Below are 72,089 nucleotides of genomic sequence, written 5' to 3'. Positions count from 1 at the left end.
GAAGAGGTGTTTGTAGGGGGTGGGAGAGGGGAATGTGTGTGGGGGGCCAGGGATGTGCTTGGAGGAGGGAATGAGCATGAGGGAATTGAAGACGTGTTTGTAGGGGATTGGAGAGGGGAATGAGTGTGTGAGGGTCAGGGATGTGCTTGGAGGGGGAATGAGCATGAGGTAATTGAAAATGTGTTTATAGGGGGTGGGAGAGGGGAATGAGTGTGTGGGGGCCAGGGATGTGCTCAGAGGAGGGAATGAGTGAGAGGGGCTGGTGTTTTTTAATTTGTTCTACTCCACTTGATTTCATCTATTTGTTTTTCTCATTTCTTCTCCCTGCAGCAGATCACCTTTATAAAAAATCCTTATTTTGACTAAAAGAAAGCTTGTCCATACCTGCTGACTACAGGTAAAAAATGTGACATGGAAACTTGTAATGCTATTTTTTTTATTTGTTCTACACCACTTTTGCTTTCATCTAATTTTGCTTTTTTTTCTCTTTCATTTCTTCTCCCTGCAGAAGATCACCTCTGTAAGAAAGCCTGTCCATACCTACTGTTTCCGTCCTTGGCTGCTATGCTACTAAATGGATTTGATCTACTATAGCTAAAGTAAGGAAGTAAAAGATACTATTAAGCATGGGAAGAGGAATGTGAACTAAAAGCATGAATTCACTCTGTTGCCAGCAATGAGAGTAAGGCTATGTGCAGATTTTGTAAGTGTGACATTCGTGCACATCATGCAGACCTTCTGCAACATGCTAAAACAGAGAAACATGCAAAAAGCTAAGCTCCTTTGTCATCTATGCGACTCACAGACATTGGTGTTTCAATTTCACGCATTTTGGGCTTTTTTTGGGCTTGTTTTTTTGTTTTTTTTTAAAGTGCTTGTTCTTTCATGAAAACCTGACAACCCTGTCGGGGAGAGAGAGCAGCAGGGGAAGGAAGACGAGAGCTGTGCTTGGGCTAGGATCCCTCCTTGCCCTTCGCCCCTGGCTACCAGGATACAGAGCACAGCAGAAGGAGAGTCCAGGAGCTGAGAGCTGATGTCCCCCTCCTGCAGGATAAAGTTCAGCTAAGTAATCTTAATTTGCTCAGCAGCAGTACAGAGATTCCTTTGGCGTTCTTGGCCCCAGACAGTTGCATCAGGGAGCTGCAAGATAAACCCCTCCTGTTTGCTACCAAGTAGAGGCCGGCCCAGACTTTCTAAACCCCTGCATCAGGGCAGGGAACCAGCTGGTTTCCTCTGTGTTGGAGCCTCTATAAGACTGGAGTTTCCAGAGAGTGCCAACACATTCTCAACTTATGCAGCCTGCATTGATTAGGATGTAACAACCACTTTCTTACTGATACTCGTGCCCAACGTTCTTGGGATTTTCCTTTTTTTGGGGTGTACACTCCTTGGACTGAGGACTAATGAGAGTAACCGTATAATATTTATTTTGTGCACTGGTATGACATTTACCCTTAAGGTCTTGGGTAACCATAAGGTTTGCTGAGGGCAGTCTGAACAGGAGAATCCTCAGGCTGCTACTGAAAATTCAAGTTGCTCATGGCCCTGGTTTACTGGGCAGGTTGATTTATGTACCAGAACAATATTTGGCCAAATTGTGATTGATATGCTTATCGATGCTTGCTATTACTAATTATTTTCACTTCGTTTGCTTTATCATTTCTGCAGTGTTCTGTGTACCTGTTAACAGTAAAAGAAGTTAATGTTTACAGTAAAGTGGTGATTTTTGTGCTGAAAACTGTTCCCAGAAAGGGGGGGGGGGGGGTGAGAACCACAGAGGCTCCTAGAAGAGATGGGTCGGGGCCTTCGGATCATTTATCCCAGAGATGCTAACGTAACCCGCAACCCCCCACTCTGATAATCATACCCAGAGGTGCAGGTGGGGGTTATTCTTCTTGTGCAGCCCCTCTCCCTTGGCAGCATAATACTTGAGGGGGTGCTACAGATGCCAAAAGGGAACAAAATGTACAGGACTCACAAGGGGTGTGGCCAGCTGAAGAAGTAGAAATAGAGAAAGCGTGTGTGTCTGTGAAACACACACACAAGCTTCCTCTGTGTCTCTCTCACAACACAAACATGCTTCCTCTGTCTCTCACACACACTAACACACACACATATGCAGACAAAACCTGAACTGGAAACTATGACAAGGCAGATTCTGTATGCAGTGCAACAGTGGAAAAGCAGAACATCACTATTCCTCAAAACAATACAATCAAGAAATATAAATCGATCAGAATGGTAAAACCATACTAAAAAATTATACATTTCAAAACAGATGATGAATAGAATTACCAAACACTAATAAAATATTTCAAAATGACAGACGCATCAAATCAAATAATTAAAACACAACGATGATAAAAAAATCTCTCGCTCTCCATACCTGGGAACTTTAGATTTCTATTCATCCTGAGATTGTTGTGGATTGGAGGAGAGCATAAAAACTTTAATAGCCTCACACACATCAATACAAGCACACAGGCACAGGCATGCTTTCTCACAGAAACCCACACAGCCAGTCACAGACACACACAGGCCTGATCTCATTGGGCAGACTTAGAGGCAAAGGTCAGGTTGTTCTGCATCCTCGAAAAGAAGAATTCCAGAATTGCGTCCTTGGCGCCGGCTGTCTCTGCCCTGTGGCTTGTGGACTAGCCTGGCGAAACCTCTGTTGTCCTCGAAAACGGGATCGTGTTGACGGAAAGCCCCTGGAAGGCCTCAGCCTGTCCTCAGGGAGCTTGTGAACTCTGTTTTCATTCAGAGACTTCATCAATTGCTCTAGATCCTCACCAAAGAGGATCTTTCCCTTAACTTAATAAAAAACCCTTAACTTTTGGAACAGTTGCTTCCAGGAAATCATCACACTCCTCTACAGTCTCAACCTACTCATCAACAAGGACAAGATGGAAACCCTCATCATCTCCCAGGGGGACAACTACTCCCTCTTCAACTAGACGTCCACTACACCCGACAACGCCAAAACCGCGACTCATGTAAGAGATCTCGGTGTGCTCCTGGACAACCAGCTTAACTTCAAAAGATTTATAAACAACACGACCAAGGAAGGCTTCTTCAAATTACAAGTAATAAAAAAGATGAAACCCCTTCTGCATTTTCAGGACTTCCGGTTGGTTCTTCAATCAATCATCCTCACAAAAATAGACTACTGTAACTCCCTGCTGCTTGGCCTTCCTGCCAACACCATCAAGCCCCTGCAGATGTTACAGAATTCAGCAGCCAGGATCCTAACTAACTCAAAAAAGAGTGACCACATCACACCCATCCTCCACAACCTCCACTGGCTCCCGATAAAATACAGAATACTTTATAAAGCTCTGACCATTTTGCACAAATCCATACACAATCTTTCCTCTATTGATCTCACCATCCAGCTGCGCCCCCACACTTCGGTCAGACCGATTAGAACAGCCTATCAAGGCACTCTATACGCCCCCCTATACCCTAAGCAAAAGAGCCCTTTCCACGGCAGGCCCCACACAATGGAACTCTCTCCCACCGGACCTCAGACAAGACCCCTGCCCTATTTCCCTCAAAAAAAACCCTCAAAACGTGGTTGTTCAAATCAGCATTTCCAGAACCGACAGGGTAACCATACCAACTATCGTAGCTTGTCCCATGGCAACTATCAAGCATTATATACTGTATTAACTTAATTCTGCATCTTTCAGTCCATTTTGAACTATATCTCTCTTTCGCTCCAGCCTATTTCCATGCCTCTTGCAGCTCACTTATCAGGTCCTTTTGCCCCATCTATCAATCAATTTAGTTCTTCTCTGGTGCATTCTGCTCCTGCTATTTATTGCTAGCCATGCAAAATAGATATTGTATTTATTGTTATCTTTATTGCTTATTTATTGTAAACTATATTATCTTTTTTGTTATCCATGGTTATCTATGCATAGTATTGTTATTTATTGTTATCTATGCAAAGCATATACTAAGTTTTGGGTTCTATGTAAGCTCTCATGCGAAGTTATCTTGTTCCACTGTAAACCGGTTTGATTTGTATAATTTACAAGAAGATCGGTATATAAAAGTTACAAATAAAGAAAATAAATAAAAATAAATGGTAAAGAGCCTAAATGAGTTGTAGAAGAAAATTCAGCTGACCAGTTACGCAGACAAAGGAGCCTCTGTGCAAATACAGCAGAGGACATGGTGCGGGAGGATGTACGAAGGGGATCATACAGCGCATCCGCTCCTTAAGCCATCGACGCTTCCAAACACTCTGCTTGTTCCGCCTCTCCAGGAGGAGAGCTCTCTTGAAGTCAATAATTGTTGTACCCATCGGAGGCTCGCCCGCAGCATGTAGATACTGCACACCGCTGCGCGAATACCCAGGGCTGAAACTTTAAAGATCCGCTTAAGAAGAACCTCAAGTTTTCTATCCTGAAGATCCTTGAGGGCTGCCGCCCCCGTGACAGGAATGGTGGTCCACTTTGTGACCGCGGACACAGAAGCGGCCACCTTAGGGGACTGCAAAAGGTCCGAGTCCTCTGGCAAGGGGTAAAGCTTATCCATAGCCCTTCCTACCCTCAAACCAGCATCTTGGACTTCCCACTCTCGAGTCATCAACTGGTGTAGCATAGGATGCAAGGGAAAGGTTTTTGCTGGAGCAAAAAACCCCACTAAGATAGGATCCACAGAACCTTGTGGTAATGAAACTTGGGGGAGATCCACCCTTAATTCAGATAAGACAGAGGGAATAAGAGCTCCAGCTCCTCCCTGTGAAATAGGTGGACCACCTTCGGGTCATCACCATCCAGAGGGGAGTGTTTTATCAGATCCTCTTTGGAGCCTTTGCCAGGAGGGGGCAAAGAAGGGGTCGGCGTGTGTGCAACCCCACCATCCACTGTGTCCGCTCATGCCACCGGTGGAGCACACAATTTAACGACTTGAAGTGCCTCCTGGGTATATGAGCGCTTAGGAATTTTATCTGGAGGCTCAGATGACTGACTCAATCATGAAGCACCACTTTGCTGAGTCTGGGAAGCAGTTTGAGAAGCCAAAAACGCCTTGTGCATCAGAAGCACAAAGTCTAGGGTAAAAGTGTTCAAACCAGCCCCTTTCCCCACCAGGGGATTGGGCTCACCCTCATCAGCATCTTGGTCCTGGTCAGCATCATGGTCCTGGTCAAAATAATCCCCAGGACTGGTAGGGACTGGAGAAAAATCGGGGGGAAACTCCATTGCTCCCAAAGCTCTGGCTTCTGCCTCCTTGAAAGTCTAAGATGGCCTCCGTTCCCGCACTGAGGGGGAATGTATCGGCCCTGGGTTCCCGAGGTGCAGGCAATACAAGAAGATGGCCGCGGTATTGTGGCAGAGAAGAGGGAGCTTAAAAATCGCGGCCGAACAAAAAAATGGCAGGAGAGCGAGGGAAGCACGGTTCGCGAAAAAAATATGCTCCAACTCGAATTGCATGGCCAGAATACCCAAAATGTAACAGCAGGCCACTTTGTTAACTTTTTTTTTTTTCCTGTAATCGGCTGGAGGCAGCAAGAAGGGAGAAGAGGGACTGGACAACAGGTATCTTCCCCTGAGCCTTACCATGCAGGAGCCCGCAGGGTAACCTACGCCAGCTCCTGAACCTCCTACCAGGAGGGAACTGATCACTGGCACACCCTGGGAGACTTAATGTCGTTTTTATTTTTTTTTTCAGAGTCCTGTTTTTTTGGGTTTTTTATATAAAAGCTTGATTCATTGTCAGATTCAATTGCTTCTTTATCTTTTTTTTTTTTTTTAAAGGAAACTAGACTTAACCCTAAAAACAGGTCAAGACTACAGGTTTTACATCATCTCCATCTGCTGGAGACAGAGAATAACTAAAGGGATGCAGGTGGCACAAAAGGTTAAGAGAAGGTGCCTTTCAAGTTTTTTTCTGTCTCCATCTGCTGGAAGGGATAACCCACAGTCTGGAATGATCCAGGTACCTACAGGAAATGGCGGCTTATTTATGTGTTTTGCCTTAAATCAGGAGAGGCTGCTCGAGGTCTTCTGTATGTATTTTGTCTTAATTCAGGAGCGGCTGGATCGAGGTCTTCTGTATGTGTTTTGTCTTAATTCAGGAGAGGCTGTTTGAGGTCTTCTGTATGTATTTTGTCTTAATTCAGGAGCGGCTGGATTGAGGTCTTCTATATGTGTTTTGTCTTAATTCAGGAGAGGCTGTTTGAGGTCTTCTGTATGTGTTTTGCTTTAATTCAGGAAGGGCTGGCTCGAGGGCTTATGTATGTGTTTTGTCTTAATTCATCATATTTTTTTTATTTATTTATTTATGTGCTTTTATATACCATTGTTTGGAGCTGGCCTTCATATCTAACCACCCAGACCTTACGCCGCCAACTGCTTGCAACCTCACCCTACCCTCAAATTCACTCCCCCACTCCATACGAGATCTTGGTGTCTCCCTAGACAACCAACTAAACTTCAAAAATCACATTAATACAATTATAAAGGAAAGTTCTTCAAGCTGCACATCCTCAAAAAACTTAAACCCTTGCTCTATGCACAAGACTTCCATACAGTCTTACACGTGACAATACTTTCAAAAATGGATTATTGCAACTCTCTACTTTTAGGTCACCCCTATTTCTACCATTAGAGCCCTTCAAATGTTGCAGAATGCTATGGCCAGAATCCTAACTAATACCCGCAAAGCAGACCACATCACCCCCATTCTTAAGGAACTCCATTGGCTACCCATCTCCTCCCGCATCAGATACAAAACCCTCACCATTATTCACAACTCCCTGCACAATCACAACCGCTCCTGGCTTGAGGATGCGCTTCGCTTCCACTCCTCCAAGCATCCCACCAGAACCGCACTCACAGGAACCCTCTACACCCCCACCCTCAGAATCGCACACCTCACCTCCACCAAAGAGCCCTTTCCATCGCAGGCCGCACCCTTTGGAACACCATGCCATAAGAACATAAGAACATAAGAAATTGCCATGCTAGGACAGACCAAGGGTCCATCAAGCCCAGCATCCTGTTTCCAACAGAGGCCAAAAACCAGGCCACAAGAACCTGGCAATTACCCAAACACTAAGAAGAACCCATGCTACTGATGCAATTAATAGCAGTGGCTATTCCCTAAGTAAGATTGATTAATAGCCATTAATGGACTTCTCCTCCAAGAACTTATCCAAACCTTTTTTGACCCAGCTACACTAACTGCACTAACCACATCCTCTGGCAACAAATTCCAGAGCTTTATTGTGCGTTGAGTGAAAAAGAATTTTCTCCGATTAGTCTTAAATGTGCTACTTGCTAACTTCATGGAATGCCCCCTAGTCCTTCTATTATTCGAAAGTGTAAATAACCGAGTCACATCTACTTGTTCAAGACCTCTCATGATCTTAAAGACCTTTATCATATCCCCCCTCAGCCGTCTCTTCTCCAAGCTGAACAGCCCTAACCTCTTCAGCCTTTCCTCATTAGAATCAAGTTCATGGAAATTCAAAAAAGGGCTTAAGACATGGCTCTCTAAACTGGCATATCCTGATCTGGACCCTACTTAGTCCTTTTCCCCCTAACCCTTCCCCTCCTGTCTCTCTCCCTGTTTGCCTTGCCATGTTGTTGACTGTATAATCTGGCATGATTGTATATAGTGCCTACCCCTTCTCTCATCCCCTCCCTACCCTCCCCATTTCCCTCCCCCTTTTTCTCTGTGCCTTGATTTGATTGCACAATTCTGTAGCATTGTATATTTTCCCCTTCCCCCTAGATCCCTTACCTTTTTGATTGCATAAGTTTCAGTGTTGTACTTAGTCCTTATGAGTGTATAATTTTTACAATGTTGTGTATAATACTTATCAGATGGTTCACTCATCTCTGTACCTTGTTCCCTGCCAGATACTGTTCCTATATTATTTGCACCTGTCCTTCTTTCAGCCCCTTTCCTCCATCCTCCTTACTTCCTAGCTGCTCCCCTCCCCCTCCCCCTCCCTGTTTTTTGTATTTTCCTCCTTTAATTATATGTAAACCGGCATGATGTACCCACAAATGTCGGTATAAAAAAGCTAATATATAAATAAATAAATTCAGGAGTGGCTGGTTCGAGGGCCTATGTATGTGTTTTGTGTTAATTCAGGAGTGGCTGGTTCGAGGGCTCATGTATGTGTTTTGTATTAATTCAGGAGCGGCTGGATTGAGGGCTTAGGTGTGTGTTTTGTATTAATTCAGGAGCGGCTGGATCGAGGGCTTATGTATGTGTTTTGTATTAATTCAGGAGTGGCTGTTTGAGGGCTTATGTGTGTGTTTTGTATTAATTCAGGAGTGGCTGGTTCGAGGGCTCATGTATGTGTTTTGTATTAATTCAGGAGCGGCTGGATCGAGGGCTCATGTATGCATTTTGTATTAATTCAGGAGTGGCTGGATTGAGGGCTTAGGTGTGTGTTTTGTATTAATTCAGGAGCGGCTGGATTGAGGGCTTAGGTGTGTGTTTTGTATTAATTCAGGAGCGGCTGGATCGAGGGCTTATGTATGTGTTTTGTATTAATTCAGGAGTGGCTGGTTCGAGGGCCTATGTATGTGTTTTGTATTAATTCAGGAGTGGCTGTTTGAGGGCTTATGTATGTGTTCCCTGTACGTACCAGGATCAGTCCAGATTTCTGGGTTATGCCTCCCCTTCCAACAGATGGAGTCAGAGAAAAGCTGAAAAGCATCCCCTAGATATACTGGTGTGCCACCTGCAATCCCTCAGTATTTTCTCTGACTCCAGCAGATTGAGAGGCATAACCTGCGGTCCTGATCTTTTCAAAATTTGAGTTTGTTTGTTTAGGTTTGACATTTTGGTGACCTTTGACTAGACCAATTTCTTGTACTTTAAGGAAATTAGTGGATTGGTTTCATTTCTATCCTTTCTTTTCTCCCTCGGTGACCAGGGGGAGTATTCACCGGTGGGCCAGTCACTCTCCCCCCTGTATGTTCCAGGGGTGTCCTCACCTCTGAAGGGGGCTCAGCTAGCAAAGAAAGGAAGCAGGGACCAGCTTTCTCTTTTGTAAAAAAAAAGAAAAAAGAAAGTAGAAAGCAGCGGTAAGCCCTGTTGGTGACAGGCTCTTGATCGCTTCCTTAGCCCCGGTCTGCCACGCTAGGGTCCCAGGGCTCCGAAGGGGGTGGCCTTGTCACCCGGCGCGTCTTTCTTTACCTCAGTCAGGGCTGTGATGCTTTTGCGCGCTTTTCCTGCTTCAGCAGCTCCGGTGCTGCTCTGCCATGTTCTTTGGCCTATACGGCCTGCGGGGAGTCGGGGGCGCAGCTCTACCGAGGGGGTCTCTGTTCCCCTTGCCTTCCCGGGGACGAGGGTCCCTCTAGGAGGCCGAGTGCTGCCCGCGGTTCCCCCCTTTTGCAGCCATGCGAAATGTGGAGAGTGCTGTCAGCTCGCGGGCAGAGGCCGACCCCGGCCCTGCTCGAAGAGGGAGCGGTGGCCATCTTGCCCACGCCGAGCAGCGCCGAGGAAATGTCGGAAGGAGGGGAGTGCCCTTCTACTTTTACTACAGCCCTCAGCCCACAGTGCGATCGCAATTTTGCGGCGCCTAACCCGCCCCCCCCCTTCCGGGCCCACGGGGTAGACTTAAAAAAAAAAAAAAAAAAGGACAAGTCCCATTTTCTTCGTGCTTTGTCCTGCGGATGCATCAGGCCTCCTAGAGGCCGAGGCTGGCTGGGAGGATTTGGGTCCCTCTCCCTTTAAGACAGTATCGTGCCAGCGTTCCCAATCCCAGATCCTTTGGTGCCTGATGTGGGGGGTAATTTGGATGAAAATGTCCCAGTTCCACTAGAGGCAGATAATTCCCTGGGGGATTCTGTTTTAGCGGAAATTAGGGAACCCCCACAAACTTATTAAAAAAATAAATAAATAAATAAAAAATTATTTCAGATCGTTTCTAGGGATTGGGATTTTCCGGAGGCTTCACTACGGGTTAGCAGGGCTATGGAGAAACTGTACCCCCTCCCGGTTGAGTCCTTAAATCTTATCAAACTACCCAGAGTGGACTCGGCGGTCACTGCCGTCATTGCACATACTACCATTCCTGGGTCGGGAGGAACAGCGCTTATGGATCTCCAGGATCGTAAGCTGGAGGTTTTATTGAAGCGCATTTTTTAAGTTTCGGCGCTAGGCATCCGGGCCGCGGTCGGTAACGACCTCATGCAGAGGACTACGCTTTGCTGGGCACAGCGATTACTTACGGCCCAGGACCTACCGCCTGAAGAGACGGAGCAAGCTAACCGCATGGAATCTGCGGTCGCCTATTCCACAGACGCCTTATATAATCTCCTTCGGACTTCCGCTCACACTGGGGTAGATTTTCAGACAAGCGCGAACAGCCTACTTTTGTTTGCGCTCCAGGCGCAAACAAAAGTACGCTGGATTTTAGTAGATACGCGCGTAGTCGCGCGTATCGGCTAAAATCCTGGATCGGCGCGCGCAAGGCTATCGATTTCGTATAGCCTGCGCGCGCCGAGCCGCGCAGCCTACCCCCGTTCCCTCCTAGGCCGCTCCGAAATCGGAGCGGCCTAGAAGGGAACTTTCCTTTGCCCTCCCCTCACCTTCCCCTCCCTTCCCCTACCTAACCCACCCGCCCGGCCCTGTCTAAACCCCCATCCTACCTTTGTCGGGGGATTTACGCCTCCCGGAGGGAGGCGTAAATCCCCGCGCGCCAGCGGGCCTCCTGCGCGCCGGGCCGCGACCTGGGGGCGGGTACGGAGGGCGCGGCCACGCCCCCGGGCCGTAGCCACTCCCCCGTACCCGCCCCCAAAACGCTGCCGACACGCCCCCGCAACGCCGCGCGCTCCGGCCCCGCCCCCGACACGCCTCCCGACAAGCCCACTCCGAAAACCCCGGGACTTACGCGAGTCCCGGGGTTCTGCGCGCGCCGGTGAGCCTATGTAAAATAGGCTCACCGGCGCGCAGGGCCCTGCTCGCGTAAATCCGCCCGGTTTTGGGCGGATTTACGCGAGCAGGGCTCTGAAAATCCGCCCCACTATGTCCTCGGCGGTATCCGCAAGATGCCTGCTATGGCTTCGACACTGCTCTGCGGATGCTTCCTCCAAGTCCCGGTTAGGTTCCTTTCCCTTTAAGGGGAAATGGTTGTTCGGAGACGAGCTAGAGCAGCTCATTACGGACAGGGGGGGACTATAAGGTCTACAAGTTGCCCGAGGATAAATCCAAGCAGTTTCGTACTTTTGGGAGTTTCGGAGGCCATTTCGTGGTCAACGAAGGTTCCGTGCGGGGAGGGTTGTTCCTCCGCACAGAGACAACAGGTGTCTCAGTCGCAAGCTTGGAAGAACTCCTTTCGTGGCAGAAGGCCTCAATGTTCGGAGGCATCGCAGGCCTTTATCCCCAATAAGACGGCACCATAAAGCAGCGCCGTTCCATTCCTCCACTCCATTCATCGGACCAGTGGGTCCTCGACGTTATAAATCACGGTTACGCTTTGGATTTTGCTTGCCTGCTCCGAGATCTATTTCTGGTGTTCCCCTGTGGTCGGTATTCTGTTTACTTCATGGTTCCAGAGAAGGAAAGCACTCATGGTTCCAAAGAAGGAAGGCACGTTCAAACCGATTTTGGACTTGAAACAGGTCAACAGAGTCTTGCGAGTTCCGTGTTCTCGCATGGAGCCGCTGACGTCTGTCATTGCGGCCGTCCACAAGGGAGAAATTTTTTAGCTTCTTTGGATCTAACCGAGGCGTATCTCCACATTCAGGAGCATCAACAAAGATTTCTGAGGAACCATTACCAGTTTTGCGCCCTGCCGGTAGGTTTGGCGACAGCCCCCAGAGATTTTACCAAAGTTTTGGTGGTGGTCGCGGCTTCTCTCCAACGCCAAGGGATACTAGTGCATCCCTATCTGGACGATTGGTTTATTCGGGCCAAGTCAGAAGCTCTGTGCAAGCTTGCAGTTCGGTCAGTGTTGGAACAACTTCAGGCGCTCGGTTGGCTAATCAACCGCGAAGAGCCATCTAACCCCAACTCAGCAACTGGAGTTTCTGGAAGCACGGTTCGATATCTCGGCAGGCAAGGTGTTCCTTCCTCGCCAACATGTTCCTTCCTCGCCAACGGTTGTTCAATTTAATGGCTCAAGGGCAGAACTCTTGGAGCTGCCATTGTCTACGGCCAGGGATTCTTTGCAGGTAATGGGGCATATGGCTTCTACTCTGGAAATGGTCCCATGCGCCCTTTGCAGGGGGCACTGCTGTCCCGGGTGCTGCTGTCCTGCTGGGATCCCAATTCAGAAGAATATGACATGCTGTTACCCTTGCCGGAGGCGGCACGGCCAGCCTCCATTGTTGGTTGTTACCGGACCATCTCCTTCAGGGGGTGGTCTTGGAGCCCCCACCGTGGATCATTGTCAAGACGGACGCCAGTCTCTCCAGATGGGGGGCGGAATGTCAGTCCCGGGCAGTGCAGGGGCGACGGTCCCCTCGACAGACCACATGGTCCATCAATCGATTGGAGACCAGGGCGGTTTGGCTGGCCTTGCTTCAACTCCTCCCGATGGTGCATTGTTGGGCGGTGCGAATTTTATCGGACAACGCAGTCACCGTGGCATATATAAGCAGGCACGGAGGCACGAGAAGTCGCCCGGTGGCTGCCGAAGCGACTCTATTGATGGCCTGGGCAGAACGCAATCTGACCCGCGTGTTCAGGCAGATTTTCTCAGTCGACGACACCTGGATCCAGGAGAGTGGGGGCTGTCTGCTGAGGAGATGCATCTCATAACATTGGGGAACTTCGCACTTGAATTTAATGGCGACTCGGGTAAACACCAAAGCGGCTCGTTTCTTCAGTCGAAGGAGGGAACATGGATCGGAAGGGATGGATGCGCTGGTACTTCCGTGGCCTCCGCGCATCCTCCTTTATGTGTTTCCCCCGTAATTCTAGTGGCTCCGGAGTGGCCAAGAAGGCCGTGGTTCGCGGATCTAGTCAACCTGGTGGTAGACGGTCCATTGCGTCTCAGTCATCTCCCGAATCTTCTGCGTCAGGGCCCAGTATCTTTCGATCTAGTGGATCGTTTTTGTCTAGTGGCTTGGCTTATGAAAGGCGTCAGCTGAAGAAAGGTTACCCAGAAGCGGTGATTCCCACCCTCCTTAGGGCACGCAAGACCTCGACGTCTCTCACCTATGCTAGAGTTTGGAAGGTATTTGACGCCTGGTGCAGTAAGTTAAAGTTGTCTCCACGGAAGGTCTCGGGGCATATCTTCGCGCTTTTGCAGGAAGGTTTGAAGCTGGGCGAAGCTTACAGTTCCCTTCGTGTGCAGGTAGCGGCCCTGGGCTGTCTGAGGGGCAGGATTGAGGATTCTTCTCTTACCTGCCACCCGGATGTTGTCCGTTTTTTTACGCGGAGTTTGGAATTTACGTTCCCCAGTGAGGGGCCCGTGTCCATCCTGGAGCTTGAATTTGGTTCTTCGTGCTTTCTGTGCTTCACCTTTTGAGCCTATCAAGAGGTCCACTTTGAAGGAATTAACTCTCAAGACAGTATTTCTAGTGGCTATTGCATCCGCGCGTCGTGTTTCGGAACTTCAGGCATTGTCGTGCAAGGAGCCCTTTTTTTTGCATATTTCTGATCCGGGATCTCCCTACGCATGGTACCTTCTTTCTTGCCTAAGATGGTTTCAGACTTCCACGTGAATCAGTCGGTGGAATTACCTGCCTTTTCTGAGGAGGATATCCGTTTTTCTCAAGGTCGGGATCTGAGGCGTCTGCATGTCCGTCGGGCACTTTTGCGGTACTTGGAGGTGACTAATGATTTTCGACGGTCTGATCATCTATTTGTTTTGTGGAATGGTTCCAAGAAGGGTCCTCAGACTTCCAAGTCTACTGTCGCCCGCTGGTTGAAAAGTGCGATTTCTTCCGCATACATTGGGTGCGGACGGTCTGTACCGGATGGGCTTAAGGCTCACTCTCTTTGTTCCCAGGTGGCATCATGGACTGAAACTCAGTTTTTTGTCTTCTCAAGAGGTTTGCAGGGAGGCCACTTGAAGTCCTTACACACATTCGCTAGCATTATCGATTGCATGTGCATGATCCATCGGCAAATTCTTTCGGTAGCAGTGTGAGTCGAGCGGGACTCTCTGGGTCCCACCCCATTTAAGGCGGCTCGGGTACATCCCAGCAGTCTGGACTGATCCTGGTACGTACAGGGAAAGGAAAATTAGTTTCTTACCTGATAATTTTCGTTCCTGTAGTACCAAGGATCAGTCCAGACGCCCGCCCAAGTCTGTTCTTAATAGAGAGTCCGCTCGTGTCTCGTTCTGTTCCTTTGTCCTTTTATTTACAGTTCTGGCAGCTGTAGAGTATCCTTATACGTGTTTATACGCAGTTTCAGGCAAGTCTTGCAGGGTTTGTTCTCTGTTTATATAGGAAGACAGGTTTGTTTGTGTCTTCCCCGCCATATATTTACTTGGTCTAGTCATTGGTTGAGATGCAAATGTTTAATATTTAGCAGCAGTGGATGACTGTGTGTTTCATTCTGCTTTGATATTCTATATACTGAGGGATCGCAGGTGGCACACCAGTATATCTAGGGGGTGCTTTTCAGCTTTTCTCTGACTCCATCTGCTGGAGGGGAGGCATAACCCAGCAGTCTGGACTGATCCTTGGTACTACAGGAACGAAAATTATCAGGTAAGAAACTAATTTTCCTTTTTGTCTTAATTCAGGAGTGGCTGGATCGAGGGCTTATGTATGCATTTTGTATTAATTCAGGAGTGGCTGGATCAAGGGCTTATGTATGTGTTTTGTATTAATTCAGGAGTGGCTATTTGAGGGCTTATGTATGCGTTTTGTATTAATTCAGGAGTGGTTGGATTGAGGGCTTATGTATGTGTTTTATATTAATTCAGGAGCGGCTGGATCGAGGGTTCATGTATGTGTTTTGTATTAATTCAGGAGTGGCTATTTGAGGGCTTATGTATGCGTTTTGTATTAATTCAGGAGTGGTTGGATTGAGGGTTTATGTATGTGTTTTCTATTAATTCAGGAGCAGCTGGATCGAGGGCTCATGCATGTGTTTTATATTAATTCAGGAGTGGCTGGATCGAGGGCTTATGTATGTGTTTTGTATTAATTCAGGAGTGGCTCGTTCAAATTTTTTATTTTTTATTTATTTATTAACTTTTATTTACCGACATTCGTGAAACACATCATGCCGGTTTACAAAAAACTCAAAGGAGGAAAGTTACAATATAACAATAAAACAGTAAAACAGATAAATAAATAAAACAATAGAACAGTAGAGCAATAATACAGGGGAGGGGAGTGGGGAGGGAGGATACAGGAAGGGTGGGAGAGGGGGGGGCTAAGGGGATGGGCAAAGGCTGGACTGATAGGAGTGAAAGAACACAAATAGAGGCAACTATATACAGTTGATGATATGTACAGTCACAATCAAATTGTAGAGCTAAGGAGGTATTGCGAAACATTTACTTAAAAGTATTCACTTAAATATGAAATGAGATGGGGGTTAGGAGGATTTAAAGGGCGGCATAGAGGGAAACAGGGGTCAATAGGGTTAGCAAAAGGAGGGTAGTAGAGGGGCAGGGTGAGTAGGGCGAGGAGGGGGTACATAGGTTTAAATATATATAGGGATCTCTTAACTACGTAGAGATGCGGAGGGTTGAAAGTCAGTAATCACTGGGAATCACAAGGGAATACGTTTTTAGAGGGTACAAAGGGAGTAGCGGGGAGGGGGAATGCTAAGGGTGGAGAGTCGGCCAGGTGACAAGGAATCGGGGGAGAGGCTGAGGGGGAGGAGAAGAGGGAAAAGTCGGGCGAAGGGGTAGGGTGAAAGGCAGGAGGCCGAGTAGGGAGGAGCTGAGAGGGGGGGCAGGGGGTATAAGGTCGAACAGGGGGAGCTGAGGGGGGAGAAGTTAGGTTTGGATTGTGTCGGGGTGGGCCTGTCGGAAGAGCCATGTCTTGACTCCTTTCTTGAAGTTGTGAAAAGATGTCTCTTGGCGTAAGAGGGTGGGGAGGGAGTTCCAGAGGGTGGGACCAGCAACGGAGAAGGCTCTCCCTCTGGTGTGAGTTGAGTGCGCTGCTTTGAGGGGTGGGATGTGGAGAGTGCCTGTATGGGTTGTTCTTGTGGGGCGGTCGGAGGAGCGGTAACGAGGCATTTCATCGAGCCAGGTGTGATTGTGTTTATGTAGGGAGTTGTGGAGAATGGTGAGTGTTTTGTATTGAGAGCGGTAGGATATTGGCAACCAATGTAGGTCCTTTAGTATGGGGGTGATGTGATCCCTTTTACGTGTACCGGTTATGATTCTAGCCATGGAGTTTTGTAGAATCTGGAGGGGTTTGATGGTGGATGCAGGAAGTCCTAGTAGCAGGGAGTTACAGTAGTCTAGTTTCGTGAGCATGGTGGTCTGTACGACTGTGCGGAAATCGTGGGTGTGGAGGAGGGGTTTGAGTTTTTTTAAGATGTTGAGTTTATAGAAACCCCCCTTTAGGAGAGATTTGATGTGGGGTTTAAAGCTCAAGTGTTGATCTATGAAGACGCCCAGGTCTCTTACAAACTGGGTCTGAGAGAGGGCTGTAGTAGAAGTATGGGGGGTGTCCTGTTGCAAGGGGATAGTGAAACGTTCAGGCTGATTAGAGATGACGAGTACTTCCGTTTTGGAAGTATTTAGAGCTAGATGGAGCTTGGATAGCAGGGCGCTTATAGTGGTGAGGCAAGATTCCCAGCGTTGCAAAGGTTCGTTTATGGACCCTTGAAACGGGATGAGGATCTGCACGTCATCCGCATAAAGGAAGAATTTTAGGCCTAGGTCGGAGAGGAGGTGGCATAGGGGTAGGAGGTAAATATTAAAGAGGGTGGAGGATAGGGATGAGCCTTGGGGTACACCTTGCGTGATAGGTATGCGTGAGGATTCGTGCTTGTCGAGTTTTACTATGTATTCTCTGTGTGTGAGGTAGGAAGAGAGCCATGAAAGGGCTGTACCGGCGATACCTATTTCTGCTAGGCGGGTCATTAGTATTTGATGGTTGACTGTATCGTAGGCAGCTGAAATGTCTAGTAGGGCGAGTAGGTACGAGTTTCCATGGTCCATACCTTTGAGTATGGTATCTGTCATGGCCAGTAGTAAGGTTTCGGTACTTCGGGCTTTACGGAAACCGAACTGTAGAGTGTGGAGGATATTGTGGTCTTCTAAAAAGTCAGTCAATTGTTTGTTAATAACCCTTTCTAGGACTTTGGATAAGAAAGGGAGATTGGAAATCGGGCGGTAATTGGCAGGATCGGTGGGGTCGAGGGTGGGTTTCTTTAGGAGGGGCTTAACTATGGCCAGCTTGAGTGGGTCTGGGACACTGCCTGCGGTAATAGAGCAGTTGATAAGGTCCTTAATAGGTTTGGTGATGGCGGGTGTAATGGAGAGGAGTGTTTTTGAGGGAATGGTGTCAGAGGAGTGTGTGGCGGGTTTCATCTTTTTTAGGATAGCTTGGACTAGGGGTTTATACAGGGGCATTATCACCTCTCCCTAGGCAAATAAGCACCTTTCTGTTTTTTTTATCACCTTATCCAACTGTTTGACCTCCTTGAGATCATCAGATACAAATGCCCCCAGATCCCTGGCTTGTTTTATGAATAGAAGAATTTCACCGGCTTTACTGAAGCACAGATCATGATATTTATATTCCGAAATTGAGAGCAGTTCTCCTCCTCAGTGTGTGTGTGTATAGATATACGTTTGGAATAGAAAGAACCAGCCACTCTCATAACTTGTCTGGCTGCTTCTAAATTCTATTCCAAACTTTCCAAAAGTACTCAGTTCTACAGAAGAAAAACTGTAGGTGAACCAAAACAGGCGTTTATTGAGTTTATCTCTCTAAAGGTCACCACGATGTAAAAATACAGTGAAACAAAGTGGTGAAAGGGGAACAAGTTGGCTTTTCTGAAGTTTTATGTGTAGTGAAACCAGAAAAAAAAAAAAAACCAGCTTGAAAAATAATTTTCGATAGAGCACACTCCAGAGAGAGAGAGAACCCCTCCCTTTCTGGGAAGCTTCTAGAGAAGAAATGAAAGTAAAAGTAGAGTCTGCACTTCTCCTCTCAGGAGCGTGGCTGCAGGGAGCAGCATGGAGTCTCTGCGGGAGGAAGCTTCTTGTTCCATCTGCTTGGATTATTTTATAGACCCGGTGACCATAGACTGTGGCCACAACTTCTGCCGCTCCTGCATCACTCGGGCCTGGGAGGGCTTAAATACAAACTTCCCCTGTCCCAAGTGCAGAAAAACATCTCAGCAGAGGAACCTCAGGCCTAACTGGGAGCTGCGGGATCTGATAGAAAGAGTGAAAAAGATGTCAGAGAGAAAAGGAGAGGAAACTCTGTGCCAGAAACATGAAGAGAAATTAAAATTGTTCTGCACAGAGGATTGGCAAGCAATCTGTCTTATCTGTAAGGAAGGAAAGGAGCACAGATCTCACAGTGTGGTCCCCATAGAGGAGGCAGTGCAGGATTACAAGGTGAGTGTCAGTATCTTTATTATTACAGTGGTCCCAGGTGTTGCAGCTCTGATGTAAGCTGTGGACCCTTGGCTCGAGATGGTGTTGTCGCTACCTGAAGGGGACAGGTAACCACCGTCAGGAGGCAAGGCTGGAGGAGAGCAGGGGCCAGCTGGAGCTTCGCCACTACCAGCCCTCGTTCCCCGCAGGTTGAGCCCTTGGGTACCGGGGCTGGCTGGTCTTAGTTGGGCCCCTGCAAGGAGGATCTTCTGGTACAGCCATGCAAAGCAGAGAGTCAGAAGGCAGGCAGCGAGCAGGCAAGGTGGGGTCCAGTCCGAAGGTCCGAGGCAGGTGGCAAGCAGGCAGGGTGGTTCTGGTCCAAAGATCAGAGGCAGGCGGCAAGCAGATAGGGTGAGATGCAATCCAAAGGTCAAAGCCAGGGAGGTCCCTCTGAAGGAAGCTAGAACGGGAACTGGGAGGCTGGAGTGAGTACTGGAAGGCAGGAACAGGAACTCAGGAGCTGATACTCAGGAGCAAGAACGCAGAAACCCACGAGGAATTCAGCACTAGGAGACTCATTGCCAAGCCATCCGTAGGCAGCCTGGGAGAGCCTTAAATAGGCCAGGGCCAATGATGTCATTTCACGAAGCCGGCTGTGATTTCCCGCTCTTGGCCCTTTAAATCGCGGCAAGAGTGTGTCCCGAGGTTACAGATCTCACTCCCTGATCCCCATAGAGGAGGCTGTGCAGGATTACAAGGTGAGTGTCAGTATCTTTATTATCACAGTGTGTCCCGGGGTTACAGATCTCACTCCCTGATCCCCATAGAGGAGGCTGTGCAGGAATACAAGGTGAGTGTCAGTATCTTTATTATCACAGTGTGTCCCAGGTCACAGATCTCACACCCTGATCCCCATAGAGGAGGCTGTGCAGGAATACAAGGTGAGTGTCAGTATCTTTATTATCACAGTGTGTCCCAGGTCACAGATCTCACACCCTGATCCCCATAGAGGAGGCTGTGCAGGATTACAAGGTGAGTGTCAGTATCTTTATTATCACAGTGTGTCCCGGGGTTACAGATCTCACTCCCTGATCCCCATAGAGGAGGCTGTGCAGGAATACAAGGTGAGTGTCAGTATCTTTATTATCACAGTGTGTCCCAGGTCACAGATCTCACTCCCTGATCCCCATAGAGGAGGCTGTGCAGGATTACAAGGTGAGTGTCAGTATCTTTATCATCACAGTGTGTCCCAGGTCACAGATCTCACTCCCTGATCCCCATAGAGGAGGCTGTGCAGGAATACAAGGTGAGTGTCAGTATCTTTATTATCACAGTGTGTCCCGGGGTCACAGATCTCACTCCCTGATCCCCATAGAGGAAGCTGTGTAGGAATACAAGGTAAGTGTCAGTATCTTTATTATCACAGTGTGTCCCGGGGTCACAGATCTCACTCCCTGATCCCCATAGAGGAGGCTGTGCAGGAATACAAGGTGGGTGTCAGTAACTTTATTATCACAGTGTGTCCCAGGTCACAGATCTCACTCCCTGATCCTCATAGAGGAAGCTGTGCAGGAATACAAGGTGGGTGTCAGTAACTTTATTATCACAGTGTGTCCCAGAGTCACAGATCTCACTCCCTGATCCCCATAGAGGAAGCTGTGCAGGAATACAAGGTGAGTGTCAGTATCTTTATTATCACAGTGTGTCCCAGAGTCACAGATCTCACTCCCTGATCCCCATAGAGGAGGCTGTGCAGGAATACAAGGTGAGTGTCGGTATCTTTATTACCACAGTGTGTCCCGGGGTCACAGATCTCACTCCCTGATCCCCATAGAGGAGGCTGTGCAAGAATACAAGGTGAGTGTCAGTATCTTTATTACCACAGTGTGTCCCGGGGTCACAGATCTCACTCCCTGATCCCCATAGAGGAGGCTGTGCAGGAATACAAGGTGGGTGTCAGGATCTTTATTATCACAGTGTGTCCCAGGTCACAGATCTCACACCCTGATCCCCATAGAGGAGGCTGTGCAGGAATACAAGGTGAGTGTCAGTATCTTTATTACCACAGTGTGTCCCGGGGTCACAGATCTCACTCCCTGATCCCCATAGAGGAGGCTCTGCAGGAATACAAGGTGAGTGTCAGTATCTTTATTATCACAGTGTGTCCCAGGTCACAGATCTCACTCCCTGATCCCCATAGAGGAGGCTGTGCAGGAATACAAGGTGAGTGTCAGTATCTTTATTATCACAGTGTGTCCCAGGTCACAGATCTCACTCCCTGATCCCCATAGAGGAGGCTGTGCAGGAATACAAGGTGAGTGTCAGTATCTTTATTATCACAGTGTGTCCCAGGTCACAGATCTCACTCCCTGATCCCCATAGAGGAGGCTGTGCAGGAATACAAGGTGAGTGTCAGTATCTTTATTATCACAGTGTGTCCCAGGTCACAGATCTCACACCCTGATCCCCATAGAGGAAGCTGTGTAGGAATACAAGGTGGGTATCAGGATCTTTACTGTCCCAGGGCGTCCTGGGCGGGGCCACTTTAACCTCCTAATTGTCCCTGAGCAGTCATTTGTGGATGGATCCCCTTTTATTATTTCCATATTATCCAGCACGCTCCCCCTCCTCCCCAATCCTAGCAATCTCCTCCATATCTCCTGCCCCATTACTCTGAGGCTGCTGACCCACTGCTGCAGCTTTCCTCCTCTGTGCTGACTGCGGACGAGGGAGCTGCATGATGCCTTGTCCTTCTGCGCTGCTGCCCAACACAGGCCACTGCTCCATTCCTCCAGCCCCTGGACCCAATGCAGATATATTTCTATCTTCTTCAAGGCTGATATAAGTGCCGTATGAGGCATTTTCCATCCCCCAGCCAATGCAGGCTGAGACAGTGTGGGGTGAAGTCATTGTGGGAGGGGGATGAGGCAGCCTAAGAGATCCTTCCTCCTTGTACACCTTTCCCGTGATATAACTTTCAGGGTTATTGTCCCTGCGTTGAGGTTCTGATAATGAAACTCAGTAGTCATTATGACCCCACCTCCTGGAACAATCCAGTAAAAGCAAGCCCTTGAAATTTCAAACTTGTTTCATATATAGAGAGAGAGATGGATAGCTAGATATGTATACAGATATATATTACACACACACGCAGGCACGCAATACAAAGCTTTAAGAAATCATTTATTTATTTATTTTTATTTTTAAATGTTTATTTACCGCTTTTACAAACAAAGTTTAGACAAAACGGTGCACAATATAGTAATCAAAAAATTCAAAAATATAAAATAAAGCTCTATTAAAAATTATAAAAAATATAAAATATAAATAAACTTAAAAAATAAAACAGTAATTATTTAAAAAAATGAATAATAATAGTACTGATGAGGTGCCATAAGATTAATGCATGGAAAGTAACTGGTTGAATCATGTCAGTGTAAGACATTGATGCTGTATTAGTTGAAGATAATCTCTGAATTGGCTGGCTGGTCTGAACTCGGGTGTTTCTGCCTACTGCTGAAAGCATAGAAAAAAATCATATTTTGTTATTATCTCAGTAACAGTAACATACAGGGGTGGTTCTACAATGAGGCAGGGTGAGGCGGTCACTTCAGGTGGCAAACTTTGGAAGCAGCAAAGACTGCCTCCCTAAACCCCTCTAGAGGCCGCCTCACCCTGCCCCCAAAACAACAAAGGACCCACGGGCCTCCGGTGGATAGTGCTGCGTATAATTCCCCCCCTCCTGCGCAGAAAATCGCAAAGATGGAGGAGACCCCCAGCGTGCCGCAAGCAGCGCAAAGATGATTGGCCCGGTGAGCTGCGAGCAGAGCCCGTCCCACTCACAGCGAAGATGAAGGCCCCAGAGAGTGAGTGTGTAGAGGTGTGTGTGTGTGTGTGAGAGAAATTGCAAACCGGGGGGGGGGGGGTGTGTTAGAGAGAGCACATGTGAGGGTGCGTGTGGGAAAGGGAGAGAAGGGGAGGGAGGGGTAAGGGGGCAGAGAGGGGGGCAGGGGGCGCCATCTTATCCCTTGCCTCTGGCAGCAGTTTGCCTTGAGCCATCCCTGGTAACACAAACTCCCTCCATTACCAGATAATTTATGAAGTAACACAAAACCCTGTGAAAAAGTCACTCGGAACCCTTATAGCATACCTGCCTCACCAAAACAGCACTAACTTCTCAGACCTCAAACAGCAACAACATTACCTATGAAAAGACAACGCTATAAGTATCACACTGGACCCTCCTACTGGACAAACAGAAGAAGCCAGGCTGCTGTAGATCCCTACACAGCACCTTCATGCCAGCAGAATGTTTTTTTACATTTAACTCTTCCCCTTGAGCTCACCTTTGCATTGATGGCTTTAAGTGTGTTATAAAGACTGTGCCCAGAGTTGACATGTGCCGCACCGACAGGCATATTCTTCTGCTGAAGGTGCCTTCCCCAGAGAGCTTATACTTTGATTTAACTGCAGGGAGTGGATGGGCATCTATAAAAGAAGAATATGCACTTTGGTGCTGTGCATGTCAGGTTTGGTAGAATCTCACAGGCCAGGCCATTTTGGCAAAGGATTGCATGGCAAGTTAGCCATTTAATCCTGATTTATAATAAATGCACTATTCACATTTTTCAATTATATCTGTTTAATATTCACAGGAAAAATATGAAAACCACCTGGGACCACTGAGGAAGGAGCTAAAAGAGATTCAGGCGTTTAAATCCAGTGAAGAGAAGAAAGCTGAGGAGCTGAAGGTGGGTGTCTGTGTCTCCGTCTGAACAGGTTTCTGTATGGTCATTGCTCCTATCAAGTTGGAAGTAGCATGAGTAAGATTAATGAGAATACTACTTAGCAACTCACTTTCAGGCCAATGCAATCATGGCACTGTGCGCTAGATTTTAGAACACAGTTTTACTGCACAGGGTACAAGTTTTTTAAACTGCCTATGCATCAAGCTAATGAAATGCTAATGCATCAGGAGATAAAAAGTGCCTATACTGAGCTACAATGTGCATTCTGCACAGGCCGAGCCACATTTTAACTCTAGGTGTGGATGGGAGGACCGGGGAAGATAGAGACTGTGCTGAGAGTGAAATTAAATTAGATTTAGGAAGTTGCTTTAAACTATTTTATTTAATCAAGCTTATGAAATTCTTTAGATGCAGCTAACTATAATTAATTCAATGAACATAAAAGGTAACCTTGTGGCTTAGTAAATATTCTGTCATGAATATGTAAGGTGATAAGTGGATATTTTTAATTATTCTTAACTGGTTTAGATTTTGTCTGATGATTTGTAGTGTGTTAGTATTGTCTTTTATTATTAATCTTTTATTGTAAACCACTTAGGAAAAATGTGTTAAGTGGTACATAAATATTTAAGATAAATAAAATAAAAAATGATAGCCAGAAAGGTCAGTTCTTATCCGGCTCTCAGGCCAGCCTCAGCAGACAATGTCAGAGGAGTTGGGAAGACTTCTGTAAAAATGATGAGGAATTTAATAGCTCGCTTTGAAAAAGCATATAGCATATTTTATGCATGCAAAAATCTCCGAAAAAAATACAAAAAGAAAAAAAACTCTTTACACGGATGAAGGAAAGACCTATGATTAAAGATGATCCTGTAAACGGTTTAAGCAAAGAGCAGAGATGCCCAAAAAAACCACGGGATGGTATGAAGGTCTATAATATAAACTACTACACCAGATATATAAATAATAGGTTCTGGTTTTGAAAATTGAAAATTTTGAAATAATTAAATATTTGATTTATTGACGTGGTACATTTATCTGAAACAATCTTTATAGTTTTAAGTGCCATCACAGCAGCGCTCGAAATTTAATTCCATCTCTGACCAGGAGTAAAGTTTTCAGTGTTAATGAACCTGGGGTCACGCCAAGCGCACCTCTCTGCATCAGGGAGTAAAGTTGCCAATGGGCTCTAGATTTTCAGGACAGGTGGATCCAGTCCTGGCTTTACTCCCCTGCTAGTCTTGCTTTTCTTAGGGAATTCAATAGGGAAATCAGAATAAGTCCCAGCATGCAGTGGAGTAAAACCAGGACTGGATCCATCTGTCCTGAAATTCTGCAGCCCATTGGCAACCCTATCAGGGAGTAACGCTTAATGCCCTCACTAGCATGGGATTTCCATGCGAGGGTGCTAAACAGGACTCAGAGTTTTGAGCGAGTAAAACTCCTTGCTGTATCTGGAGTAAGGTTTACGCACACAAAATGTGTGTTCAGATGTGGGTAAAGCTGTCCGTTTGGCTGCACGCACCTTGCTACATGGGCCTGTTTGTGCAGATGCTAGCCTGGGGTACTTCCAGCTGCCTCACATACATAGGGGCTGATGCAATATTTGTGCATAGAAAATGGGCACTCAATGTTGAGCGCTCGCTTTCCTAAAGCAGCCCAGCCACCTCTCCTGGGCGTGCGATGCATTAATTAAATGAGGGGCTCGAGCTAAAAAGGAGGCGCCAGGAAAAATTGTGCGTCCCTAGCGCCTCCTCGGCATCAGGCGCACAGGAGAGGTGTCTGTCAGTGGGTTAGGAAAACGGATGCTCAGTACGAATGTCTTTCTCGCACTAACGGCACAATATACCCGGACCGGACTGTCTATCTTGTGCGTTTATATTGGGCACCCAGAACTTTTTTTTTACCTCAATCTGCTTTCTGCGGATCTTTCTACTTAAAATCCTGCTTTCTGTATCGTCAGAATACTTTCTTTTTATCAATGAGCCCTTGAGCATGCCGTACCTTTACGCCAGCCCTGGGCGAATTGGCCGCATAGGAAATTTTTTGCATCGCGGGGATTAGCTAATTTCTACATGGAATTTGCATGTGAGCACTATTAGCTACGCAGTGGTTTGGACACGCGTTTTGGACGCGCTAATCCCTGTATTGCATCGGGGGTTATGAACACACGTCCAAAACGCGTGTTAAGCCATGTGCTAGCCGCAGTGCATGGTATTGCTTCGGCCCCATACTGAGGAGTCTTGAGAGAGTAAAAGCCAATGTTTTTCTGAAAATATGACGCGTGATCCCAAGAAAGAAGAGCAGTTTAATACAGTGGCTGTTGCAGCAGGAACAATAAAAATGGCTGGTGCGTGATGCACTCAGCTTCCCGTCTCACAGGGTCAGCGTACGCTAGAGGGGAATCACCTCGCAGGCCCTGGTAGGAAGGAGAGAGTGAGTGCTGGCTTTAGGATCTGGGAGGAGAGAGGACCACAGACAGTCCTGGTTCTCTGTCACATGGGCTTTGTGAGCTGGGTGATCCCCTTCCCATGGGGCCGATGTAATAAAACCCATGCTAAAGCTGGAGTTAACTCAGAATCCACGCTAAAAAAGTTCTAGACGGAGAGGCCAAACCCCTGACCTCCTACTCACCTTAAACAAAAACAGAGCCGGGCCGAGTGGAATTCCCACCCTCCTACCTTCAAGGGGGCTGATGTAACTGGGCCCAGTGAGGGGAACCCACCCCCAGGGTGATAGAGAAAGAGGGAGACAGGATTAGCAGCAGAGCCTTCGTCAGCCCTGCAGCTCATTACCACAACTGCTGTATCCCTTACCCCCTCTTCTTCTCAGCTCTCTCACCCCTTACCCTTGCTCTCTGACCGCACTCTTACCTCCCCTGCTCCACTGCTCTCTCACACTTTTCCTGCACTCACCTCCCCTTTGCTCTCACCTCTTCCATGCTGTCATCACTCTTTCCATTTCATCTCCTCCCTTGCTTTTTAACCCCTACACTGCTCTCACCTCATCTCTCCCACTCTCCTTCCGTCTCTCTTACTCTTCCTCTCTCACCTCCCCTTCCCCTAGTACAGTCACCCAACCTGGGAAATTTTGAGTTGTGACCACTCTAAGATTTGGAGTGGGTTAACATGGGGAGGGGAGGTTCTCATCTACTTTCTCTCTTCCAGTCCTCCACCGTACTCTCTCTCACACATTCTTTCTCTCTATCTTCCTCCCTCCAGCACACTTCCCCCATCCCCCGGCCCAATTCCAACACTCCCCTTTCCTCAGGCCCAAACCCAGCATTCTGCCTTTTCTCTCACCTCAGCACACACCCTCTGCCTTTTACAAAGAATCTCCCCCAGCAAAGAACAACCCTGTGCTTCCTGCTGCAGCATGCAGGGAACAGGAGAGGAGGGGGTGGGAGTTGGACTGAGGCTGGAGCATAAAGAGAAGAGTCACTCTGCTCCCTAATCCAGCCCTCCTGTTGTTCCTCCTCCCTTCTCTTTTGTCCTTCCCCCTCCCCTCCTGTTCATTGAACAGGAGGGGAGGGGTAGAGGTTGGAGTGACCAGAGTAAAGAGATACTCTAGGCCCTAATCCAGCCCCTTCCCTCCTGTTGCTCCTCCTCCCTTCTCTTTTGTCCTTTCCCCTCCCTACCTGTGCAGGGAATAGAAGAGGAGTGGTTGAGGTTGGAGTGACCAGAGCAAAGAAGAGATACTCTAGGCCAGAGCTTTCCAAACTTTTCATGTTGGTGACACACTTTTTAGACAAACATAATTTCGGGACACAGTAATTCAGTCTACTAGTAAACCAGAGGTTAAACGAACGAAACATATTTCGACAATTTATGTATGTTTCCTTAAATATATACATAAATAAAATGTTTCACGACACAACCTATCTCATGAAAACCTTAAATTTATATTAAAAATATATATTCCAAGATTCATGTTATTGTTATAATTTATGAGAAACAATAATAAAACAAATTGTCTGTCCCCCACACACTCATCTCTCTCCTCCCCCCAGCACATGTCTGGCCCCCACACACTCATATCTCTCCCCCTCAAGCACATGTCTGACCCCCACACACTCATTTCTCTCCCCCCCAGCACATGTCTGTACCCCACACACTCATATCTCTCCCCCTCAAGCACATGTCTGTCCCCCCAGCATGTTTGCCCCCCACTCACTCATCTCTCTCCCCCCAGCACATGTCTGGCCCCCACACTCATGTACCTTGTCTTTTTGATTGTTGCCAGTTAAGTGCTTCACTCCCTTCCATGATCACCAGACACTGCTGCTTGCAGTCAGTACTCCTCATGGCCAGGTCTCATCGGCAGCAGCAGCCAATGCAAGGATGGCTGGGCTCGTTCCACCCACCAAGCCCCCCAAAAAAACGCGATTGACAGCAAAAATCACCCAATAATAAGCAACCCATAAACTGAAAAAAAAAAAGTGAATCTCTAGAAAAAGAAAAGCCCAAACTCGCGTCAGAGTTGACCGGGCTTGCGCGACACACCTGCACACTGCAGGCGACACACTAACGTGTCCCGACACACAGTTTGGAAAGCTCTGCTCTAGGCCCTAATCCAGCCCCTCCTCTCCTGTTGTTCTCCTCCCTTCTCTTTTGTCCTTCCCCCTCCCCTCCTGTGCATTGAACATAAGGGGAGGAGTTGAGGTTGGAGTGGCCAGAGAAGAGAAGAGATACTCTAGGCCCTAATCCAGCCCCTCCCCTCCTGTTGTTTTTCCTTCCTCATAGGCAGGGTGCACACGACAGGAGAAGAAGGGCAGCACCTAGAGATTTCCTGAAGGAGAGAGCTCCCAGCAGGGGCAGACTTCTTAATAGGCAGAGTAGGACATGGGTTCTGAACCCCAGCCCTCAGGACACCCCAAGCCAGTCAAGTTTCTAGGATATCCCCAATGAATAGCATGCAAATCTATCTCATATATATATACATTGTGCATATCCTGACAATTTGACTGGGTTGGGCAGCACTGGAGTAGGTAACTGCCTAGGAGCAGCTGCCCTGCCACCAGAAGACCATTCTGTCACTGAAAGCAGCTCCAGTAACCATTCCTGTGCCACTGTGTCTGTATATTAGAAGAGAGCTGATACATCATCCACGTTGGACCCTACGAAGATTAGCTACGATTCAGAATTTAAGAGAAATATTCCACTCCCATTGGCTAGGCACAGATTAGAAAGGGCAGCTAGCAATCTGTGCCTAGGGGCAGCCAGAGGGTTAAATCCACAGCTGATTCCCAGGAGTGATGACATATAAAGCTCAGAATAATACAAACAATGGCACAGACTGTGTCTCTCTTTCTTGCAGGGACAGGCTCCACTGTTGCATGCAATAAAATATATTAAATATATTGTCAGTGTCAGGGAGATTTTTTTCTCTTTGCTCTTATCTGTTGAATGTAGTGTGAAGCAGCGATCAAGAGAGAGAAAATCCTGTCTGAGTTTGAGGAGCTGCACCAGTTCCTGAATGAGGAGCAGCAGATCCATCTCTCAAGGTTGGAAGAGGAAGAGAAGGAGATTGTAAAGAAAATCAGGGATAATGTGAGCCAGCTACAAGAGCAAATCTCCTCTCTCCAGAAACTGATCTCAGAGATAGAGGAGAAGTGCCAGCAGCCCGCCGTGGAGTTACTGAAGGTGAGACGGAATTACAAATCCCCAGACTCCAGTATGGACTGGGCCCCACTTTGCCTGATTCGCAATAGGGTCGAGCATTTGTTTGAAATGAACAAAAGCAATGACACGCAGGCTGAAGCCACTGAAAATTCATAAAGGCCATCCAAAACGAATGCCAGTTTCACATGAGACACTTCACCTGCACAAAAGTGTTCGAGGCATTAGCTATGAGGATTACTGGGAGTTCAATCCGCCCATCCTGAGGACCCCCGGGAGAACAGCACTGTCTGCTGGGACAGGGGTGTGCCTGGTAGCCAAGAAGATAGAGAAAGTGGCTAACCAAGGCTACTGGAATAAGTGCTGAGCCGTTTTCTGGGAAAGAGGGCACAGCTTGCCAAAGGTCATTACACCTCCGATGTCTCTGCTCGGGGACACCATACAAAGCACCAATTCCTCAAAATAAGAGGACGTACGAGTCCTGTAATAATAAACTCCCAACCAGACCTCAATCTTAGCCTCTGATAACCTAAGCAAGGTATCATCCTAAGGCTATGCTGTCATCCTCATGAAAAAAGGCGCAAAACTGTGCCTTCCACTTTGAAGGCACCACCCCCTCAGATGAGCGATTCAGGCCGAACCTCAGGCTACTCCTGTGCCAACTCCAGGCTGGGAAACAGATAATCATAGCAAGTTTTATTTATTTGTTTGCATTTCATGGGAACCTGATTGCATGGCTGGGATCTGTAAGTGAAACCAAGCCAACGGAAGGCCTCCTCCTGGCTTCAGGCTTCTGCAATTCATAGAAAGACAGGTTGAAAGATATAAAGAGATCCAGAGAAATGGTTTACAAAGCAGAGTCATCCAGAAAGGAAAATCTTCAAAAACTGCAGCCTCCAAGGAAACCAGAGCTGGAGGGAGTCTAAAATCCTCCGAATCCTCAAACAATGCTGCTGTAATACAGACCCAACCAGAAGTGAAGGACTTAACATGGCCGCCAGCCTGCCCTAAGTAAACTCCAGAGAAAAACACATCGATAAGGCCACCGCTTATGGTGCAGGCCAGGGCTCCTTCCTGCAGCAAGAGAAAGGCACCAAAAGCTCAGATTCCCGGGGGGATCCACTAGAAATAGCCTGAAAATGACATATGCATTCCTGTGGTAGATGCTGGACTGCCGCTCATGCCGTAGGCCCAGCAGTGGCAGCCGCGCTCAAATTCTCACAGGTGCAGGCCTGGCACCTCCCCCAAAGCTGTGCGATACAGGAAACACTGAATCCCACTGAAAAACAAAGTCCCCCAGCAGGTACTTACCCGAAGTCTGTCCCAGCCTCCCTGGATGAACTTGCTCCGATTAAAAGGCCCCGTTTCTTTCTTTTCTTTAACCTGTTCTGGAGCAGAGACGGAGGAGGGGGTGCAAGCAGTGAGCATCCTCATTGTAAAGCTGAAGATTCTGCCTTAAAGCTTCCCTGGGTATTTTTCTATGGGAAGTCTCTCTCCCCTCAGGGACTGGGAACCTGCAGGATGGGTTCGCTCTTCTGGTGTAGCAGGAGCCTGGCCTAAGACATCTTCAATGGGCTCGCAGTCCTGTGCAAACCAAGGACCAGGCCTGAGAATCCATCAGTGCCTGGAGAAATCCTGCTGCACCACCATCTGCTGGCGGCAGAGATTACTGGCGTTTCACTATCCTGATCCACCTCCGTGAAGTGGCGATAATGTCACAAAGGAAAGCTGTGCGCTCGGCCTCCATCTGCTGGCAGGGGGACATAATCCACTTGTCTCGACTGGACTGGTATAGCAGGATGAAATGGAAAAATAGTTATTTTCTCTCAGCAAACAACCTGGAACTAGACTGCACAGAGCAGTGTGCCTGAAGTTGTAGTGTTTATGACTGCTGTATAGTCCATATAATATAAACAGTAATAATCTCTCTTTCTCTCTTCTCTCCAGGACGCAAAGGCCACCCTGAGCAGGTACGGCTCTGTTCTGATTGCTCTCATTCTGCATGAAATAGCAGTTCTGTAATGTCACTGTGGGTCCTGCCCCTCCCCAGTGACTGAGGAGAGGATGGGAGAAAGACCTGCTCTCAAACTCCTTGTGCTGGGGTCTCACCCGCTTTCCTATTCACCTCAACCCATTATCCTCACTCTCCATAACATTAGAGAGAGAAAACTCGTGGAGAGTGAGCATAAAACAATATAAGTTATTACTAGCACTGAATGTCCCTGATCATGGAGCTCTCTGAGACTGACGGGCAGGACTGGGCATTGCAGACAGAGCTTATTATAAATTATTACCTGCACTGAATGTCCCTGATCATGGAGCACTGAGAATGACGGGCAGGACTGGGCATTGCAGGCGGAGCTTATTATAAATTATTACCTGCACTGAATGCCCCTGATCATGGAGCTCTCTGAGACTGACGGGCAGCACTGGGCATTGCAGGCGGAGCTTATGATAAATTATTCCCAGCACTGAATGCCCCTGATCATGGAGCTCTCTGAGACTGATGGGCAGGACTGGGCATTGCAGGCGGAGCTTATTATAAATGATTACCTGCACTGAATGCCACTGATCATGGAGCTCTCTGAGACTGATGGGCAGGACTGGGCATTGCAGGCAGAGCTTATTATAAATTATTCCCAGCACTGAATGCCCCTGATCATGGAGCACTCTGAGACTGATGGGCAGGACTGGGCATTGCAGGCAGAGCTTATTATAAATTATTACCTGCACTGAATGCCACTGATCATGGAGCTCTCTGAGACTGATGGGCAGGACTGGGCATTGCAGGCAGAGCTTATTATAAATCATTACCAGCACTGAATGCCCCTGATCATGGAGGTCTCTGAGACTGATGGGCAGCACTGGGCATTGCAGGCAGAGCTTATTATAAATCATTACCAGCACTGAATGCCCCTGATCATGGAGCTCTCTGAGACTGATGGGCAGGACTGGGCATTGCAGGCAGAGTTTATGATGACTTTCTTCTTTTTTGTTTGGGCAGGAGTCAGGACCTCTCCTCCTTAGAAAATGAGCAGTGTTGTCTCCTGCCCTTTTTAACATCTCTGTTTATCCTCTGACCTTTTTGCTTTGAGAGCTGAAAGGGTGTTACTCTGTGCATGCAGACAATGTCCATTGCTGCACCCATTGGGGAAGGATTGGAAAATGTCACTGGCCCAACTGAATACTGTCTTGAACAAGGTCTCAGATTGGGAGAGTCAGAATAGTCTTCACCTTAATTCCCAGAATACAGAAGGATCCTGGATTATGAGACCCTCAGTTCCAGGGAGTTGTTCATCCCTTGTTCAGGGCAGTGCTCTGCTCTGGATTATGAAGAGTGAATATAAATCATTAAATGAAGGAATAAAGGCAGCATTGTGGAAGAATAATTTCTGTTTTCTCCTTCTGTCAGCAATCAGCAGAATTTCCCCTCCCTTTTCCCAGCGCACAGTTAGTTAGAAGATCTCTGTCCCATCTCTCTCCCCGGGGACTCCCAGAATAATCCCTGTCACTCTCTTACTCTCAGGTGTCAGGCCGTGGCGTTTCCAAAACCAGAGACTGCTCCTGTGGGAGAGGGAAAATGTTCGCACCTCAGCTTCCTTCGGCAGTATTTTGTTCTGAAAGATGTGCTCGCCAAACACCAAGGTAAAGAGCCATTTCATTCTCAGGGCTAGCGGGCAGTTGTGATTCGGTGTAGCTGAATGTCTAGTAGTGCTTTAAAATTTAGGGGAGGCCCAATATTAAAATATATCTGGCTCTGTGAGTTAGCCGGAGAAGACTTATCCAGCTCACTTACTCGGGATATTCAGATAAGTATTAAAGTAAGCAGGATAAGCTTATCTGGCTAACTCTAGACCTGCTATGGGCCAAGTCTAACTTATCTGGTTATCTTACATGAATAAGGCTGAATATTGCTACTTATCCAGCTAAGTTCCCCAGAAACGTAACGTCACCCACTATCTGGATAACTGTTTAGAGAAGTGCCTAGGGCAGGGCTTCCCAAACCTATGGCCAATGTGACCCCATTTTGGCATTTAAAAATTCACATGACCCCAGAGAATGAACCCAGGGGTGTGGTCCCCCTCCTACCTCCACTCCTCTCACCTCCTTAGACTATCCCATCCTCTTCCCTCTCACCCAATCCCCCATTCCCTCCTTACCTATCCCGCCATCCCCTTTCTTACCTCCCAGCCTCTCTCTCACCCCCTCCATCCATCTTCACGTCCCCTCAGCTAATTCTCTATCACCTGCAATATGTTCTTATAATCTTCAACTGATCCTCTGTCATCCCCTGCCTTTCACTCGTTCTCCATTCCCTTCTCACTAATCCTGCATTCCCTCTCTCACCTCCCATCCTCATCTCCTCCCCTCCTGCCTTTCCTTACATTTCCCTCAGCCACACTCCAACTCTTTTTACATCTCTCAGCTCATCTTCTGTCATTACTCCTCACCTTCCACCTTATCCAACCTCTCCTGCATCTCATCCCTCCTTTCAAATAGACCCTCCTGCAACCATCCCCTGGCCAGGCTAAGCTGCAACATAGAAACATAGAAATGACGGCAGAAGAAGACCAAACGGCCCATCCAGTCTGCCCAGCAAGCTACGCACTTTATCCTTTTTTTTTTTCTTCCTTTTTCTCTCTCTCACCTGTTACTCTTGGCTTCCAGTACCCTCCAGCCCTATTTCCCCTCCACCAATGTAGAGAGCATCGCCGGATCTGCATCCAAGTGAATATCCAGCTCAATTAGGGGTAGCAACCTCTGCAACAAGCAGGCCACACCCCTGCCCCTGTCCACCCAGACTCTACGATCCAGACCCCGTTGGTTGCCGTCCACACCCAGATCCTCCCTTCCACACTCCCCCTGCCTCTGAAGCAGAGAATCATGCTTGAAAGAGAAGTAACAGACTCTCTCCCTCATCGAAGCAGAGAGCTACACTGGACATGCATTGAAAGTAAAGATCGACCCAGCTACACCTCGCTTCCCTGTGAATACAAAATGTTTTTTTTTTTCTTAATTTTTCTTCCACATTACCTCTTGCTGTTGAAGCACAGAGCCATGATGGAGTCTCATCAACCCTATGCATGTGCATTGAACAAGGGCATTATCTCCAGGTAGTAGCCCCATTTCCGCGAGAGCCACATTAACTATCAACAAATATTGAATAAGCCTAATAATTGGCAATACCTATAGCTTATGACCTCACTGTTAATTTTACATACTCCTTTGGGCCTGGGCCAAAAGGTGGATGACAATGGGTGGGACGAGAGGGCAGGTTGATGACGGGGCAGGTTCAGTGGTGGGTGAAGAGAGAGGAGCAGTGGTAATTTGCACTGATCCATACACACTCAGCCCTGCCCTCCCCTCATGGCTGCTCTCAGGTCTGACAGTGATCTGCAAGCAGTAGCAGCAGCACAGGGCCTGTGGGTTATGCAGGCTCAGAGGCCCTGCAGCAGCCCTGTCCCTTCTCGTGCAGGGCTTCCTGTTACCACGGAAACTCATGCAAGGGCAGTACCACCCCAGGGCCTGTGAGCACGAGCAGGCTCACAGGCCCCACTCTGACTCCCACTACTAATAGTGCTGCTGCTGGTGCATTTGAGGCACTTGTGACCACAGCTGAAGGTGTTGGGGTCCAGACTCACAGTTTGGGAAGCCCTGGCTTAAGTAAGTAGCTTCAGAAAGGTGAGTTTTTTTTAAAACTGGATTTGAACACGGCCAGCGCAGGAGCATAATGGACAGGCTCAGGAAACCTATTCCAGTCATTCGGTGCAGCAAGGTGGAGTTAGTGGTGGAGAAGAAGGGCACAGATAAGAGTGACCTGACCAATGAATGGGCTTTATGAGGAAGGATGCAGGGAGAGAGAGGAGAAGACAGGTAGTGAGGAGCTGCAGAGTGAGTGCATTTACAGGCGAGTAAGAGAAGAAGACAGGGAGGCGATGTAGCAGCTTGAGAAGAGGGGTTAGATGAGCATAGCAGCACTGAAGGAGGAGAAGAGGTGCAGCTGAATTTGGAATAGATTGCAGCGAGTGACAGTTCAGGGGGAGGCCTGCAGAAAGCAAGTTGTAGAAGTCTGAGGAGGAGGTGATAAGAGATATTGAGCATCTGGTAGCGTGCTCAGAAAGGAAGGGATGGATTTTAGTGATGTTATACAGGTTTATCTGGGTAAGTTCACCACACTCCCTGCATCTGAATATCAGGCTGTAAGTTTATTGCAAAAATGCTTCATTTTAAACGTTTACCATTTCTCAGTATAATTATTTATCCTTACATTTTCTTTTAGGCAAACTTTTTGCAGAACTAGGTAAGCTTTCTTCAGTTTCTCTCTTTTACATTAAAAAAAAATATTTAAGGTGCATCTCTGTTTTGGAAAGGCTCCTGTTTCCCTTACAATAAATAGAGAAGGCTGCACCCAGAAACAGCAATTTCAGGTTTTTATGGTCACAGACAGAGCCCTGAGAAATGAAAGAGATGGTGCCACAGGATTTGGGGTTATGTTACCGGCTGAATCCTGCTGCATGAAACCAGGGCCAGATTTTGGTGCCCATAGGCAGGACCTGCCGGAGGTGGGACAGTAAGGGGGAGAGGATAGCGTGTCACTGCAGCTTCCCTCTGAAGTGACGCAGTCTCACAGCCCTAAAGCAAACAGGAGCAGGCTCCTCTTCAGCCTGATTATTTGCTGCCTTCAGAATCGGCACGCTGGGCAGTTGCTTCTTTTTCGCCAACGCTTGTTGGACCCTTGGTCTGACCCAGCATGGCAATTTCTTATGTTCTTATGAGGGTTCACAAATCCAACCTCTTCAGCTCAGCTGCTTGTGGTTGTCTTGTTATTCCCAGGTTAATTTATTTATTTATTTTATTTATTTGTCGAGTTTTATATGCCGGTATAAAAAAGTTTTAAATAAATATACCGTCGTTCAGTGTCGCCAGCACAACGGTTTACAAAGGATCGATTTCCCCAAACATAAAGACATGCATCGGTTTATGTGGAAATTTTACATGCTAGTACATATTCATTCTAAAGGGTCATTCAGGTACAAGTATGTGCAATCTGGGATATCCATTTAAGGATGGTGTCATTCGGAGTTTCGGTAGGCTTTAGTGAACAACCATGTTTTTAGTTCTTTTTTGAAAGATTTTTAGATTTTGTTGTGTTCTCAGTTCCGTTGGGATGGAGTTCCAAAGTTCAGGGCTTCCTAGGGATATGGCTCTCTTCCGGGATGAGATGAGTTTGTGATGTGATGAAGGGACTTTGAGTAGGCCTTTGTTCGCTGATCGGAGATTTCTTTTTGGAGAGTGGAGATTTATGGATGCGCTGAGCCAATTTGTTTGCTTTTCATAAATTATTTTGTGAATTATGGATAGAATCTTGTAGTCAATCTTATATTTTTTTATTGGAAGCCAGTGCAGTGAGATGAGGGTTGGAGTAATGCGATCAAATTTTCTTGTTCCTGTGAGTATTCTGGCGGCTGTATTTTATAGGATTTGGAGAGGTCGGATGGTGGTGAGCAGTAAGTTGAAAAGCAGAGAGTTGCAGTAATCTAGGTTGGAGAAGATGAGTAGTTGGAGTACTGTTCTGATATCATTGTGTGACAGGAATGGTTTTAGGTGACATAGTGTTAGGAGTTTGTGATATCCGTCTTTGATTTTTGCAGCGATGTGGTTCTTGAATGAAAGTTCCTTGTCAATTATAACGCCAAGGTTGCGTGCATGATTGACAGGGGAGATTGTTGTGTTATGATTCATTAAGTTGAGAGGTGGCATGTATAAGGGATTGTTTTTTCTATCCAGCATGATTATTTCAGTTTTATCAATGTTTAGTATGTTATTTAGCAGTTGCTTTATTTTTGTGAGGTAGTTGGCTGTTTTTTTGTAGGTGTCTTCTAATGAATTTTGTATTGGGATAAGTATTTGTATGTCATCCTCGTAAATGAAATGGTTGAGTTTCATGTTAGCAAGAAGGTGGTAGGTCGGAAGAAGATAAATGTTGAAAAGTGTCGCAGAAAGTGCGGATCCTTGGGGAACACCTGTGTCCAGGTTTATTTTCTTTGATAGGGTGTCATTGATTGATACCTGGTATGACCTTTGTGACAGATATGATGAGAACCATTGTAGTGTTTTTTCTTTTAATCTGATTTCGGTGAGGCGGTTGATCAGTATCGAATGGTTTACTGTATCGAAGGCCGTTGATAGGTCCAGTAAGATTAGAAGGTAGCTATGACTGTTATCAAAACCTTTGAGGACCGTGTCTTTTAATGATAGGAGTAAGGTTTCGGTGTTTAGTTCTTTCCTGAAGCCAAATTGCGTGGGATGCAGGATGTTGTTCCTTTCTAGGTGGTCACTAAGTTGTGAGTGGATGATTTTTTCAATGATTTTAGAAATGAATGGTAGATTTGATATAATTTATAAGGTCAAAATAAATAACAAAGAGTCTCTCCCCATTGCATCCAAGATGGGCGTACCACAAGGATCATCCCTCTCACCCACTCTTTTTAATATCTACCTGCTGCCTCTCTGTCCCCTTCTCTCCAATCTCAAGCTCACACACTTCCTTTACGCGGATGACATACAAATACTCATCCCCATAACAGAATCTATTCACAAAACCATGTCTTACTGGAATAACTGCTTATCGTCAATAAACAATCTACTGGACAGCCTCAACCTGGTTCTAAACACAAACAAAACTGAAATCCTCATTATCGCTCCTGAAAATTACGTCCCACCTAACAATTCTACTTCTAGCCAATCCACTATCAACTCCAAAGACATCTCTTCGCCACAAGTAAGAGACCTTGGAGTACTCCTAGATAACAAACTCAGCCTCAACAAATTCATAAACAACACTACAAAGGAGTGCTTCTTTAAATTGCAAGTATTAAAAAAATTAAAACCACTACTACTCTACAAAGACTTCCGCTTGGTTCTACAAGCCATTATACTACCGAAATTGGACTACTGCAACTCACTCCTTCTCGGACTTCCCAGTAGCACCACTAAACCACTTCAGATGGTCATGAACGCTACAGCCAGAATTCTTACAAACACCAAAAAAAAGGGATCATATCACCCCAATTCTCCAACACCTACATTGGCTACCAATCAAATACAGAATTCAATTTAAAACCATTATGATGATACATAAGGCACTACATAACATCTCTCCTCTCAATTTAACTCATCAACTTCAGCTACACACTTCTAAGAGACCGACTAGAAATGCGTACAGAAATATGCTACGCACCCAGCCGGCGAAAACCTCCTTGAGAAAACGCGCACTATCCACAGCCGGCCCCACTCTCTGGAACACGCTCCCTCCAGACCTTCGCCTCGAACCCTGCCACATAACATTCAAAAAGAAGCTAAAGACTTGGTTTTTCGCTCAAGCTTTCCCGGAGAGCTAAGAACCAGTATAACACAATATCTGCGTAGACTCAGACAGACCATTACCTCATGTAAATAGTTACTATCTATTTATTTATTTATTCCATATCACTATGTAACTAGATATGTTTTTAACCACTGTAACCTCCTCCATTTCCCCTGCCCCTTTGGTTATGCTGTTAAAAATGTTAAAAATGTTTCGATGAAAACTGCCTCTCCGAGGCATCAGTTTTATTTCCATGTAAACCGGTGTGATATGTATATTATACAGGAACATCGGTATATAAAAACTAAAAATAAATAAATAAATAAATATTGGTCGGTAGTTTAGTGGGTTTTCAGGATCAAGGTTGGTCTTTTTTAGGATGGGTTTGATAATTGCTGATTTTAGGCATTCGGGATATAATCCTTCTGTGAGTGATAGGTTCACGATGTCAGTTAGTGTTTTGGTTATCGTAGGTTCAATTGCTTTGATCGTTGGTATGGGTATGTTGTCGATGGGGTGTTTTGCTGGGTTCATTTTTTTTATGCTTTGGACTTCTAGTGCTGATGTTGGGTCGAAGTTGAGCCAACTTGATGTTTGATTGATTAGCATTTTTATGTCTTACGTGTTGTTGTTGAGGTTGTTGTCTATTAGGTTTTTTATTTTATCATTAAAGAAGTCTGCAAGGTCATTGCTTGATAGTTCGGAGTTTGGTGTTTTCTGTTCATTAGGTGAGTTGGTTGGGCCATGTACGATATTGAATAGCATTCTTGGGCTATGTAGGAATTCATTTATTTCTTTAATGTAGAAGTCTTTTTTAGCATTGTGTATAATTTTTTTGTAGTATGCTAATTGTGCTCGTTATGCGTTCAGATGTGTAGCTGTTTTGTTGGTCCTCCATATTTTTTCTTTCTTTCTGAGTTCGCGTTTTGCTGATCTGATGTTTTCGTTGTACCATTATTCTGATGTTTTGGGTTTCTTATGGTTTTCTTTATCATGGGGTTTATCTTATCTGCAATTGTTTTAGTTATGTTGAGCCAAGATAAAGTGGCGTTTTCCGCATTAGATAAATCAAGGTTTGTTAGTTCTGTTTGAAGATTCTCTTGAAGAGTCTCTATGTTGAAGGGTGATCTGTGGGAGAAGGATTTCAGTGGGTTTTTTTCAGATGTCAGATTACAGCTGGAGGACAGGTTGGTGTAGATTAGTGAGTGATCTGACCATGGTATATTAGTGGAATTTATATGGTAATTTGTCCATATGTTAGTGTTGATGAAAACGAGGTCTAGTGTGTGCCCTGCTTTGTGCGTTGGACCTTTGATGATTTGTTTAAGACCAAGTGTTGATAGTGCTTCAATTATCATTTTGCAGGTGGGGCATTGCGGAGTTGCGTCGGTGTGGATGTTAAAATCTCCAAGGATGATGATGGGTTTGGTAATGGTAAGCTTTGATAAGAAGAATTCTATTAGTGGTGAACAGTTTTGATCTAGTGAGTTGGGGGGATAGTATACTAGGCATATCTGTAGTTGTGGTGAGTCAAATAGAGCAATTTCCAGAGGTAGGTTGATGTTGGTTTGGAGTAGTTTCATCGGTAGGTTTTTCTTTATGATTAGCATTAGACCACCACCTTTCTTTTTTGGTCGGGGTATTGAGAACGTTCTGTAGTTAGGGTTATTTATTTGGTTGATTAGGACTGTGTCAGTGTTTTTTATCCATGTTTCCTTGATGGCTATGAAGTCTGGTTTGTGATCATCGATGAGGTCATATATGACTGGCATTTTCTTTACTATGGATTGAGCATTGAATAAGAGGAATGAAATAGCTAAGTAGCTGCTGTAATGCTTAGTGTTGATTCGGATGATGTTTTCCTGTTGTAAATTAACATGGTTGTTTGGTTCATTCTTCTTTTGTGTTACCTTCTGTGGATTTTTGGTCTTTTTCTCCTTTCTTCTTTCCTTTTGTTGGTCATTGTTGCTTCAAAGGTTTTTTTAGTGATCAAGATGTAGGTTTTCTGGAGGTTGATTGCTCACCATTTCTTCTTGTTGTATCACTTGTATTTGTGTCCTTTCTTTGAGATGATGAGTCAGTGTTTTATAGTTGTAATGTTTAAGGGCGCGCACAAAGGGGCATGCTCCTTTGGCCGCGTGATGCCGCAGCGGCGAGCCTATGTGTAAAGGGCTCTCCTGACGTGGCATGATGACATCAGCTCGCGTGTGTCTGCGGAGGACGGCTGGACGGCCTCACCTGTCTCTCGTGGGGGAGCTCCTGTCCTGAAGGAACACTCCCGGAGGGGAGGGGGGCTCCTGCCCCGAAGAATCGGCGCTGGGGCTCCTGCCCCGAAATTGGAGAGGGTGCTGTGGTTTTCCGAGGGTCTCTTGTCCCCTAGATGGAAGGGGGGGGGGGCGACCTGGCCAGATGCTGCGAGCCGGCCGCAAATGTTGGCGGGAAGAGGACGCCGCAATGGAGAGCCTAAGGTTAAAATTCCTTTTCTATAGAATCAGTTACTGCAGAGGGAAAATGACCTACAAAGCTCAGGATGGGTTCATCCTGTAGTTGATATAGTCACTGATTACTGATGATCTTTACTAATTGCTTGATGGCATCAGCTATAGATACAACTCCAAAGTGAACGAAGTGAGGATACAATAATTTTGTTTCAAACTGTATCTGAAAACCCCAACGTATCTCTTAAAGCCAATACAAGTTTACCTTCACCTCAAAAAATCTCACGCAGTACTAGAACATCAATGAGCACTCATGTTATAATGACCTTCATAATAGGCATCATCATGGTTGCTTTCGCATATATCAACTCTGCCTTATATTTAATCATTTGGTCATTTCAGTCCTGGTTTTGACTGGATTTCCTTTTAATTTTTTTTAAGAATTTTATATTGCACTTAAAAATTTAAATATCTTTTCTTAAAATATTTATATGTTGTGCTTAAATTCTGCACTTATCTTAGAATCCTTTCTTCTTCATTGGTGTTGATTGTTGTCTTGCTGTATTTCACAAGAAACTGTTGACCCAACACTGGACCGTGTTTCGGACTGCTGTGTAAAATCTTCAGTCCTTTGTCAAGGGTGGTTAAATCTGTGTATTTTTTTATGCATTTCATCCATATTGAACTTCACAGTCACAATGGCGTCCCGGCGTTTTTTTTGTGAAATACAGCAAGACAACAATCAACACCAATGAAGAAGAAAGGATTCTAAGATAAGTGCAGAATTTAAGCACAACATATAAATATTTTAAGAAAAGATATTTAAATTTTTAAGTACAATATAAAATTCTTAAAAAAATTAAAAGGAAATCCAGTCAAAACCAGGACTGAAATGACCAAATGATTAAGGCAGAGTTGATATATGTGAAAGCAACCACGATGATGCCTATTATGAAGGTCATTATAACATGAGTGCTCATTGATGTTCTAGTACTGCGTGAGATTTTTCGAGGTGAAGGTAAACTTGTATTGGCTTTAAGAGATACATCAGCTACAGATAGACACATCCCGAGCTTTGTATTCTGTTCAGATTCTGCAGTGCGTGAGTGAGTAAAACTAATTCCATCCTTTATTGTTGAAGAGCTCCAGGATTACATGAGCTGCTCAGGGCCCCTCTGAAGAAGATGAAAAAGTTTAAAAAGAAAACCAATGGGGAATGAGCCTGAGTAATTAATTGCACAGTGGAATCCGTTGCTAATCACTCATCAGTTACAGGAGCACTGCAGCCCTACAGGGATCAGTAAGAGGCTGAGCTTATTGTACTGTGCTATACGGAGCCAATGAGGAGACTTGTTTTATGCAGCCTGTGCATGAATAAGCCAATCAGAATCATTCTTTCATGCATTCACTCAGCAGAGCTGTGAGACCAATAGGATGGAGTACAGATCTATTTGCCAATAAGAATGTTGTTTTCTGCAAGCCTGTCAGTGAGTGACAGCCAATAGCAGAGCTTCTCTTAATGAACGTGAGTGAGGAAGCATTCAATGAGGGTTAGAGGTGGGTGTGTGAGGAGCCAATGAGAAGTGTGTGCTCATGTTTATTAATGTGTCTCCTCCCTGCAGCGGATGTGACTCTGGATCCTGAGACTGCAAATCCATGGCTCGTCCTGTCCGAGGATGGGAAAAGCGTCAGACACGGAGGCAGAAGACAGAACCTACCTGACTCTTCCCAGAGATTTGATACTTGTGTCAATGTGCTGGGGCGTGAGGGCTTCACCTCAGGGAGACATTACTGGGAGGTGGAGGTGGGAGACAAGACTGATTGGGATTTGGGAGTTTGTAAAGATTCTGTGATCAGGAAGGGGAAGATCACACTAACACCTCAGAATGGATACTGGGCAGTGTGGCTGAGGAATGGAGAATACAAGGCCCTCACCTCCCCCTGGTCCCGGCTCCCCCTGAGCGTTAGACCCCGGGCAGTGGGGATCTTCCTGGACTATCAGGCAGGAAAGGTCTCTTTTTACGATGCAGATGAGAAATCTCATCTCTTCACCTTCACTCACACCTTCACTGAGAAACTCTGGCCCTATTTCAGTCCTTACCTCATCGAAGGAGGTAAAAATGCTGGAGCTCTGAGAATTCGCCCCATGCCAGCCTGGGAATGAGAGAGCCAGGCTCAGGGCTGTGATGTGAGATCTGGGAGATGATGAATGTGCAGATCTCCATGAAAGCGTTTGATGGATCAGAGGGGGACAATCAGATTTATTGCATGATTTCTAGAGCTGGGCTCATCTTGTGTTGGTGCAGTGGTTTCGGAGACACCCATCCCTTTTTAAATGTGGCACAATGGAATGGCCTTACATCAGGGCAGGGGTACAGCAATGCGCCCATTATAACTTAATCTGGAGGTGTGATGACTTCTGCAACTTGATGCCTCTCTCTCTCTCTCTCTCTCTCAACGCTGCTGAAAAGGATATTTTTAAAATTCAGATAACTAAAGAGAATTCTGAGGGTGGAGGGCTGGGTTCGATTGCTACCAATGTTAGATTACTGCAGTGCACTTTTGCTGGGGTTCCCAGTTACAAATTCGGCAGCAAGGCTAATTTTGTCATGGCCGAGGAGAGTTAGCGCAGCTCCACATTGTTACCAGTCCGGTTAAGAGCCCAGTTTAAGGGAATGTGCTCAATGCTTAAGGTTGCGTATGGTGAGGGAGTGAGTTATCTACAACTTTTGGCCCAGATTTATAGACCAAATAGAAGTCCTTGGTCCACCTCAGAGTCTTTATTCCAAGTGCCAACGGTCAAGGTAGTGAGGAAAAGCTCCACTCAGAGCTTAGGGATTTAGCACCAGAGAGCGGAGAGTAGAGGCAAATTATCAGTCCTTTCATCCAAAGGTGAAGTGTTGTCTTTTTCCATCTCAGCCGTTTGTAAGAGACCTGACCTATACGTTCCTATGCCCTTCTGCTGAATAGAAATTTCTCCTTCATTTTTTATGTGATGGGTTTCATTTTAACCAGAAGATTACTGTAGATTTGCTGCTTTATGTTGCTTCGGTTTGGATATATTAGTTATAAATGGCACCAACCAGAGATTTCTCTGAATGAGCGGTAAACAAGAGTGAAGAAATAAATCAGAGAGCACTGCGTGTGAGCTATGATGATCAGATTTATTGTATGTAATATGTAATGGGATTTCTAGAACTGGGCTAATTTTGTGAAGAAAAGGTACTATTGCAGCATAGAAACATAGAAATGACGGCAGAAGAAGACCAAACAGCCCATCCAGTCTGCCCAGCAAGCTTTCGCACTTTTTTTTTTCTCTCACATACTTATCTGTTTCTCTTGGCTCTTAGTAACCTTTTTTTTATTCTATTTCCCTTCCACCCTCACCATTAATGTAGAGAGCAGTGTTGGAACTGCATCTAAGTGAAATAGCTTAATTTAGTTAGGGGTATTAACCACCGCAATAAGCAAGCTACACCTATTCTTATCTGTTTATTCAGACTGTGTAATTCAGTCCTTGTTAATTGTTGCCTGAATATAGATCAACCTTTCTTCATTCTCCCCTGTCCTTGAAGCAGAGAGCTACACTGGCTATGTATTGAAAGTGAAGTATCAGTCTTGCTCCCCTGCCATTGAAGCAGAGGACTATGCTGGATATGCGTGAAGTGTCAAACTTCCTCCCTGCCGTTGAAGCAGAGAGCTATGCTGGCTTTGCATTGAAGTGAAATATCAGACTTGCTCCCCTGCCGTTGAAGCAGAGGGCTATGCTGGATATGTGTGAATTGTCAAAATTTCCTCCCCTGCTGTTGAAGCAGAGAGCTATGCTGGATATGCGTGAATTGTCAAATTTCCTCCCCTGCCGTTGAAGCAGAGAGCTATGCTGGATTTGCATTGAAAGTGAAGTATCAGGTATTTTTTGGTTTAGGGTAGTAACCGCCGTAACAAGCCAGCTACTCCCCTGCTTTTATGTGGTTGCAAATTCTTTTTTTTCCACATTTCCTCTTGCCGTTGAAGCATAGATCAATGTTGGAGTCGCATTATTGAATAAGGATATTCATCTCCAGGTAATAGCCATCATTCCCTCAAGCCACCCCCATGCCTCTTCTCTTCATTCACATCCTCTAGATTTTATGGATCCACAGTATTTATCCCACGCCCCTTTGAAATCCTTCTCTGTTTTGGTCTTCACCACTTTCTCTGGAAGGGCATTCCATGCATCCACCACCCTCGCCGTGAAGAAATACTTCCTGACATTGGTTCTGAGTCTTCCTCCCTGGAGTTTTAAATCGTGACCCCTGGTTCTTCTGATTTTTTGCAATGGAAAAGGTTTGACGTTGTCTTTGGATCATTAAAACCTTTCAAGTATCTGAAAGTCTGTATCATATCACCCCTACTCCTCCTTTCCTCGAGAGTGTACATATTTAGATTCTTCAATTTCTCCTCATAAGTCATTCGATGAAGACCCTCCACCTTTTTTGTCGCCCTTCTCTGGACCGCCTCCATCCTGTCTCTGTCCCTTCGGAGATACGGTCTCCAGAACTGAACACAGTACTCCAGGTGAGGCCTCACCAAGGACCTGTACAATGGGATAATCACTTCCCTTTTCTTACTCGATATTCCTCTCTCTTTGCAGCCCAGCATTCTTCTGGCTTTAGCTATCGCCTTATCACATTGTTTCGCCGACTTCAGATCATTAGTCACTATCACCCCAAGGTCTCTCTCCTGCCCCGTGCACATCAGCCCTTCTCCCCCCATCGAATACAGTTCTTCCGGATTTCCACATCCCATATGCATGACTCTGCACTTCTTGGCATTGAATCTCAGCTGCCATATCTTCGACCACTCTTCCAGTTTCCTTAAATCCCGTCTCATTCTCTCCACTCCTTCCAGCGAGTCCATTCTGTTGCATATCTTAGTGTCATCCACAAAAAGACAAACCTTACCTTCTATCCCGTCCGCAATGTCGCTCACAAAGATATTGAACAGGACCGGTCCCAACACCGATCCTTGCGGTACACCACTTAAAACCGCTCTCTCTTCAGAGAAAGTTCCATTTACCATCACACATTGTCTTCTGTCCGTCAACCAGTTTGCAATCCAGGTCACCACCTTGGCATTCACTCCTAAGCTTCTTATTTTATTCACCAGTCTCCTGTGCGGAACCGTATCAAAAGCTTTGCTGAAATCCAATTAGATGACATTGAGCGCTCTTCCTTGATCCAATTCCTTGGTTACCCAGTCAAAAAATTCTATCAGATTTGTCTGACAGGATCTTCCCCTGGTGAATCCATGCTGCCTCTGGTCCAGCAATTCTTCTGACTGTAGATAGCTCACTTTTCCTTCTTTTAACAGCGACTCCATTACTTTTCCCACCACTGAGGTGAGGCTAACCAGTCTGTAATTACCAGCCTCTTCTCTGTTTCTGCTCTTGTGAAAACTCGGCACCACTCCCATTTCAAGGGATCTTTTAAATCTTCTTTCTAGGTTCCTTTCTTAAATAGTCTGCTCCTCCACCTGTATGGGTGTCAGTTTGGTGAAAAAGTATTTATTAATTTAAATTGCTTTTCCGTGGAGGTGGTCTCAAACCTGTGTACCAGGAAGCAATACTTTTCCAGAGCTGCTCTGCTCTATGTAGTGAGCCACTAAAGAGCAATGACAAAAATCACAATTTAAAAATGATTTAGTAGACTTGAAAAGAAAATAGTGTAAGTATCAGTGGCCCAGAGATGCGATCAGAGCCTCTGAATGTGAGGATGGGTCTCGGGGACGGTGAGAGTGACAGAGATGAGATTAGAGCCTGTGAATGTGAAGAGGGGTCTCAGTGACACAGTGAGAGTGACAGAGATTGGATTAGAGCCTGTGAATGTGAAGAGGGGTTTCAATGACAGTGAGAATGACAGAGATGGATTTAGAGCCTGTGAATGTGAGGAGGAGTCTCAGTGACACAGTGAGAGTGACAGAGATGAGATTAGAGCCTGTGAATGTGAGGAGGGGTCTCAGTGACACGGTGAGAGTGACAGAGATGGGATTAGAGCCTGTGAATGTGAGGAGGGGTCTCAGTGAAGGAGAGTGCCAGAGATGAGATCAGATCCTGTGAATGTGAAGAGGGGTCTCAATGACAGTGAGAATGACAGAGATGGATTTAGAGCCTGTGAATGTGAGAATGGGTCTCAGTGACACGGTGAGAGTGACAGAGATTGGATTAGAGTTGTGCGTGTGAGGAGGGGTCTCAGTGACACATTGAGAGTGACAGAGATGAGGTTAGAGCGTGAATGTGAGGAGGGGTCTCAGTGACACAGTGAGAGTAACAGAGATGGGATAAGAGTTGTGAGTGTGAGGAACGGTCTCAGTGACACAGTGAGAGTGATGAGGTTAGAGCTGTGAATGTGAGGAGGGGGTCTCAGTGACATGGTGAGAGTGCAGTAACCAGGCTGCTGCCTTCTCCAAGATACTTTATAAGGTGTCTGACTTCTGTCCTGTCTCTTGCCTCCCTGATCTGGGACAGAGCACTTGGAGGAATGGGTGAGACATATGGCTGAGAGTAAGGGGGGATGAGGTAAAGAGACAGGGGAGGATGGAGGGCTGAGAGAGAGCTAAGCAGAGTGTTTCCGGAAAAATAGGATTGGAAGGGAGAGAGACAGATCTGGAGATGGCAATTTCCAGCTTAGAGACTGCAAAGTACAAAAACTCAGGAGCCACTCACCCTGGCAAGTGAGAAGGAAACACAGAGAAAGAGAAAAGCATTGAGAGTGGGGAGAAAGGGATCCACAGGCAGCATGGACCTGGGGAGAGAGAGAGGCTGGGAGGCATAGAAAGGAGGAGAGGAGAGAGTGGAATACAGAGCAGGGAGAGAGCCCAGAGATGCAGGAATGGAGGAGCCCAGAGGGAGTGAGGCTGGGAGGCATAGAAAGGAGTGAGTGAGGAGAGAGTGGGATACAGAGCAGAGAGGGATGGAGAGGAAGGAGAGAGAGCCTAGACATGCCGGAATGGAAGTACTATCGATAGTGGAGACTAGGGACTTAAAAGAAGAGGCAGAGAAAAGAGAGAGCTGTTAGGAAGGAAGGGAGGTGTCGCTCTTTCATGCCTGTCTTCTGATAGGGACTGTGTCTGTGCCAGTTCACAGTGACGATCACTACTGTGGGAGTTCTCATTTGCAGGTAAATTTTCTAAAGCTGTGCACATAAAAAACTGGATCCTTACTCCATGAGAACTTCTGTTGGCAAGCGTCAGTCACAGTTCACAAAAGCCCTGCATGGCTCTAAGGCAGTACAAGGGACTTCAAACCCCAGCATGCCCAGGTACAATCTACAATGTGGAAACAGGAGCGAGCTGGTCTGAGATTTGTCCAGAACAGGAAGCAGTGCCGGGATCCTGTCCCTCCATGCCAAATTACACTGGGGTAGATTTTCAGAGCCCTGCTCGCCTAAATCCGCCCAAAACCGGGCGGATTTAGGCGAGCAGGGCCCTGCGCGCCGGAAGCCTATTTTACATAGGCCTCCCGGCGCGCGCAGAGCCCCGGGACTCGCGTAAGTCCCGGGGTTCTCGGAGGGGGGCGTGTCGGGGGCGTGTCGGGGGGCGGGCCCGGTCGTCGCGGCGTTCCGGGGGCGTGTCGGCAGCGTTTTGGGGGCGGGTACGGGGCGTGGCTACGGCCCGGGGGCGTGGCCGCGCCCTCCGTACCCGCCCCCAGGTCGCGGCCCTGCGCGCAGCAGGCCCGCTGGCGCGCGGGGATTTACGTCTCCCTCCGGGAGGCGTAAATCCCCCGACAAAGGTAAGGGGGGGGTGTAGACAGGGCCGGGCGGGTGGGGAAGGGAGGGGAAGGTGAGGGGAGGGCAAAGGAAAGTTCCCTCCAAGGCCGCTCCGATTTCGGAGCGGCCTTGGAGGGAACAGGGGGAGGCAGCGCGGCTCGGCGCGCGCAGGCTATACAAAATCGATAGCCTTGCGCGCGCCGATCCAGGATTTTAGTGGATACGCGCGGCTCCGCGCGTATCTACTAAAATCCAGCGTACTTTTGCTTGAGTCTGATGCGCAAGCAAAAGTAGGCTGATCGCGCTTCTTTTAAAATCTACCCCACTATTACTAGCTTCTCTGTACAGTATGTGGTCTCCAGGACTCTCGGAGGTTGGAGAGCTTTAAGTGCCTCACAAAGGTTCCTGCATTAAATTTAAAGGAAGCCTGGAGTGAATATAGATTCTTGTTTATTACAGTGTGCACTGATGCTGTTCAGATGAAGCCCAGTGCTTCAGGAAGTGAAGGAACTGCAGTAAATCTCTCACATACGTCACTCATCCTTATCCTGGGGGCAGCTTGCAAACCCTCAGCAGTAGTCTGCATTATCATTTCCCCTTCCTCACTGTATGGATTTATGCCTCATGTTCATTCCCTAACATCTCTTCAGAATGAAAGCTCCTTACGCTGTTTGTTCTGCGCGGTGCAGAAAAGTTTTCTCCCTGAGTTCAATACAAGAGCTGCTGCTTCTCTTTCTGTCTAGCATGCGACCAGTCCAGATCTGAATACTTCCTGCATCAATCTCGGGAGACCTCGAGGGAGCCTGAAATGAACGTCAGTTCCTATGTTGAGGCTGCTGCTCACCCCATGCTGTGTGATATAATATAGAGAGACAGACCAGGTGGGGATGTACACTTCCTGCATCACATAATCCACAGGATTCAGCTGGGAACTTGCAACCCAGAACTGGATCTGTAAGCGCAGAGACACGGGGTCACATTCAGACCAGGCAGGGATGTACACTTCCTGCATCACATAATCCACAGGATAGAGCTGGGAACTTGTAACCCAGAACTGGATCTGTAAACACAGAGACACGGGGTCAGATTCAGACCAGGCGGGGATGTACACTCCCTGCATCACATAATCCACAGGATAGAGCTGAGAACTTGTAACCCAGAACTGGATCTGTAAGTGGAGAGACATGGGGTCAGATTCAGACCAGGCAGGGATGTACACTCCCTGCATCACATAATCCACAGGATACAGCTGAGAACTTGTAACCCAGAACTGGATCTGTAAACGCAGAGACACGGGGTCAGATTCAGACCAGGCAGGGATGTACACTCCCTGCATCACATAATCCACAGGATACAGCTGGGAACTTGTAACCCAGAACTGGATCTGTAAACGCAGAGACACGGGGTCAGATTCAGACCAGGCAGAGATGTACACTCCCTGCATCACATAATCCACAGGATACAGCTGGGAACTTGTAACCCAGAACTGGATCTGTAAACGCAGAGACACGGGGTCAGATTCAGACCAGGCAGGGATGTACACTCCCTGAGTCACATAATCCACAGGATAGAGCTGGGAACTTGTAACCAGAACTGGATCTGTAAGCGCAGAGACACGGGGTCAGATTCAGATCAGATTCTCCATATTTTCTAATCTCCTTCTTAACATAAGGTCTGACTGAATCAATGTGGTCTGCACCTCTTGAGCTGATATTATCTGTAATATCCTTAATTTGTTCCTCATATATATTTACCTTTCACTCTATCGATTGTATCATATCTTGTGAATTATTCATTGATCTAGCTAATAAAGTAATTGATTTCTCCAGTGTTGTTATTGTTTGCCATATTGACTCCAAAGTGATTATATTAGGTTTATCTAATTTGGGTAATTTTATGCCAGCATTTACCACCCCTGCTCGGCAGGCTTCGGAAATCATTTGTATTTCCCCTGCCGGATCATCTCCCCCATCCTGTTCCTTTATCTTATTAAATTTTCCAATTGTTGAATATTCATTTAATACCACTTTCTCATTCACAACTTCATTAATCACCTCAACAACATTAACCCTTCAATGAGTCCCTTGTACTTTCCACAAGACCTCCCTCTGCGTCCATGATCCCTTGAACTTGTAGCAATGGGTCCTGAATGAGCTCTTGTGAATTTCCTAGGTTTGGATGAGGGGGGATTACAGGTGCACCTGGGGTCAGAGATGTTTGGTTGTCCATGAAGGACAGGCTTTGTTCCATGCCCAGTCCCTCTGTAGACTTCTCTCCAGGTGTTGAGGCTGCAGCCGGGGTGAAAAAATCCTCAATTCTCATTTGAGAAGGGGTGTTTGGGGCAGAGGCAGTGGACTCAGGCCTCAGTCGCCCCTTCCGCTTCATATGAGGCATATTATTAAAAGTATATAGATTGAGGGCTTACCACCACGAATCCTCCTTTTGGAATAATTTTTGACCCTTCTTTGGAGGAGTAAGAAGTGTGGGAAATATGCGCTTGCCAGCAAGCCATTTCAGGGTTTAAACACTTAACTTCCCTTCTCCCTGACCTTTGCCTGAATAAAAGCATCACTTGTGCTTAAGTCTCTGCCTAGGAAAGGATACCTGACTGTCATGTATTTCTCTGGCTTATAATTATTCCTGATAGCCTGTAAGTAGGGCTGGGTGTTCCCTAGTCAGAGGCAGGACAAAGTCAGGAGGTATAGATTTCAGCAGCCAATGAAATGATCCGTGCACACCCCCTGAGCCAAAGCCAATAGTGTAGGGACTCGTCTGTTGCTATGGGAATGTAGCCAATCATGTAATGACACATCATCTGCCTTTGTATGAATGTACAATAAAAGGAAGAGCCTCGTGAGGGCTCACCCCTTCTCTTCTCTCTTCCTGCCTGCGATGAAAGCTGCCTCAAGTGTCTTCTTTGCCTCCATACTCTACATCTGGTGATCCCTGCGACGTGATGATAAACTCCATGCTTATTTCGGCTGGTCATAGCTTTAGGTACGTACCGTTCAACAGATTTGCAATCGTTAGTATTTTTAAGGTATTTTTTAGTATCTTTAAAGTATTTCTCAGCAAGTTTGTTCCCCACACTCGTGAGCATGGGCAGTGATTTGACTGTACAGCAGAGGCTACATGCCAGGGAGCTGCAGAAAATAATCAATAATCATTATTTCATCACCAGAAGAAAAATAGCGCAAGTCAGCCTGGGGGACTTAGAAAAATTAATAAGTGAAATAGCTTGCCGTTGCCCTTGGTATTCGGAGGCGGGAACTCTAAATACCCAGAATTGGATTTTAATCGGCAATTGTCTTCATACGGCTCCCAGAGCTCCCATAAAGCAAAGATTAATCTGGCAAAAATGTACAGAGGCCATCGAACACATAGAAAAAAAAAGTTTAAAGACAGCAGTTTCAAACCATGTGCTTTTAGAAGCAGGCAGACTCAATCAGAATACCCTTCCCCCATCTTATGCTCAGTCTCCCTCAGAGACAGCAAATTCTTTGTATCAGCTCTCCATACCCACACCCAAGCCCATTCACACCTTCCCCACTTCTTTAGAAAAGCAGTCCTTGAGAACAATTGAGCCACAACCTGGCCTGGGTGGGGCGATTAGCATTGAATTTCAGCAGAAACAGCAGAAAGAAAGCCTTACAGAAAAAGAATTGTTGGAAGGACTTCAAGCCTTCCCCATCATAGAAAAGAACCATGAACAAAGGGGGACAGAAAATGAAATAGAACATCTGGGGACACACATCTGTGGCTTCCTCTGCGTCCACCTCAGAGAAAAGGCCCCAGGAAACTGAAAACACTGAGGTCAGAAAATCTAGCCTTCCTCCATCTTGCCTGCAACCCCCTTCCCCCACCAACCACTCCCTGTACCCTCATTTGCCATTGCCTGAGACAGTCATTAATTCTGCATCACCAATTTGTCCAGGTAAATTACCATCTCAAACCACTGCTCCCGGTAACAATTTATGTGCCGCGGTCAGCATGGGATTTCACCTAGAACATGGAAATCTCACAAGAGAGGAATTATTGAAAGGGATTCAAGCTTCTCCCATTACAAAGGGGATTAAAGAGCTGGGTGTGGCAGCAAATGCCATGAGCAGTGGCTATGCCCACAGGTCTTCAAAGAAATCAGCATATAAGACCTTGGGCCAAGCAGCTGCACTCCTGCGTTACAAGCAAAGAAAATATCAATATGAAAAAAAGGATTTAATTAGACTCCTGCGTTACAAGCAAAGAAAATATCACTATGAAAAAAAAATGGTTTCTCTTAACAAACAGTACAGATTTGAAAAAAAATGGTTTCTCTTAACAAACAGTACAGATTTGGAAAAAATGGTTTCTATTAGTCTTTGAATTCAGTTACAAAAAATCTGCATACTTTGAGAGTATTTTCCCCCACAAAGTGTATGCAGAACCTTATGTTAAAACTGTACTGGAATTTGAACAATTGCTGTGTGAATTTCATGTGAAATGTTCACTTCTTGCAAAATTAATTTGGCTCACATTTAAAATGACTCCATTTCTCTGAGATTTAAGTTTATAGCTTGTATTGCTAGCACACAGAACCTGTAATTCTCCCTTTCAGGACAAAAGTAAATTAAAATAGAATCTGTCTGCAAGGAATCAGCAAGTCTGCAAGGAATCAGCAAGTCCTTGCCAAGCCATTGTCTCTGGTTGATTTGTTAAACAATGCTATCTTTAAGTTCCTATTGACTGAAGGATTAATTCCTTGGCTGCAGTTCTTTTCTTTTGAGAAACACTGCTCCTCCCCCCCTTTACTGTCTTTCTGTTAACTCTTGCTTGCCACTCATGGGGGAGGGAGGGAGAACTTTTGAAAAGAAAAAAAAACTGGACTTAGTACTGCAGTTTCTCTCTCTAGTATATATATGTTATAACTCAGCATTCCTGTACTAGCCCTTCCTCTCAATCTGTCTTTAATCTTTTTAATACTTTCAAACTTCTTTAATACTGAGCTGAGGTTACTGACAAGGACATTTAATAGTAGTTACAGTCACTTTAGCGCGAACAGCGTGTTTAATTTCCTATTCTAATAATTATAAGAAGAAATTCTATTCTGATATTCCACATTGAAAGTAAGCTCAGAGTATTATTGATTGCAACCTGGAACAATAGTTGCATTCTATAAAGTAATGATGGGGTCTCCACTAGGAGGCGCTATGCTATTCTACCAGTTATATTATATTATTGTTTTAATAATTCTGTTGTATACTAGTTTTTATTTTTCAGATCTGCGGTCCTCATGTCTTAACCTTTTAGATCCTGCTCATTGAAGGAATTATTTCCTGATGCCCCTTTTTACATATCTTAGTTAACTAGACCCAAATATGGTATAAATATGGTATTAAAAAATTTGCAAGTAATTAAAAGTATATGAAAAAATGTTCCACTTGTGGAACGTTGGTACCTAAAAGGTTAAGGACACTTCAGTTTTATTTTCTTTTTCACAAATTTTTACAGAATTCTGAACCTTATAATTTTTACTGACAGAGGTTGCTACATCTAAAGCAATCCCTCCCAAACCTTTTCTTGCAAATCCAAATTGATTTTATTAAATTGAATAATAGAATTGATTTCTCCAAAGTTAAAAAAGTAAGAAGCTCACTTTAATCCTTACCTTAATAAATTTTTGCTGTATGCCAGTTTTTAATATTTTCCAGATTTACAGCCTTCCTGCCATGAGGATATGTGAAGGTGAACACTTTGCAGCTTATTTTAACATTTTCAAACATTTTTCTACCACCTTTTGACTTTTGATCCTTGATCTAATTTTGTTTTTGATAACTTTTTGATAAGATTTTTAGCTTAAATTATGTGTTATCTGTTGCCTGTCTTGATGCCAAGAAGACTATGAATGAATATTTGCAGAATGAATATGTGTCAGTTTTGTGTAAATGAATATTTGCAGGATGAATGAATATATGTCAGTCTTGTGTAACATATGTTTAATGTAATGTCTAATATACTTGTCATTTGATTCTGCTTACTGCAAATGACTTTTCCTTTAAATGATTAAATTACACTTATTGCTATTTTACTGAATGAAAATTGATCACTGCATTAAAACTTTCTTGATAATGGGGTTACCCTCTGTTCTGAAAACTAATAATGGCTGTGCTTACTGCAGCCATTCCTTTGCATGAATTTTGTCAATAATTGAATATTAAATACTTATTTGGCATCCCCTACAACACCACAGGGCAAGCCATTGTGGAGAGAGCAAATCATACCCTTAAGAGCTCTGGACCAAACAAAAAGAAAAAGGAGGGATTGCCCCTGGATTTTCCCCCTGAACAAAGTATTGTTTACTTTAAATCATCTAAACATATCAGGTTCACATAAGAACACAGCCATGAGTAATCATTATGGGACTAGGGTTAGTCACCCACAGCCATCAGTTTTGTATAGATTATTTAATGTCTGGTACGGTCCCGTTCCCTTAAAATGGGGAACGAGGATATGTTTCTCTGCTTGCTTCCACAGGTATCAAGCCGTGGAAAGGTGTCCAGGTCTACAGGACCCGATCCCCAACTTCTCCATGAGCCTCCACAGCCCTCAGAAGGACAGAGACCGGACTCCTTGCAAAAAGCAGCACCACATGACCTGGGGACAGATCAAGGCCCTATCCAACCAATCTGCACAACAGCAAGGCCTTGAGAAAACTCCAGAGAACTTATTAACCGCTTTTTCTTGCCTGAATGCCAACTCATTAACAATTGTGTTCTGCATCCTCCTCTTTTGCCTTATTTCTCCAGCTATGGCGATTTCAGAACAAGGACTCTCTGCACACACATGCCAACCCAAGCCTGCGGAAAACGACTGATGCATGCTGTACCATTTAACCTTACAGTATGGACTAATTATCCTTTACAGAGAGGTGTTTTCATTAACTCTCCAGTTAATAATACCATACTACATATCGGCAGCCGTATTCAAGAGACTGCCGCTCTTTGTTGGGACTATGATACAGGGGATGGGAAAGGGAATTCAGGTGGGAAATATCCATATTGTAACTGAAACATTTGTATTAATCACTGAACACTTGCATAGTTATACCACATATGTGTGCAATTGGCAGATTTCAGGATGTGCAGTGGGAGACCCAAGCAAGTACAGAAAGTATAGAGGGGATGAGGGATTTACCCTTTGTAGTTATATAGCCCAAATGATAACCAATGACATGTCCACTAATCTGTTAGGAAACATATGGATGTTATGTGGGCGTAGAGCATATATGCACATTCCCCAAGATGAAGAGATAGATGCACTTTAGGCTACATCCTCCCCTCATACTATGCAATCAATAATTTACCCAAAGCAAGGCTCCGTAACAATAGGGAGGCGATAAATAATCCCATAGAAAAGTATAAAGAAACTCAGGTAGCTAGAAGCCTGTTTCCTCCAATGGGGACAGCTATGAATTACAGAGACTTACACGTCCTAGCTAACTGGATGACTGCCCTATTTAATCAGACAGTCCATGCATTAAAACTACTCACAACAGAAGTTTCTCAGATTAGAGAAGTAGCATTACAGAACAGCTATACCTTAGAAACCATTTTAGCCTTAAAGGGTGGTGTTTGTGCATTAATTGGATCTCATTGCTGTGTGTACATATCAGTTTATAAAGCAAACCTCACACATACCATAGAGCAGATAGAAACCATGGTTGCTGATGCACCTCTTTCAGGCAGAATACCTACTTCTCCATGGGACTGGCTATGGTCCTGGCTCCCTGATATTTCTGGTCTCAAAAGGGTGATTTCTATTATAATGACCATAATTGTCTTAATTATCTGCCTGTGATGCTGTATTCAGTGCATACCCAACCTCATATCCATATTGAAACCTTGCTCTCAGCCCAGATACAAAGATGTCTTGTAAGATGCCTAATAGGGAATCATGAGCCCTGCAGCGTTGGCACACCACGCTGCACCAGCTCTGGGTGATATGGAGATTCAGGACCTCATCGGCAGCTGGCACACCACGTCGAATCAGCTTTCTTCTCTCCATAATCCCCCTTCCCTTATTTCCAGCCCATACCAAGACATAACAGATTTCAGTAAGGGTCTAAAGCTTTATTGAGCTACCTAAACAAAAACAGAAAGGGTGAGATGTGGGAAATATGCGCTTGCCAGCAAGCCATTTCAGGGTTTAAACACTTAACTTCCCTCCTCCCTGACCTTTGCCTGAATAAAAGCATCACTTGTGCTTAAGTCTCTGCCTAGGAAAGGATACCTGACTGTCATGTATTTCTCTGGCTTATAATTATTCCTGATAGCCTGTAAGTAGGGCTGGGTGTTCCCTAGTCAGAGGCAGGACAAAGTCAGGAGGTATAGATTTCAGCAGCCAATGAAATGATCCGTGCACACCCCCCTGAGCCAAAGCCAATAGTGTAGGGACTCGTCTGTTGCTATGGGAATGTAGCCAATCATGTAATGACACATCATCTGCCTTTGTATGAATGTACAATAAAAGGAAGAGCCTCGTGAGGGCTCACCCCTTCTCTTCTCTCTTCCTGCCTGCGATGAAAGCTGCCTCAAGTGTCTTCTTTGCCTCCATACTCTACAAAGAAGATTCAAATCCAGATCAAAGTCCAGAGCAAAGTCGGAGCTAAGTCGTGATGCCCCGCAGTCTAACCAGCTTTAAAGAACCCCGCCGGTCCTCATGTCACTCGGGAGGGTGCGGCTTCGGAAGCTCCGTCAGGGCCAGGTATAGCAAAACCTTACCTCGGTATGCCAAGCAGTTCTCTTGCCACTCCTTTCACTTCCTTCTCCTCAGGAAATCTCAAAAGTAGCTCCAGCATTAAAGGACTCTGCCAGTCCTGAGGTCACTCGGGAGGGCATGGATTTGGAAGCTCCGTCAGGGCCAGGTATAGCAAAACCTTACCCCCCTGTACACCGAGCAGTTCTCTTGCCACTCCTTTCACTTCCTTCTCCTCCGTGATTTAACTACTCTGAACAATTTTGTATCATTTGCAAATTTGATTACCTCACTCATCGTATTTCTTTCCAGATCATTTATAAATATATTGAAAAGTAAGGGTCCCAATACAGATCCTTGAGGCACTCCACTGTCTACTCCCTTCCACTGAGAAAATTGTCCATTTAATCCTACTGTTGTTTTTGAGGCATTTGTGGACCCTTGGTCGCTGTGGAGATGACTCCTCCCATAAGGAGGGGCCCCGTGGAGAACCACAGTGATAGGCTGATCATAGAGAGCAGACACTGGAGATGGAAAGCTTTATTGAACTGCTGTAGATAGATGCTAGGATGGTATTTTTTAACAATGACCACGCCTCTTGCACACATTTTATCTTTTTAGGTGCTCCTTTCAGTTTTTTTTCTAACAATTTTTCTCATTTCATCAACGTTTCCCTTTTGAAAGTTTAGCACGAGAGCCGTGGATTTTCTTACTGTCCCCCTTCCAGTCATTAATTCAAATTTGATCATATTATGATCACTATTGCCAAGCGGCCCCACCACCATTACCTCTCTCACCAAATCCTGTGCTCCACTGAGAATTAGATCTAAAATTGCTCCCTCTCTTGCCGGTTCCTGAACCAATTGCTCCATAAAAATGTCATTTATTCCATCCAGGAACTTTATATCTCTAGCATGTACCGATGATACATTTACCCAGTCAATATTGGGGTAATTGAAGTCTACACAAAATAATGACAGTTAATCTTAATACGCAATGAGTATAAAACCTCACTATGAGTCGTTGTGAAATTCCAGTTTTTTCTTCAATGTGCAATGTGCAAAACTTTATCAATATTACTTTTTACTAAGGACCATCATAACACCCGCGGGCATACCAGCAATTTTCGCTTCAAGTATTGCCACACCAGGTCACTCTTAATCATAGGTCCAAGTCCTTTTTTATTCAACTCAAAAGTATATTTTTGTATTTTTTCGGTTTTATTCTAAAATAGTGGTGGAATGATACCTTCCTTATGCGTCGTTCAGAGGCTCTACCGCACTTCATAAGGCTGATTCATTCAGAAGGCAATTTTTATTTTTTCTCAAAGTCCAGAATAAAACCGAAAAAATACAAAAATATACTTTTGAGTTGAATAAAAAAGGACTTGGACCTATGATTAAGAGTGACCTGGTGTGGCAATACTTGAAGCGAAAATTGCTGGTATGCCCGCTAGAGATGTGCTTCGTTTTTAGGAATCGGATCGGGCTTCGGTCGACCGATTCGTTTAAAAGTTTAGTTTTTCGCGTGTGATTTGGTTTTTTTTACGAACAGAGTTAGTGCGCACTAACGGGGTTAGTGCGCCCAATGTTCCCGTTAGTGCGCACTAACTAATGCTAGTGCGCACTACCAAAAATTGCAACTTTTAAGTAAAACGTATCAATTTTTAAGGAGTTCGTTAGCTAAATGTACGGTTCTGGGCTCCCACTGGTTCGCACCACCTGGAAAACAGCCAATGGGAATGTAGAATCAGTATTTTAACTCATCCGTAGTTAGTGCGCACTACCGCTGGATAGTGCGCACTACCGCTGGTTAGTGCGCACAAACGCGGATTAGTGCGCGCTCTCTTGAGCATGCTCTGTGAGGTCCCCAGAGGCCATTTTGCTGCACGCACTAATAATTATTTTCTTACTACGTGCTGACAGAGGAGAGCAGCAGTGCCAGTGAGCTGAAGCTGATGAGCACAGTGTTTGAGCTGTGCACACACGTCACAGAGTTACAATATCATCAACTTCAACTTTACCACTGTAAGTGTATAATATAATAAATATATAAGATTCTGTTTTAGTTTTTATACAGTATTACTTTACTATTAGTTAGTTGGTTAAGTTAAATAGTTAATGCACTTTTTTTTCGGTGAAATAGCATAAAATAATATAAAAATAATATTAAATGAAGTTACTTACATTAGGGGAAATTAAAAGTTTAACACACAAAAGTACTTCATTTAATTTTATGCTAATTTAGTGAAAAAAAAGTTTAACAGAGATTGTCAGTGTCACACAGACAGCTCCCTCCCTGCCTGCATTACGTAGTGAGAGGCTGGCTGGCTTCACAGACAGGGGGGGGGAGCTCAGCTGCCTGACCCTCACTCCTCCCCTCCCCCCATGTCCCTGCCACTGAACTGAATAGCGTACTGTCTGTCACTGTGAGGGTGAGGGCCGAGACAGCTCCCTCCCTGCCTGCATTACGTAGTGAGAGGCTGGCTGGCTTCACAGACAGGGGGGGGGGAGCTCAGCTGCCTGACCCTCACTCCTCCCCTCCCCCCATGTCCCTGCCACTGAACTGAATAGCGTACTGTCTGTCACTGTGAGGGTGAGGGCCGAGACAGCTCCCTCCCTGCCTGCATTACGTAGTGAGAGGCTGGCTGGCTTCACAGACAGGGGGGGGGGGAGCTCAGCTGCCTGACCCTCACTCCTCCCCTCCCCCCATGTCCCTGCCACTGAACTGAATAGCGTACTGTCACTGTGAGGGTGAGGGCTGAGACAGCTCCCTCCCTGCCTGCATTACGTAGTGAGAGGCTGGCTGGCTTCACAGACAGGGGGGGGGGGGGCTCAGCTGCCTGACCCTCACTCCTCCCCTCCCCCCATGTCCCTGCCACTGAACTGAATAGCGTACTGTCTGTCACTGTGAGGGTGAGGGCCGAGACAGCTCCCTCCCTGCCTGCATTACGTAGTGAGAGGCTGGCTGGCTTCACAGACAGGGGGGGGGGGAGCTCAGCTGCCTGACCCTCACTCCTCCCCTCCCCCCATGTCCCTGCCACTGAACTGAATAGCGTACTGTCACTGTGAGGGTGAGGGCCGAGACAGCTCCCTCCCTGCCTGCATTACGTAGTGAGAGGCTGGCTGGCTTCACAGACAGGGGGGGGGGGAGCTCAGCTGCCTGACCCTCACTCCTCCCCTCCCCCCATGTCCCTGCCACTGAACTGAATAGCGTACTGTCACTGTGAGGGTGAGGGCCGAGACAGCTCCCTCCCTGCCTGCATTACGTAGTGAGAGGCTGGCTGGCTTCACAGACAGGGGGGGGGAGCTCAGCTGCCTGACCCTCACTCCTCCCCTCCCCCCATGTCCCTGCCACTGAAACTGAATAGCGTACTGTCACTGTGAGGGTGAGGGCCGAGACAGCTCCCTCCCTGCCTGCATTACGTAGTGAGAGGCTGGCTGGCTTCACAGACAGGGGGGGGGGAGCTCAGCTGCCTGACCCTCACTCCTCCCCTCCCCCCATGTCCCTGCCACTGAACTGAATAGCGTACTGTCACTGTGAGGGTGAGGGCCGAGACAGCTCCCTCCCTGCCTGCATTACGTAGTGAGAGGCTGGCTGGCTTCACAGACAGGGGGGGGGGAGCTCAGCTGCCTGACCCTCACTCCTCCCCTCCCCCCATGTCCCTGCCACTGAACTGAATAGCGTACTGTCACTGTGAGGGTGAGGGCTGAGACAGCTCCCTCCCTGCCTGCATTACGTAGTGAGAGGCTGGCTGGCTTCACAGACAGGGGGGGGGGAGCTCAGCTGCCTGACCCTCACTCCTCCCCTCCCCCCATGTCCCTGCCACTGAACTGAATAGTGTACTGTCACTGTGAGGGTGAGGGCTGAGGGCTGGCTTCACAGACAGGGGGGAGCTGCCTAGCCCCTCCCTGCATTAGTGTGTGAGCTTCTGAACAAACAGCTGTCCTATAGCACATACTTTTTTTCATCTTCTTTTTTATTTTCTCATGGTAGGATGGAACGTGAAAGGGAGTCCGGTGAGGACAGGGGGAGGGAGTCTGACTCCTCCCCACCGTCCTCCTCCAAGGTGGCAGCAAGGTCCAGGAAGCCCCGCTTTACCCAGGGCGACGTGGACCTCCTGGCCCGGCTCATGCTCCTGGATGAGAGGAACCTGTACACCCCCTCAGGCAGCAGGCCTAACCTGCAAAGGGAGACTGCTGCCTGGGCCTCTCTCCAGGAGGAGTTTTGCCGGCGGGCCTCCTACCCTCGTGAGGTGGAAGACCTCAAAAAGAAAGGTGAGAAATAATAATGTTGATCATATTATTCAATTATAAATTATGTATATTATTTTGTCATTGAAAATTAAATAGAGTATGATAGTAATACTAGCTACAGTAGCAGCTACTAGTAGCATACAGTGAGTTATATAATTATAATGTAATAATTAACTACTATAAGTAATAAAAGTTATAATGTTAAGTAAATATATTTTAAAAAACAGAAATACTAGTAGCTAGCTACTAGCTAGCTAGCTACTAGTGTACCACCCTTACCCTATACTATACTAGTATTAATACTTAATAACTAGACTACAAAGGAAATAAAATTATCTGTGGTATATTATTGATATTTATATTTATCTTTTTGAAATGGTGGTATTTGGGATTTTTTTGAAAGCCACATTGAAATATAAATAAAATAGTATTTATGTATAACTAACTTTGTATGTTGCATAAAAAATAATCTAGTAGGTCAAGGCAAAACATGGGCATGTTGTAAAAATTAATCAATGTTATTCTTTTTCCTGTATATTCCTCTAATTTTCAGGTCGCCATCTGCGATTGCACGAGGGTAGGTGGCTCGAGGAGGTCCGCCGAACCTTGCCCCGTTCCGTGCCTGGTAAGTTGTTTTCAGAATACTACACAAGAACAACACACATTACACAACTATTCAATTAATTGTAATGGAATTTGTGTTAAAAATGTTTCTTTACTATAACAGTGAATGAATCATTGTGTCTGATCTCATTCTTGTTTTTAAAATTCTAACTGTTGTTCTCTGAATTTTGATTTGTCTTGTACAGAACAACACCCAGGTAGGGACGAGGCGGGGCTTCCTGGGCCTAGTGGGAGGCAGAGCTGTCACCAGAGGAGGACGGAGGCAGCAACAACAAGTGGTCTAGGTAGGAAATAATATATCTTGGCACAGCCAGTACAGTAGTATATATTATCTGAGGCTGAAAAACAAAATCTTTTTTTTTTTATATCAGTCAGTTATAGTGGCTGGGGATTGGGAATGGGGGGATGTGTGTATTTATTTATTTGTATATATTAAATGACACTGAGTGGCTATGATAGTAAACTAAAGAATTGAAGGTGAAAAAAAAGAAGAGGTTTGTAGTGTATCTCCTACCATCATATTCTGTGTAACCTGAGATTGACTATTATTTCTCCTTCCAATCCTTCAAATTATGTATTCTCTCTAATCTATGTTGATAGATTTGATATCCCTCCACTCTCCCCCTCACTCCTTCTCCCCTGCAATGGACTCCTCATTTTTCTATAATCCTCAAGGTCAATAAACTAAATAAGGGGTAGATTATTTTATAAACTTGCTCACACGCATCCAGTAGTATTTGCTTTTTTATTTGTCATATCTGACTATGTAATGTATGTATAATGTATAGTTCTGTGTCTCATGTTGAATTATTATTTATTTTAATTTCTTTATAGGACCAGAAAAAGCTGCCAGGAGCCAGCGGCCCACCACTGCCACCAGCACCACCACCAGCACCACCACCAGCGCCAGCGCCAGTGCCAGCACCAGCACCAGCACTGCCGTACTTCCTCCAGGATCTCCTCCAACATGTAAGTGCTGCTGTGCACAATATTCAAAGTTGGAGGAGATCCTGCAGGAAGTACGGCAGTTCAAGGCGAAATATGATGCCGACTTCATGATGTTGCAGCAGAGGGTCGGAGAGGTGCAGGCCAGTGTGAGCAATGTGGAGAGGAGGTTGTTAGCCCTGGAGGAGGCCCCTCAGGAGCAGAGGGAAATGGCTTCTCCTCCTCATGAGATGCCTCATGAGGAGGAGGTGCCAGTTCCCTCTGCTTCAGAGGAGGTTTCTCCAGTGGCAACACCCTCCTCTCCACATGAGCCTGACCCTGCTGCAACATCATGAAGTCAAGGCATCATATTTCGCCTTGACCTGGGCTGCTGGCCTGGGTTTTTTTTTTTGTTTTGTTTTTTTTTTTAAATGTGTGTACTGTGGTGGTGGTGTGAAATATAAATGTTAAAATAAATTTGTTTATATTGGAAATGTTTGCTTGTTCTTTTTTATATATTATTTTATTAGTCATTTAACTAATAATTATTATTCCAAAATAATATAGTATGGTACTACTAAATTACAAAGAGCAGACATGTACGGATGTATGTCTATTATAATCCAACACATTTCATTGTTTTAGTAGTAGTAACTAAGTTAGTCATACACTTCCATACAACATTCAGTCTGGCTGAATTAGCACAAGTTGTATACTTGTGAGCAGTAGCGCCAACGTCAAGGCTTCAACCGTGGCTACTGACCATTCACACATCTTTCAACCTGGCCAATACAATATTGTGCACTGTGTGCAGTGTGTGCAGCACTCAAGCTACTGCAATGACTCACACGTCAATGCCAAAAATTGCTCCATGACCAAGACAGCCATTTGAAGCAAAAAATGTAATGCTTGTGATACTAAAGTAGGAGTAAGGACTAGGAGAAAGCAGACTCATGAACAAAAAATCCTTCAGAAATGTACAACTTCTGGGTGCTCAGTTTTCTCTTTTTATTACACTCAAGGGTGTCTGTATATATTTGGTTAATCAATATATTGTTACAGTAGTGGATATAACAGACAGTAACAGTTTATATCCAACTAGTAGCTAGTAGTAGTAGCAGCTACTAGTTGGATATAAACTGGATATCCAAGTAGTAGCTAGTACTTGGATATCCAGTAGCTAGTAGCTAGCTACTACTAGTACAGCCACTAGCTACTTAGTTAGAGTATCAACCTCTCTGTGCACTGTAAGTGCAATTTAATATTGTATTGGCCTGAAATTCTTTCATACTTCATTCACACAATCATGCTGTCGGAGATGGACGCTGAGGCAGAAGAACCCAGCGAGGACTTGCCTGCCTCAGAGGTGGACATTGGGGGAAAGGAGCCTGGAGTGAGAAGCCTGTGTTGGAGACGCAGCAGGACAGAGTGTTCATGTCTTGTGACTCCCAGACTGGCTTCTCCTGTGGGCCACAAGAGGCAGCAGCGGCAATGTTGTGGCCGCTGCTGCCTCTTGTGGCCGGGCGCCCCAGCAAGCGATGCGGGGAGCACAGCTGCATAGAGCCAAGCCTCTCTTCCACCCCTTGACCTTGGATCTCGGCCCTCAACAAGAGACTCACTCCTCCCAGTCACAGGGAAAGTTCGGATACCCAAGCTGTGGAAAGTTCGTTTTGATAAAAACCAATTGCTCGACTAAGTCTGGAGACAAATGTGCACGGTGTGGACTCACTATGTTCCCTGTCATTGAAAATACTCTTTCACTTTGCACACTTGTTGGCGGGCAGGAAAGAAAGTGCTGTGCTAGTATTGCAAGATCAGGCCACATTGAAGCTTTCTGTGCCCAATATCTCAAGGGATCTGAGTCCATGCTCTGAATTGGCTCAGACAGAAAACTCTTAACATGCAGTTCTGAAACATTCTCCTGCAGGTAGGACTCAGTAGTAACTCTTCTGCCAACAGCTGATGCGATTGCTTGTGACATGGCAGGCAGTTCATTAAATGTGGAATGACTCATATTTTGATGTGTTATGGAAGGGGTAGGGGAGCAGCTGATCATACTAGTACTTGAGCAGGATGGAGTTGGAGACTGAGAGGATGATACTAAATCTTTTTCATCGTTAGCAGTGGAACAGACCCTGTTAGACATTATGTTTTCAACCATTGTAATCAACTTTTTTTTCCAATGTGTAAGAGCATTGTTCTTGAGAGCAATACTGCCTTTCACACGTGGGTCACACATCGTGGCTAACATATAGCAATCCCTTTGCATGAGAGGTTTCAATCTTTTTTCAACTTGCTCTTTTAAGCATTTAACAAGCATTAACACTTCCTTAGAGAAATCTGGATGATGCAGAAATTCCTCTAATACCTCCTCCAGATAGTTTATTACAGGGATGACACCACCCAAAGTGGCATTAGCTGAACTCAATGCATCAGTATATACTTTGAAAGGCTTGAGGACATGCACCATGTGTGCAATGTTTGTCCAGTCCTGACATCCAAGAGGATTTTCCAATCCAATTTCAGTTGCCATTGCCAAATCATGAAGAGGTGTCTGCTGTTCAGACAACCTCTCCAACATAAGATAGGTGGAATTCCATCTGGTAGGCACATCCTGAAGAAGGTTGTGCAAAGGTGCGCCAACTGCTATTTGCCTCTTTCTGAGTTGCTTCCCACTTTTTACACTACGATTGAAATGCCCAGCTATTTTGCGACACTTTTCAATCAACCGCTTCAGGAGTTGACTACTACAACTAGTAGTACCACCTTCCTTGCCACTAAGCCCCAAAGCATCCCTCACTATCAGATGCAGGGTATGTGCAAAGCATTGGATGCCGTTGAATCTACCATCAGCCAGAGCCTTAATAATATTGGAACCATTGTCAGTAATGAAAAATCCATTTAAGCATTCCATATCACTGCTTCTAAGGAGCCCATTCCATTTTTCCATCATCCCCTGAATTGCGTGTAAGATATTTTCGGAAGTATGTCTCTTGTCTAGCACTTGAGCATGCAGTAAAGCCCAATGGTATCCTGGCGAAACCTTTTTGGAGCTGCTGCCACTGCCACTGCCAATGCTGCTAGTGCTTACAGGTATTAATGCCTCATCCAGCTGCCACCAATGTGCTGTTAGAGATAAATATGCATGCATTGCATTCATACTAGTCCAAACATCAGTGGTGAGATGGATGCTCCTCCCCTTTGCCCTTGCCATCATAATCTGCATTTCAGCACGACATTTTCTGTATAGGGAAGGAAGCACCTGACGGCTAAATGTACTTCTTGAAGGAAGTTTGTAGTAAGGGGCGAAATAATGGAGCATCCGCTTAAATCCCTCATTTTCTACAATCTGCAGCGGCTGATCATCCAAAGCAATCATTAGAGCAATATGTCGTGTACCCACTTTAGACATTGCCTGCTTCCTGCTCTGTGACATTGCAGAAGAACACCACCCCATCTGCTCCATGGTAGCTTGCCGCTGCTGCTGGGGATGAGGAAGAGGAGACTGCTGCTTCTGCAGATGCACACAATCTGTATCTCTTTATCTTTAGTACTACTACTACTTTCCTTCTGTGGCTGCTTCCCTGTTGCTTTACTTGAAGCCTGGGCAAGCACAGTGGGACCAGCTTCTTCTGCAAGCAACAGTGCTCTATGTTCTCTTTCAAGGTGATATTTCATGTTGCTGTTAGTAAGATGTCCAATAATTCTTCCACGGCTCACCATCTTTTTACAATGGATACATTGTCCAAATCTCTGGTCAGCCACAACATGATAATGATTCCAAATCTTTGATGTCCTTGTACTGTTCCTTACTCTAGGCTGGATACTTGTCATTTTCATACTAGTAGTAGAAATAGTAGTAGTAGTAGTAGTCACACGTGGATGTTCAAATGGTGTAGGGGAAGGGTACCAGCAATACTGCTGGCACTGGCAGTAGTTGTTTGTTTTGCAATCTGACTAACATTGTCATTGCTTCTGTTCTCCTCCTCCTCCTTCTCCTCAGAATGTTTACTAGCCAAAAACTCCTGATCATCATCCTCCTCCTCCTCCTCCTCCTCCTCAATATCTGATTCATCATCATCATCCAATACTTTCTGTAGCACCATTCTTTCATCTAATCTTTTCACCTTTCCCTCAAATTTTGCTCGTTCCTTCCCTTGCAACAAGTTTCCTTGCACTTCTACATCCTCTTTCTTCTCAAAAAATCGCAGTTTTTTCCTAGGGACTGGCAGACAGCTCTTTCCAGTAGCACTATCACTAGCAACACGTTTTTTTCCAGAGGGTACTGGTAGGGGCATTATGATTCTGTGGTCAAAGAAATATATAATAAATATAGTACATTAAACAAGTTAATAAATTAGTTTGGTATTCATTTTTAAAACTTTATTGAGCTAATAGCATTAGCTAGCTAGCTATTGCTAAGGCTACCCCCAGACCACAGGACAAAGAAGGATATAGTGATTATTTATTAGTCAGTGAGTGACACTGACAATTGATAATTTGATATAGTATACTTACTAATATATTATATTGCAATTTATACCATGCATTGGCCAGAGCATCAAACTGCAGCAGACTGAGACTGAAACTAGGCTGCAATACTTCAGTTCACTCATTACACTAGCCTCCTGGCAGGACTGGCTAGTGGCTAGGCTTTTCTGCATTGAGGTTAGAGAAGTCCTGTTCCTATTTTTTCATATCCTTTTCAGGCCTATTCTGTTCTTTGAACTAAAATAACTTCTCCCTCCCACTTCAAGTCTTACCCACAGATCTCACACACAGGAGCAGAAGCCTCAAGCCAAGCACAAGATACATAATATAGGATATTGGACAGACTATTGGCCAATTATAGGTTTAGTAGTAGAATTGATTTGATAGTAGTGACTCACTGGCTTTAATAGCTAGCCAATATAGCCAGTGACACTAGGCTAATAGCCAAGCTAGCTATTAGCCTAGTGTCACTGGCTAGGGCTAGCTAGCTATAAACACTATTAGTGATAAATCTGGTAGATTACACATACATCTATATAATATTGATAAATATAATATTATATAATTTTATATCTTTATAAATCTATTAAAACTCTACTGCTGCAATGTTCAGAAAGCAATCAACGCACCTACCTTAGTACCTTCACCTTGTCCTTTATAAGCAAGCCCTGCTGCTGGACTGGAGTGCTGGTGCCTGCCTATGCCTAGGCTAGGAATGCTGCGAACGAAGAGCTCACTCAAGAAACAGAAAAAAAGAGTAGAGCTCAGCTCAGCTCACTGGTTGTGGCTATTGGCTATTTTGGCTAGTGGCTTGGCTGCTACCAGTAGCTAGCTATATGCTACTGTGGCTAGTGGCAATGGCTGGCTACTGGCTGGCTGCTAGTATCATAGGCTGATACTAGTATCAGCTAGCTAAGCCAGCTAGCAGCTAGTACCCCTTAATAACAATAAAGGCTGTATAATATTAACTAACTATCAAATCAACAGCTGCAGCTAGCTATAAACTGATTGACTGATGTTTTCTCCTCAAACCCACAAAACAAAAGCAACACATAAGCAGAGCACCCCTTATTATATAGCTATTATTGCTACCTATTGACTAAAAGTAGGAGGGAAAATAAACCTATTAATTTAAGTGGCCAATTCAAAAATGATGCAAATGAATATTATGCATAATATATCAAACAAATTCTAGTCACATGATTGATGACATAATCACAATATCCACAGACACACTACTACAGTAGGATTAGAACTTCAAGCTAATAGCTCTATCCCCCATTCCCATTCCCCATCCCCCATATAAAACAATCTGTAAAAAACAGCACCTTGGCTGTTGGTAACCTTGGTAATGAATAAAAAAACAAGAAGACACCCAATAGGAATACATATTCAACCTTCAATTTTAAAAAAAGTGTCAATTTAGTATCAATTTACGTTAGTGCGCACTAACATATATCACTGCGCACTGCCATGTACCTAGTGCGCACTAATAATCCGTTAGTGCGCAGTACGGTGAGGCGCCATGTACTGCGCACTACGTCCAGCGACTGCGCGCTAACGGATAGTCCATGCGCACTAACATCCGTTAGTGCGCAGTAATAAAAAACCGACTTTAACCCGAAAATTCGTGGAATTTTGATTCTTTTTCCCAACTTCCCCAACAATGACGAATTAGACAATGTCGTTGGCATTGGCTAAATCGTGAAAAACGAAGGCACATCTCTAATGCCCGCTGCTATCAGGAGTACACTATACCCATTGGTCCTGAGTCCATCTGCTACACGCTAGGAAAGATTCTTGTTTAAATTTTCCTAATGGTTTTGAAGGAAGGCTTCAACCTGACAAAGGACAACCTGAAACTCCTGCCAAACAGGACTTCATGTACCAGAATTCCCTGCTTCATGACGGGTTTACTTACAGTCTGCAATACAGCTGTAGTTAGGACATTGAGAAACTCTCTGTCAGCACATTGCACATTTTTATTTTTTTGGCTTCACTGTTCTTATTCTCTGATAAGCTTTCACTGTAACCTAGAATAGAACAATGGATGTATTATGTGAAGGGCTGTATTACTATAGACTCGTGAATTCCTTTCCAGAACTGTAAGTCCCAGCAGCCTCTCCTGCAGAACATGGGAGAAGTCTCACGAAAGTTCCAGGGTGTCTAGGGAGGGGGTCAGTAGCCCCTTCAGCCGGAATATGCTTGCTCAGCAATGCTTAGAACGCATGTGTAAAAGATAAGAACTGTAAAGTGCATAAGAGTCTGCTCCTGAAGGGGAGGGGCATGCAGTTGTACTAAGCCCTTGTCTTAGCTGCATCTTGCTAGCAATAAAAGTCTATCTTTACGGATCAGTTGTCTGGGCCTCCTTTCTGAGATTAGAGACGGTTACATTTGGCGAGCCAGCCAGGAGGTACCGGGGATGCTATTTTAGCCCCCCAGTTGGTCCGGTAGTTTGGTAGCGGAGCGATCCCCCAGACTTACCTGGTGAGTGGCCACCGCTGAGTTCAGCGATCAGGTTTCTGAGGGGACCATTCCGCAAGAGACTTCTTGAGACCTCTGAGCAGGTGATTCGGGAAGAAGGCTTTCTTCGCGATCGAGAGAACGTTTCAGGCAAGTATAATTTTATTCTCACATGAATGAGAATTAGTGGGAACTTGAATTAGAGATAAGATAAAGCTGAAATTACTAGCCGATCCTGAAAGATGGATCGAGGGGGCCTTGATCAAACCCCACGCAGTGGTTAGTAGGGGTCCCACTCCGAAGACCACGCGAATTGGAATTGAAATTGGCGTTTTGGAAATTTTGGGAATAGGTTCTGGAAAACTTATTAAAAGTGATTGTGAATTATTTATCTGTATATGTGTGGACAATAGTTAAAGAAGCACATAATAATACACACCTTGAACGTGATTCATTGGCAAGACTACTGGAAAAAACGTATTACGTTAACCGAATCACACAATTGACTAAGCATGCAATTAATCAGTGTATTACATGTGCAAAGAACAATCCTCGAAATGGACCTGGTCCTGCCCCTGGACATGTCCTCCGAGGAACTATACCATTTCGAGTTTGTCAAATTGATTTCACACACATGACTCCTTCAAAAGGCTGCAAAGCTATGTTGTTTTCTGCTGTAATATGATGCATTATAATTGTTATGGACAAAGAGCGCTGGGAGCTGGAGGGTTAACTAGTTAGGCTGGGCAGAGGCTGCTTCTCAGCGGGACAGTTTAACCCCTAAAACATTTCTCTGGTATGTTTGGGTTTAGCATAGCTACTATACAACAAATTAATTTATAGTGTTAAGTTAAAATACTGATTTGATTACTGGAGAATGCACTTACTGGTGTTGAAGTTTAGAACTTGATGACAATTAAGATTAACGGCAGAGATAATTACAGGAGAGAGGAGGGGATCGAGCCAGACAGAGAAAAGAAAAAAAAAAAAAAAAGGGGTTGAGCCAGCCTGGGTGAATGAGGATATAGGGAAATAAAACATTAAGTTTCGATTGTTTAAACAGAACATTATTGGAAGTTAGTTGATGGTATGTGAATAAAGATAGAATTGTGGTATGTTAATTAAAAGGAAGGAAGATTCCTTGGCGTTCAATCACTAGTGGGGGTTGGTCAAAGGTTTAGTACTCACATCAGTACATTTACTCCCTAGGTTGTTTCACAGAAGTAAAAGTTTTTTTGTAGCTCCGAGTTTCTGCTGATTAAATTTATTCTCCAAGGTTAAAAACAAAAATTGGTATTATTCCACAATGGCTCCGAAGGCCTGTCTTTGCTAAAACTGTCTGTAATCTGACAAAGGATTGCTACTTGCAAAGAAATACCAGAACCAAGGGTCCCTTACAAATCATTTAGTGCCTTATGATGCAGGTTATTTTTAAGACAAAAATGTAATTATAAAATGGTGCTGTGTTTCACTGCGTGTCAATATGTTAGTGCATTCAATATGGCTGTGCGTTTCAATGCTGGCGTTGTTAATCAGAAGTTTTCAGTTTTCTCATATCTTCTATCCCAGTGTCCTCCCTATGCTTATCCTTCACTCGATACATCCACAGGTTAGTCAATTATTCTCTAATACCATGTTAATTATTGTTCTTACTTGTTTCCTATATATTATCTGTTATTTAAAAGTTATATTGGAACGCATGATAAAGTATGAACTCTCTTTTGCTGACGCAGTTTATTTTGAAGCTGTCTCTGGGAAAATTAGAGGAGAAATGATTAAGAATGGGACCTTTGTTAAAGCTTTGTTAAATATGCAGAGCATAGCAAGCGGCAAGATAAGACAGCTGCAGTTCTGACTGTGGGAATTACAGGATGCCGTTTGTAAAAACCACAGAGAAAACAAAGACTTAATATTAAAAATTTTGATTCAGTGGCAGGCGCAAGATAAGGATTATTGGAAGTTGTGGGGAAGAAAAGGGGCCACAATGCAAGATTAGGAACAAGAGCAAATATGAGTCAGCCCAAATGATAAAGTAGTGGCCTACACACACACACATATATATATATATATTGCAATTATGTTCTTTTACCACTGGTGGGGGCTGGGCTCTGGCTATTACCATATGTTCTTAGTGTTTGCAATGTAATTGGTACAAGGCTTCCAAGGGTTTGATCATCACTCCTGCACACCTAAAGCCTGCAGATCCAGGTTGACTTTATTGAATTAACCCA

General features: G+C 45.4%; 1 protein-coding gene across 1 annotated transcript; it reads left to right on the top strand.

The window, feature by feature from the left end:
* Positions 1–18,053: 18,053 nt before the first annotated feature.
* On the top strand, positions 18,054–43,933 carry LOC115085688 (E3 ubiquitin-protein ligase TRIM39-like). The gene is made up of 7 exons (XM_029591995.1): positions 18,054–18,475; positions 23,110–23,205; positions 28,614–28,844; positions 30,768–30,790; positions 32,347–32,465; positions 35,101–35,121; positions 42,248–43,933. The coding sequence occupies exons 1-7, from the start codon at positions 18,089–18,091 to the stop codon at positions 42,787–42,789; spliced, it is 1,419 nt and encodes a 472-aa protein (XP_029447855.1). The 5' UTR covers positions 18,054–18,088; the 3' UTR covers positions 42,790–43,933.
* Positions 43,934–72,089: the final 28,156 nt, after the last annotated feature.

Source organism: Rhinatrema bivittatum, chromosome 2 (assembly GCF_901001135.1).
Source record: "Rhinatrema bivittatum chromosome 2, aRhiBiv1.1, whole genome shotgun sequence".
In the NCBI taxonomy this organism is placed as follows: domain Eukaryota; kingdom Metazoa; phylum Chordata; class Amphibia; order Gymnophiona; family Rhinatrematidae; genus Rhinatrema; species Rhinatrema bivittatum.
Note: the sequence above shows the minus strand (reverse complement) of the source record. Positions and strands in the feature narration are given on the sequence as shown.

Coding starts and splice junctions, on each gene's coding strand:
- LOC115085688 (XM_029591995.1), top strand. CDS start 18,089: ATGGAGTCTCTGCGGGAGGAAGCTTCTTGTTCCATCTGCTTGGATTAT. Junction 18,476..23,109: donor AGGCAGTGCAGGATTACAAG/GTGAGTGTCAGT, acceptor TAATATTCACAG/GAAAAATATGAAAACCACCT. Junction 28,845..30,767: donor CCGCCGTGGAGTTACTGAAG/GTGAGACGGAAT, acceptor TCTTCTCTCCAG/GACGCAAAGGCCACCCTGAG.